Source organism: Micrasema longulum, unplaced genomic scaffold, assembly GCF_059751315.1.
Source record: "Micrasema longulum isolate JH-2025_06_02 unplaced genomic scaffold, ASM5975131v1 h1tg000460l, whole genome shotgun sequence".
NCBI lineage: Eukaryota > Metazoa > Arthropoda > Insecta > Trichoptera > Brachycentridae > Micrasema > Micrasema longulum.
Genome location: NW_028277658.1, coordinates 19,956 through 80,903, shown reverse-complemented (window position 1 = coordinate 80,903; position 60,948 = coordinate 19,956). Strand labels below are relative to the sequence as shown.

At 32.0% G+C, this 60,948-nt stretch overlaps 1 protein-coding gene across 1 annotated transcript; it reads right to left on the bottom strand.

Moving 5' to 3' along the window:
- Positions 1-602: 602 nt before the first annotated feature.
- Positions 603-43,523, bottom strand: spidey (hydroxysteroid 17-beta dehydrogenase 12 spidey). Its single transcript, XM_088226680.1, has 5 exons — positions 42,181-43,523; positions 39,465-39,540; positions 36,053-36,221; positions 3,111-3,279; positions 603-1,371 (listed from the first exon to the last, which is right to left on the bottom strand). Exons 3-5 carry the CDS (start codon positions 36,127-36,129, stop codon positions 1,024-1,026), a joined length of 594 nt encoding a protein of 197 aa, XP_088082806.1. The 5' UTR covers positions 36,130-36,221; positions 39,465-39,540; positions 42,181-43,523; the 3' UTR covers positions 603-1,023.
- Between the last annotated feature and the right edge of the window lie 17,425 nt (positions 43,524-60,948).

The following is a 60,948-nucleotide window of genomic DNA, read 5'->3' as shown; positions in this document are numbered from 1 at the left end:
AATTGTATTTAAACTTAAAATAGTTACACAAAAACTTAACAATTTTATTATTAACCAACATTTAAATTAATTTCAAACAAAATAAAATTTCGGCAAACACACATTAATTAAAATTGATTAAATAGTAACATATTAATTTTAAATGCATATTTACAAAAAAAAATTATTTACCTATTGTTTTGATTGACATTTTGTCAAATAGTTTGTACAAAATGGGTAAAGGAGATATTTTCGACACGCGTAAAATAGTTGGAAGGGATCACAGTGTGACTGACTAATTCAAATGATTGCCTGAATCAGTCAGACACAAGTCTTGCAGAAGCCGAGTAGAATTTCAATATTCCTTTCTATCAAAAACACCCATTCTTGTTTACTCGAATTCTCGTTAATTTTTGTCTAGAGCGTGATCCAATACACTTGAAACAATTAAATGTTTTGTTGATTATCGTGATTTCAGCTATGATGAACTTTCCTAGATAAAAATCAGATTTATTTCAAGATAAACTGTTAAGCAGTTTTTTTAGTGTAGAGCAAAACTTTAATTCTTTAAGACACGGGAAAAAAAATCTACGTGCTTTTTCTTAAACGCTCTTTTTCTGATGTTTTTGAACTGTTAAATGACCAGCTGCCGTCTTCATCTTTGAGATGAAACCGATTAACAGATCGTAGAGGATGGTTAAGAGATCTAAAGTTCTATATTTTAAAAAATAACGAAGAAATATGAAGATAGAGGGAAGAACATTTAATCCTAAGCAGATAGTGAACGACACAGCAAATTATAAGCCAATTATTCAGAAGTTCTGTTAATACCTGCAATAAAATATTCCTTTCTTAAACCATCACCTTGCCTCTGTTGAGCTACTTATCCATTTCGATTCATTAGTTTGTCAAAAAAGATATGAAAATATTTAACAGACTGTTGAATATCATGATTTTGGTAAAAAAAATGATTCAAAGCAAGAACAAAAATGAAACATTAAGGAGAAAAAAAGTCGAGTAGGAAAATCAAATAACCCTTCTTAATTAAGACACAGGAACGACAATTTCTGCTCCCTTCTTCCTCAGCGCTCTCCTCCTGATGTTCTCCATCGTCTTGGTGACCAGCCACTCTGCCGCGGCGGGGCAGATGCTCTCCAGTCCCGAGATGAAACCGACCAGCAGGTCGTGAGGGAAGTAGCCGGTGGTGGCTCTGCCCTTGCCCACCGTGGCCAGGGCGGAGGAGACGTACACGTCGGGAGTCGGGGCCATCCAGGTCGCGCGGTGGATTTTGGACATCTTGGTGGCCACTGGACCCGGCAGGACGCTTTGGATGATGAGGCCGTGCTTCTCGTATACGGTAGCCAGGTCTTTACTTAGCTTGTCGACGTAGATCTAAAAGAAAAAAATAAAGGATAATTATTGAGTTAGTTTATTTATTAACGGCTTATACCTTTGACAAAGTATGAAAAATATAATCATTGAAAAAAATACGTGACATTAGGAATATGTAGGCAAAATATTTTTTTTAAATATTAAAACCCATAACTTAAGCAAACAAAACAAAATAACATGAGAAAAAGATAAAAAGTTTTAAAGTGCCAAAGGTAATAAATCATGTGTATTCTTATAGGAATACATTCAAGGTAATCTGTGCCAGAGACAGTACTAATCGTAGTTGATAATTATAGTTTAGAAAATAAATGCTTATAACCTATCGATTTCACTTTCAATGACGATAAATAAAAAAGGATTATTCACATAGTGGTTCGACATTCCTAAAAGAGTCAAACATGTATGTGTAATGTCACCATGGTTGTTCAACAGATATGTAGAATTCTGGGAGTAGTGTGTGGAGGAGTCCCTACACTAGTCAAAGCGTAGACAGAAGAAACAGCTTTGGACGTAGATATTATTATTTATTTCACAGTAATTTACAAGTAAAAGATTAAGCAAATATGACGACGGACATAGAACGTCCGTGAGAGAGTACTGGAGAGATGTGTGACGTCGTCCAGCTGGACTGACTGACTGAACTGAACTTGTTGGGCTAACTGACGGGCGTTGCCATGCCTTGAGGTCTATTTATAGGCGACGTTTCTTTGTAGTTTATTTCTTCATGATAGGGACGATGTGAATGTACTGCAGAACGACGATCCCAATTTCATGTCCAATACTGATTGAGTTGCATGAAATGTGATATTGGATTCTACAGAAAATGATTAAGTCGCTTTATTCGGTCATCACACTATTTCAGGTGAAACGTTTTAGCACGTGTGTGTCATCGATTATGAACATATATAACCCTACATATACATCAATAACTGTATAAAATAACTCAAAGATTTAAAAATGGGAGCGAAGATGGGTAGTTAACCTGTCAATTGTCTTAAGTATGCCTTTCTTCCTAGCAACAAAGAAGACTTGCAATTCTTGATAAAAGAAAGTCTACGATGTATGCAAGAAAAGCGATTTGCTAATGAATGTTGATAAATCGAAAGTGATAGTTTTTTAAACGAATAAAAGTATGACGAAATGTGTGATCAGTATGAACCAGGTATGTTTACTAGGGATGGAAATATATTGAAAGGAGGGTGAGTGCCGGGAACAGGGTGAATGGTACACTTCAATCTACCTTGGCCGACAAATGTTTGCCGCAGAAGGTAAAACTAGCAGTCCACAGTGCAGTTCCGGTGCTGACTTTCGTATGTAAGCGAAGTGTGGAATTAGAAGAACAATTATGAAATTTGGCCGAAAGCTGTTGAAATACGATATCTTAGGTGGACGTGTGGTAAAACGATGCATAAAGGTGTACAAATATCGAGATCCGTGCATTATGCAAGGCTGAAATGAGCATTTTTGACAAAATCGAGAAATGAGTGCAGCGTTGGTTGGGATTTGTAGGTCAAATGAGCGGCAAAAGAACGATTAAAGGATCACTCCTACGATGCGAATCTTGGTGGATACAGAAAACGAGGGAGAGCAAAAAAAGCAGGCACTACCAAATCCAACAAATGCTTAAATATGAATATGTCAATAGTCTGAATAATCACATCCCGTCTCTGCGCTTGGTCGTTGTATTTTCATAATGCGGCTAATTAGCAATTTATTTGTTTATTTTTATCTGGTATTACCTTGCTAGCGGAGTAGACAGCAACCAGAGGCGAGGGCATGACCGCCGCGGCAGATGACAGGTTGATGACGACGCCCTTCTTGCGCTCCACCATGCCAGGCATGACGATGGTGCACATCCTCGTCACCGCCACCACGTTAGCCTTTATTATCTGCTCGTACAGCTTCTCCCTGGGGACAAAACGCGTCGTCAGATATTTGAGAGTCAACGTCATCAACACCATATTTATTATCACTTACATCATTATTACTTTCATCATCAACAATATCACTATCATCATCATCACTATTAACATAATAATCACCACTATCTTCACCATCAGTATCATCGTCATCACCATAATAATAATAATCACCATCGTCACCATTATCATCATCACCATCATCAATAACATAATCTTCACCATAATCATCATCATCATCATCAACATCATTACCTTTTCCAACCATAAATAAATTAAACATATCAACAGTATTTTGATATTGTCCAAATTTTTGTAGACAAGACATGAATTTAATCTCCTTGGAAGTAATTATTATTTATATATTTCAACAGAGATGAACAACATTTTATAGATGAAAAAATGTAAGTCTAGGCATTTATGTCCGGTCTTTGGCTGGTTTAAGTGGCTATTTTACACGCTGTGTAACATTCACCTTTCTGCTTATGTTTGAACATCTATATTCCACTCCATTCCTTAGATAAAGGTTTTATCTCTTCTTCTTCACAAAGATCAAAAAAATGGTTATGTTAGATAACTCGGGACATGAAAATCAACAATATATAAAAAAAAAAAAAAAATTAACTGTTACATTTACTGTTCGATACTTCACTAAATTTAAAAAAAAAAAGACATTCAACATTTTTTTTTTAATATTAAGAAAATGACCCAATGGGGGAGTTTTTATTTATTTAATAAACAAGAAGGCTTTTACAATAAACAGTTAAAAGTACATAAAGCTTTATAGAAAATAACATAAAATAAAATCATTATTATTACACTAAACATGTAATTAATTCTTAAAGGAAAGAAAGAAAGAAGAAAGAAAAATGAAATAAAGTGAAGATGAGAGGAGAAACATATTAACCTAGCCGGACCGAAGGGAATGACTCGAATCCCCCATAGACCGATTTTCATTCGATAACTCGAGTATTATTAAAGCTATTTGCCCTTTATTTTTTGTATTCGTGAAAATAACAGAAAGAAGCATTTTCACGTTTTGTTTTTAAATTTTTAAAAAATCATTTTTTTTAAATATAAAAGCAAAAAAATACGTAATTAAAACAAGGGTCAATTTCAATTTATGTACATTAGCATTAAGCAAACTAACAAAAATAAATAAAATACACGAATGAGTAAAATATGAGTACGCGAAAAGATGAATAAACTATTGCACGATCATAAACACTTCCAACGTTTTTTTTCCTGACGCCATATACAATTAGGCGCTGGGGTCGTTTGGTCCCCCCGTTCGGATCTTGTGTAATTTGCATTAGATGGATAGGATAGCTGATTTGACTGCAGCAGGAGAGGTGTGGAGTACGTCCAATAGCTCAGCATAAATATTGGCTGTTCTGTGGATGCTCACCAAGAGGAGGAGAATGCTGGGTGAAGTTTGTCCTATTGTATTCACGCTGGAACCTGGAACATGTGTCGGAGTCTGGTGGTCCTTGTAGGTACACGAAAGTTTATCGGGGACAGTAATTTTGGGCAATCTATTATGGTTGATATCACTTTGTGCATTAGAGTGAGGTCAGCAATTGTCCTTCTGGTGGAGAGCAATGGTAACCTCAACTCAAACATCAAAGTTTGATATAAAATTTCATTTACAGTATTATTACTATAAAAAATTTACGTCACAACAACTGTTTATTTATACTGTTACATTGTTTGTATTCTTTTTTTATACAGAATAATGTTCCCTCACTGGGGTGGGAACATTTTAGTTAAATAAATTTAGGGACGGGTGTCCCGTGCCGAGGGAAACATTTTACAAAATGTGAAACATGCCTAAGATTAGCTATTGAATAAAGTTAACATAATAATAACAATAAAAAAACGTAATTAATTCAATTAACCTAAGATTAACATAATAAATAATAAAAAACTAAAATAATCATAAAAAACATAACCAATTTATACAGACCAATTGAACATATTTCATACACAGTACACACATTTTACCTATTTGGCTTGATCCACTCATCGATCCATGCGCAACCCACCTTCACTATCCATTTCTTTTTAGCAATTTTATATTGCGAGAACTTACTAATTGTTCTTATGGATAATGGAAGTTCATTGAACACTTTAACCGAGTAGTAGTCCAATCCTCTTTGACCGAAGGTTGTATTTATTTTTATCTAGTAACTCTTGTATTTGTAACGGAAGGTAGAGAGTAATGTTTACGTGCGTATAGTTACAAAGTTTTTACATAAAGTTGCTTTATAGATTTTACATTACGATTTTAAAATAAACCGAGGGAGCTAGTTCTGATTGGGACTCTTAAGATATTTTTTATTAAAGCTTTTTGTGCAATTAAAATTTGCTTGATCAGTGTGTCGTGTGTTTAAAATCCTACGAAATATATTCCCAATATACGGCAAGTAATAGACGTATATAATAACTGTTATTTATGTCGGTAAATAAAATAATTTATCATTATTATTAACAATGCTCGCAGCGTACTGGAAAATCGCATTTACGAACTTTTATGTATTATTCTGTGTCTAAAGTCCGTAAATATGGGAGAAAATATTTTTCCCGTTGACTTTAATACCCTTTTATGGGTCCAGCGAGTCCATTCCTGAAATTTTAAAATTCCATATCTGCAGGGACAATGCAACTGGGATTCGTAATTCCTTACTCCATATTCATTCTGACATGTCGGCATTCCTTCAGCTTTAAAACCATCTACGAATAAATTTAATTCCTTAAAAAAACAATTGCAAATCTAAACGTGGATATTATATTCTATACATTTATCTATGCACATATCATTTACATTGAAAATAGACACTGTTGTAAATCGACAAATTACAACAAAGATGGATATCATTTTTTAAAGGGAAATTTGGAAATTTGGAAGCTTTTACGGAATTTATTACCTGTCAAGTGACCATTTTATTTTTTTACATAATGTTATTTGTACACTGGCGGGCTTATTGCCAAATGGCAATTTCTTCCAACCAACCAATAAAATAAAAGTTTTATTTTTATAATTCAAGTTACAAAACATATTTAATAGAAAAAAAAAGATTAAAAAGTTAAAACTATAAAAAAATTGAAATGAACGTATTTGTTTTTAAATTACCTTAAATCAAAACTATTTCTCAATGAGTAAAAGGAAAAAAGAGGAGGCAGGAAAAGGGAAAGGAGGAGAGATTAAGAAAGGAAATGTTTCTTCACTTTATACACTGTACAACATTCATCATTTTGCCTGTGTCTGAACATCAATATTTTTTCAGCTCTTTCATCTGTAAAAGAACATTCCTCTTCATACCCGAAACTGTTTTAAAGATCGTTGGTCTTCCTATTTGTTTTTCTCATACAAAAAGCAATATTTTTTGTCAAAAAACGAGTTACTCTTTTAAAATTTTCAATTTCAAACATTGCAATTTATATTCAATTTAACTATACTACTTTCACTCCCCCTTTCGCTGTGAGTTTGGCAAATTATATGGAATTCTTCTATGTGTTGATTTCAGTGGAGTTACAGAGCTGAAAGTTTAATTGCTGTGAAAGTTTAAATCTAGTTTATTTTTTTGTCCTAGCTTTAATTTTATTATTTGAATTGTACCTGTTTGTAGTATAAAGGTTTGTGTTTGCAATTTTTTGAATGGACTTAGTCCTTTAATAAATAAATAATTGAAAAATTCATCCGATTGAATTATTTCAGATACTAGACACCACCTGAATAGTTTTTTTTAAAATTTTTATGCTTCTTCTTGGAGAAGTTGATTTATTCACAATATTTTTAGTTTGTCCCAGTTGTAAAAAAAATGCTGGATTTCATTATTTCGGGAGTTATTGAGATTAACAAATTACAACAAAACATTTTTGTGCATATTTTTCTTTTTTTATATTTAGTTAAAAACTATTTTTTATATTCTAATTAAGTTATGGTTGGTAATATTTTTTGTCTGTGTTCATATTGACTTAAAAAACATTTTTTTGTGTGAAATAGACCCAGAACCCTCTGGCGGCTGTTTTCGACTGGACTCTTGAGTAAAAATCCTGATAACTGAAATCGAAGGGGGGAATATTGAATTCGCAATGAATTGGTTGGCGCATTTGTCTACCACGATTGAAATCTCGGATTCAATTTCTGGCATATTTGACGTGAAATTTTTGTTTAAAATGTTAGTTAAAACTCCAATAGTTAACTCATCATAACAAAATCCGATATCCAATATAATGCCTTCATATTATTTGCCAAACACGCAGCGAGAGGGACAATGAACGCAGTTGAGTTAAATGAAACAAAAATCGTGATTTATGAAATTGAAACATTAAATGACTGAATTTAATACAAAAATTATTTTTTTTAGTATTAGCGAAATAGATCGGAATCGAAGACTCTTGGTCTTAAAAATGGTTTTTGGATATGTGACGGAGTGCTTTTTCTGCAATACTTCACTGACCCTGGACTGGTGTAATAAAGTGCCTTATGTATCTAAAGTGCGGATATCGATTTGATGATGCTGATGATTTTAGTATAAATTTTTAGTAAAATAACAAAATTACCAATATTTATTTTTTTAATGAATATCTTTTTGTAGAACAGTCATATCTACATTTACTACTATGATTTTCTTAATTTTGTATATGAGTAAATTTAATGGTATGAAAAATTGGATCCATAAAGTGTTTATATACACGCGCTAAAGATAATTGTACTGCAAACTTTCTCGAAAATCTTTGAAAATTATAGTAAAAAATTAGACTTTGCATCCCGTAGTTCTGACATGAACTGCCGACAAACAGTCAGCAGTGGACGTCCAGGACGTCAAGAACCTGATGCCTTGTAAATTAGGCAAGCGTAGTTAAGGCTCTCAGGAGGCATCCGCAATACATGTCCAAGCCAACCGTATCGCCTTCGCTTGATGTCAGTTGTCACCGGAGTTTGTTGCGTCCGTTCTCTTATCACTTCATTCTTTACGAGATCAAACCACCGCACGCTCAAGATTCTCCTGAGACACCTATTCTTGGAACTTTTTTTTACTGTTTTGGGTCCTAGTGAGGTGTCGCGATTCGCATCTATAATTATAAAAATGACTTGTCTTTTTATTATAATATAATACGTGTTGGCCTTGTAGTATAATAGTCAGCGCGTTTGCTTACTATTCAAGAGATCTCGGATTCGATTCCCAACATGGTTGATATGAAAGATTTATTTAAAAGGGTGTTTTCACACTAGAATATTTGAACGTAGTTATGCAGAAAACCGCCAGTCCACAATTTTGTAAAAATAAGATATTAGTTTTATCGAGTGCAGTTAGGTCAATTCTATGCTCAGTTAAAAACTGCCAGGCCCCTTACATATAAAAAAACTGTAATAATCGCCTTCTGAAAATAGTTTCAATCACAAAAACGGCATTTCTTAATTTGCAGAAAACACCCATAGCACTAGAAAAATCTTACGGTACTTTGAAAATTATTAAAACTGGTCAAATAAATAATTTGATTCTTGTTTGTAATATATAAAAACCAATGAATTCATTATTTATCAAAACTAATCATAACTTTGTCAAAACTATTCCAACTGTTATGCAGATTTGATTATTCACCCTTTTCACAAACGGCTATTATCTTAGTTTAACTTCTATATGACTGGCTGTTTTCTGCATAACAACGTTCATTTCATAGTCCCTGGACTGGTACCTGGAGCTTAGGATTTATCATCATGTAACAAACATGGTCAAGATACGCTGGTGTATGCAGTGCCCTATGCACCAGTAGGTGCGGAAAAGGAATGATGATGATTTATTTTACGTGAGAAGGTTGTTGTTCCCTTCGAAACAATACACGCTCTTTTGTGTTCGTCAACTTGGGCACCCTGACAAATCTGTAATAATACTTTATGGACACCGGACATTTTTTCGCCTTTGAACCGAAAATTTTGCATAAACCCAGTTATTACAGCGCACGAATAATAAAAGAGGCAATTGAAATACACAGACACCCAAATAACATAAACAAAGACGACGGGCTTAAATTAAATTCAACACGATTCCCAGCACTACATACTACAAAAACTAATCGAAATGTGCCTGTTGCCGACTGCGACACGGCACAAATTACTAGTACTTAAACACATACTTTTTTTCTACAAAATACTTTGTTTACCCTGAAGATGGCTTCTGCAATGGAAGCCAAAACGTCGGAACAAATTCAACACACACCGTGACCGTGAAAAACCTTCGTACCTATTTAACACTTTGAGCACCGGCTGAATACACATAAAATTTACCCTGTGCCCGGCCCATTTTTGTGAAATTTTATGCTTTGAGGGTTTCTTAAAAGTATGAAAATACTAGGTTAAATTAATTGAGACTTCGTAAATTTATTTAAATATTTAAAATAAATAGTTTTTGTATGATAGTTTTGCCAACATTGGCCTTTATGGAGAGCCACATTGCGCAATGCAACGTTCGCACATATACAGGGCCTTACTCCTTTTTTGTGCTTTGTATCCCGGAGCCGTGTAAACACGTAATTATAATAACTATGCGTTAAATCCCGGTCCCGTGTTTTCACGTGGTTTACCAGCAGTGAAAAATTACTAGTAAAAGTCACTAGATGAAAAAAAAAATATATATATAATAATAAAATACACTTTTTTAGACAGCTGGTAAACCACGTGAAAACACGGGACCGGGACACAACGCATAGTTATATAATCACGTGTTTACACGGCTCTGGGATACAAAGTGTTCATAAAAAAGAAGGCATTTTTTTTTCTGTTAAAATACTGTAAAAGACAGGTAAAAGGAATAACACGCCGAGACGTCTCGCCCTTATCGGCTGCCTCTCTATCGCGCCATGTCCGTCGTCGTCCGCTGCTGACGGCGGCCGGAGCCACCCCGAGGGTCGTGCACTCTGACGACGACGTTAAGAGCGTCGGAATAAAGCGGCTGACGCTCGAGACTCGTAGGAAAATCAAGTAGGTACTTTCCTTTTACGACTAGTGATGAGGAAAATTAGATATTCCAATCGTTTTTAAGTTATTTTTTTTTTGCTTATGAGAGATTCATATTTCAAAACTAAATATAAATACGCTTTAAAACCGTATTGTTTTCAATTTTATATATTAATCTATCTATATATATAAAAATCAATGTTCGAATGGTTGTCCTCGATGGACTGAATAACTACCAGACCGATTTACGTGCGGTTTTCAAATAAATGTACATTTTTGCCACGAGAAAGTTTATAGCTCATAAAATCTTCAATTTATTAAGTAGAAAAAAGTTAGAAGCGTGAATGTTTTTTTTATCTATCACCAGGGTTGCATTCGCCGAGAATGCGTATTCCAAAAAAATGGATGGATGTTATTTTTTTGTGTATGAAAAAAAGTTTGTTTTTGAATGTTTACAGACACCGTTTGTTTTTTATGGATCCCAATCAGATTATTTCATTGAATTTTGGTTTTACTAATACTAAAATAATATCAACTTATACATTTTTGAAAATCACATTCTTGACTCAAGCGCATCCCTAAGCAGAGTTTGACATTTGCTAAGAGAATTCTTAATTTAAAAAAAAATAATATTATTTTATGTTTTGGAATTCAAACATTTACAAGTACTTAGGTACCTACTTAAATTAAATTTTTGAATTTAAATTATTTTTAGATTTGGAATTCAATCATAAGCAAGTACCTAGGTACCTACTTACTAATTAAAACTGACAACTTCTTTTTTACTTTTATCCGAGCGGTTTTAACTAAAGATTTTTGGTAAAGTTTTGTAAGTATACTTAATTATGTTTAACCTTAAGAGGAAACGCGGTCCGATTTTTCTTCATACAAACGGATTCACGTATTTTCTCTCTGAATTATGGCATTAGAGAAATGTTTTTTTTTTAATAACAACAACAGCAAACTATCACGCCGTTTCCCCGTTAGGGTATGGAGAGAGGAGATAATGCCACATCACTCTATCTTTGCATTCAGATCTCGCTTCCTCTACATCCATTCTCATACACGCGCGTCGATTATTCCGACTTTTGCCATACCCATCATCACGTATTTGTGGGATTTGGTCATGCCATGTCTTTCTTGGTCTTTCTCTACTTCACATTATAGATATTTACTATTGGCGTGTATTGTTTTGATTTTTAAAAAATGGTTTATTTTGGGAACTAGAACAATTCAAACCCGTAAAACTATTTTTGAAAAACGAAAAACACATCGATACAGAAAATTTAATTCTGATACTCTGTTTAAAAAAATAACAAAATCGATTCAGTTTTGAGGTGCGGAAGACGGTAGAGCGAAACGTCGATTGTGTATATTATAACAAAAGATCGATCATGCAGTTGTCTTTTTCGCACAGTATTGGGGAAGCATCTGCAAGGCAGTGACAGGAAAACAATGTTTAAACACTTATTTATCAAAACTCTCTGTCCTCACATTTTTTTATCTAAACTTAAAACACAAAAATAATAATGTGTACATACATTTCTAATTTAGACTAAATACAGTAATTGATATCAAACTTTCGATTGCGTTCATTTAATCTATTTAGCAAGAACTTAAATCTAGCAATAACAAAGCGTTTCCGGGTTCAGCTCGTTTTATATGTTAATGACTAAAAACATTAAAGTTTTTAATTGAAAATTCTTGATAGAAGTTCATTTTAATTTATTAAATAAATAAAAAGACGAGTGACACACACACAAAGATACCAGTCTCGAAGATGTCGCGAAAGCGATGAAACCGGTCACTGGATATTCAAAATTTGTGGATTAAAGTGTCACTCGTCTTTTATTTGTATAATAAAAATATTAATGACTTATCACTGTACAACAATATTTTGAGTTTGTCCAAATTTTTATAGACGAGGGCTGGATTCAGCTCCCTGGGAAGCTGTGAATATTAACATATTACAACAGAGATGAAGAACATTTCAGAGAAGATAATATAGTAGTTTAGGCATCTACAGGGCTTATGACCTGTCGTTGGCTGATTTTAGTGGCCACTTTACACACCGTATAAGATTCACTATTCTGCCCATATTTGAACATCTTTATTCATTCAATTCTTTCATTTGTTGATGTTTGTAAAATTAAGAACTGAAACCATTATTTAAATCTTAAAGAAGGGCACACATATCATACATATTATTATGTGTGTTCTAATAATAACATTGCAAATATATTTAATTTATAAATTGTTTATCACATATGTCTTGACCATTATTTTATTTTGATATGTTTTTTTCTTCATAAATATTGTTTTCCATTTCGTAATACTTTTTAATTGCTTTAAATAAAATTGAATTTTGTGACTTTGCCTTTTTCTTAAATGGAAGTCTAATTTTGTTCTTTTCTCTAGTATTGTGATCGTGTTCATGCTGGTTCCGATCAATTTTTTTCCAAAATTCTTTTTTTTTTATTAGAGTTTATAATTTTATGAACAAATATCATTGTATTGTAAAATATTCTTTGTTTATATGTTAATAATTTCATTTCATTTACCATCGACTTTACCCTCGTATATCTGTTTTTTTTTCATAATGATTCTAAAGGCTTTATTTTGTAATACAGTTAGTTTATCTATGTTTTCTTTGTTTGATAAAAATAAAATGCTACTACAGTAGTTAACGTGTGGTTCAATAATTGCTTTGTAAATAGTTTTGCAGGAGTCCTTATCAATAAATCTTCTGATCCTTCCCATTATTCATCCGGGTGAGATTCATCTCATTGAATTATGAGATGAATCTCACAGAACGATACAAAAAATGTTTCCTGCTAAAATTTTGGAATCCATAATTATTTACTTGTTATTGGGTTTGTTATGTAATTTCACTGAAACTTCAAAATGTAGGTTCTCCAGTGTAGATAAAACATCTCCAAACACATTTTATTTTACTTTTTGTACATAATGTTAATTGTACATTGGCGGGCGTATAACCAAATGGCAATTTCTTTCAACAAACAAATGAAATACAAAAAATTAAATAAGGACTGAAAGAACATTTAGTTTCACATAGATTGAATAACGATATATTGAGCTATGCATCACATTTAAGTGAATTAAAACATAATTTTGACGAATCAAAAATAATACAAATTTTACGTGTAGGACATAAAGGTCAAAAGTTATATAAACTTGAAATTTTAGAAATAAATAAGATAAAAAATAATAGCGACAGAATTTTAATAAATCTTAATTGTAATAAAACATTTTTTTATAGAATAGAATCGTCTATTAAAGTACACCGCCAACACATGTTTCAATAATGTGTCTCACTCTGTTCCATTGACATATTACGTATTGTATATTTTTGAACTTATTTTTAAATGTACCTACACTTAAGATAATATTTACTTTTATATAAATTATCCTTTACTGTCTGAATTCACTAGTCTGAAGATGCCCATCAGAAGGTGAAAGCGCTAATTGGTCAAATAAATAAGTGAAGGTGTACCAAGTATTTTAAAATTAATAATTTAAATGTACATATAAATTATAACATCATGAAATAGAAGTATTTATTTATTTTAATTATTTAAGTAACAAAACATACTCAATTAAAAATAAAAATAAAAAAGCTAAAAAAATACGAAAATAGGAACAACTGTATTTGTACATAAATTACCGTAAATCAATACTTTTACTCGACTGGAAAAGGAGTATAGAGGAAAGAGAAAAAGAGAGATTAAGGAAGAGAAAGGAGATGTTTCTTTAAACGCGATTTAAGAAGATATGCGATGCGATCGGTGTACTAATTAAGTGTCCTATGCACCATTTGGTGCGGAAAGGGAACGATGAATGATGATGATCGCAGCGACGTCAGGAGAATTTTTCAGCAATGATCCCATCAACAAGAATAACAGGTTATTGACAATCCGATTGTTCCTTCAATCGGTTACTGACGGCTTTAGTTACGGCGCGTTTTTCACTCTTTTAGTTTTGCGCATTCAGATGTCTGCGACCTTTAGTGGAAAAATTGACGAGTTGTTACTTCTTTGACGACAAAAAAAACGAGTTTAGTAAGGAGGATTTTACAATCTCTGTTTGAATAAATATATGAAAACTTCCACGTTCAGCATTCTTAATTGAATTTAAAGATTTGAGACGCAGAAAACTTGGTATTTTTATTTTCTTTAATATGCTTTCATTAAAAATACAAACATTTTTTTTAACATGTACTTATATACTCGTATATGTTTATTTTTTAAATTCTTATCAAGATCTAATCTAATATCTTAAGTATCAATAAAAATGACAATGAGAATGACATTTCCTAAAAATTAAATAAAAAATACAAAGGCACTGCATTGGTAGACCTATCGCAGCGTACCTTGATAATTGTTTGTTACATGAAGGTAAAATGATCAGTCTTACGCTTCAAGTACCAGTCCAGGGACTATGAAATATTCTAGAGTGACAACACCCTTTTAAATAAATATTTCATTTCAACCTCGTCGGAAATCGAACCCGAGACCACTTGCATGGCAGGCTAACGCGCTGACCATTACATATCCGTTTTATGTAAAATAAAAATCGTTTTATATTTTAAGTTCAAAGTTCATTAATTCCATTACTTTTGTTAAATGACCCTTTACTTATCTACTATGTTGTGTCAATAATTGTTTCCGCCTGCACAATAAAATTTTAGAGAAATTAACAAATTCCTTTTTTTACCTTCCATTTGTGTTATGATTATTTTTTTTCCCATCAAGCAACATTACGCGGTGACATCACGAATGCGCGCGGCGAAAGTAGGGCATAGTGAGGGAATTATTGAACACAGTCCGATGTTTTCAAATATGATTCTACGATCCTTCTGGACTATTCTTAATTCTATGGAGGCATGTATACCAAACATACGTTTTAAATTGACAATCGGACTCTCCATGCCCGTGAAATTTTTAAAAAATCCCACCTTGTATGTATGCAAACATCATTTTTATGTTATGTTCATTTTATTGTTATTTGTTATCCCATCGTCTTTTTTGCTTTTGCTTTTGCTTTTGGTGTTTCTATGTTATCACATTGCCTATTACTACTGTCCTATTTGCATTCAGTCTGTCATTCATAAATTGTTTGAGTCACTTATTCTCGATTAAATTCAACCACAAATCTTGTTTGAATGTGTGGTGTGTAAAGAACAATTTATTTCTTAATGTCGACAAATGCAAAGTTTTAACTTTTTGCCGAAATAAGAACCCAATTGCTTTCAACTACTCTATAAATTCTATAAATTTAATGCGAGTGATCGAAATGATTGACCTTAGTATTATATTTGATGAAAAATTAAACTTCATTAAACACATACCGAGCATAACTAATAAAAGCATGAAAACTTCGGATTTCTGTTGCGAACGATTAGAGACTTTGACTCAGTCTATGTTATAAAGATTTTATATGTTGCTTTAGTACGTAGCTAACTTGAATACAACTGGGTTATATGGTCACCATATTATAAAGTGCATATAAATAATATCGAAAGAATTCAACATATATTTTTACTATTAACATATTACAATAGAGATGAAAAACATTTAAGAAAAGGTAATATAGAAGTGTAAGCATCTACAAAAATTTGGACAAACTCAAAATATTGTTGATAAATTACCCGGTCCATGAAGAAGTATAGAAATTGAAAAAATAACATTTTCAGGCGTTGCCTAGTCTAGTATGTAGGTGAAATAATTCAATTAGATGAATCTCACCTGCATAAATAAAGGTTTCAACTCTTTAACTTCACAAACATCAACAGATGAAAGAATTGAAGGAATATAGATGTTCAAATAAAGGCAGAATGGTGAATGTTACACAGTGTGTAAAGTGGCCACTTAAACCAGTCATTGACAGGTCATAAGCCTTGTAGATGCCTAGACTTCTATATTACCTTTTCTTAAATCTTCTTTATCTCTGTTGTAATATGTTAATATAAACAGCTCCCCGGGGAGTTGAATCCAGTCCTTGTCTACAAAAATATGGACAAACTCAAAATATTGTTGATAATTTTTTACGTTTCGTTAATTTTAAATTAGGTATTCCAGTTGAACATATCAATTATACATACTTAAATAAATAATTAAATTTACGCACATTAGGAACTAGAAGAAAATTAAATGATTTGATATTTTTATTTAAAATATTAAATACAATATTTGACTGCTCCGAACTGTTGAAACTAATTAACTTGAGAGTGCCCGGTTGGATTACTCGATTAGTTGACTCTTCTATATAAATGGATCTACAACCAAGTACAGTGCACACTCGCCTATTCATGTGTTTGCAAACAAATACGCAAATGATATAGATATATTTAATACAGCACTTGTGAATTTTAAAAGGCAGTGTATCAATTTATTATCTCCAAATTTAAATACTTCAATAATATCATGTTGTTATATATTGTATACCTTTTATTAACTTATATCTGTATTCTTAAATACTATTTTTCTACATTCTTCTAATTTTAAGATTCTTTTAATATAACCGTAAAAAATGTAAAAAAAATGAACTTCTGTTCTCTCTACTCGAATATATGTATGTATGTACTATATGAAAGATTAGTTTTTATATATATTTCTTTTTCTTATTACTTTATTTTCAATTTTTTGCTACTTATGTGTAAAATATATGTCTGCTCTCTATATATAAATATATGTAAAACATGTAAAAGCCTACAAGCCGTTTAGCTAAATTACAATTTGTAAATATGTAACGTGTTTTCTGCCTATAAAATATGCTACATACAACTAAATCAATTTACCGACACACTTAGTTCAAAATGAGAATTTTTCAAAAAGTCATCATTATTTTTATATACTGTTTTCATAAAAACTATTTTTTTATATCAGATTAAAAATTATTGCCATTTAAACGAAACCTGCTGCCATAGGGTGAAAATCGAACAAAACGTCGGTTGAAAAGTGTCGGAACTTTAGCACCAATTCGCCGAAATTCGTCATTCAACTTTCAACTATCAGTTACAATAATTAATTGCCGAGTTTGAAACTCGCGTCGACGATTCTGCGACCCTCACATTTCTACAAAGGGCTAATTTGTCCTAATTTGTAACCCGGTAAGAAGGTGGTGAAGGCAATAGCTGAAAATATTTCGGAATATCAAATTATTTGATTGCTCGACGGAATTTTATTAAACTCTCAAAAATAACGAGGGCAAAGAATTAAATTTTGAACGAAAGAATATTTACTTTACCTGATTAAAATTTATCTTGAAATCTAATTTAATAATTTAACCGTTTCTTTGAAATGGTTTGTTTCATTGTTCGAAGAATTGCTTTGGCTTTGAGCTGTCATTTCTTGGTTTTCTTCAATGGCACCACAGCCCATATTGAGCCTTTGCCTCCATCAACTTTTGCCTTCTTCTGTCATCCGCTGCCAGCCTCCAGTAAGTTTCGCTTAGAAGTTGGGATGCATCTTTTGTATATAATTTACCCATCGCAACCTTGATCTATTGACCTTTCTTTCGCCTCCTGAGAGCCCATCAGGATTATTATTGGTACCCGTTATTTATTTATTTATTTAAATCTTAAAGTAGGGCACACATATCATACATATTGTTATGTGTGTTCTAATAATAACATTGCAAATATATTTAATTTATAAATTGTTTATCACATATGTCTTGACCATTATTTTAAATTTTGATATGTTTTTTTCTTCATAAATATTTTTTTCCATTTCGTAACACTTTTTAATTGCTTTAAATAAAATTGAATTTTGTGACTTTGCCTTTTTCCTAAATGGAAGTCTAATATTGTTCTTTTCTCTAGTATTGTGATCGTGTTCATGCTGGTTCCGATCAATTTTTTTCCAAAATTCTGTTTCTTTATTAGAGTTTATAATTTTATGAACAAATATCATTGTATTGTAAAATATTCTTTGTTTATATGTTAATAATTTCATTTCATTGACCATCGACTTTACCCTCGTGTATCTGTTTTTTTTCAAAATGATTCTAAAAGCTTTATTTTGTAATACAGTTAGTTTATCTATATTTTTTTTGTTTGATAAAAATAAAATGCAGTAGCATACTGTAGTAACAGTAGTTAATGTGTGGTTCAATAATTGCTTTGTAAATAGTTTTGCAAGAGTCCTTATCAATAAATCTTCTGATGCTTCCCAAAATTGATATTTTTTTTGAATCTTATTTATTACCATCTTAGCGTTTTGGTGAAATGTAAGTTTTGAATCCAACATTACACCTAAATATTTCATTTCAGTGACTTCATTAAGTTTTTCATTTTCTATTACAATTGATGGTGTAATTTATATTCTTTTGTTTTCTTTATATAGTTTTGTTAACATTTAATTTTAATTTATTAATTTTTAGCCACAGTGATACATTATTAAGATCATTATTTAGTCTGTCCATAATTGTTTTATAACTATGATGATGATTTTGCAGAAATAAATTTTTAACTTAAATGAACGGATAAATTTTTGCAAAGAATCTTATGTATGAAAGATTCACGTTATGATATAATTCTTTGCACATGTCCAGCCCATCATAGCTTATTATCTTGGAAGCCTTATTTATGTTGTCAATCTTGTCGTTATATGTATGATGTCAATAAATATTTTGTATTTAATATTATTTTAGCATTTGAAAAAATACATGTTTATAACATAGAATATATATAACTCTGCCTCGCTGTGTAATCGAAGAATTTTTTTTACTTTTATTTTCACCTCAATAGGTACTGCATAGAACACTTTCAGTTTCAGTGCTGCAGAGCAGCGTTTATTTTATAATTAAAAAATACATAAAAGAATTTGTTACCCACTAAGTCTAAAGACTTTTCGGTGGGAAATATTTTTTTTTTATAACAGGTTTAAATTTTACAGATTTATTTATAAACAGGCACTATAAAGTATCAAGAAGATATTTCTTCAGATCTTTTTTTTTCATTTGAAGATTTTATATGTTGATGATGGTTTGTGGGAGATCATTGAACAATATTGGAACAACGCAATTTAATGTTCGCTCCCCGAAGTAATTTGTAATTCGGGGAACAGACAGGGAGCCCTTAGTTTTTAATCTAGTGTTGTGAGTGTGGGAAACTCTTTTTTTAATATTAACTTTAATTTTTGTATTTTCATCGGGATTCAAACACGAAACCTTTTGTGTGTAAAACAAGCGTCTAAGCCACTTAGCCAAAATGCACTGACAGTGATAGAGGCATTGAAAGCGTTCAATTAAAATAAACGTGAATCTTTCATAAATAAGATTTTTTGCAAAAATTTATCCGTTCATTTAAGTTAAAAATTTATTTCTGCAAAATCATCATCATCATTCACTTTCCGCACCTAATGGTACATAGGAGACTGCATTAGTACACCAATCGCAGCGTATCTTGATTTATTTTTGTAACATGACGGTAAGATGATCAGTCTTACGCCAGGGTCTATGAAATATTCTAGTGTGAAATCACACTTTTTTAATAAAATATTTCATATCAACCATGTCGGGAATCGAACCCAAGACCTCTTGCATGGAAGGCAAACGCTCTGTTCACCACAGGGCTGACTTTGCAAAATGCGGATATTAAAAAAGATGCCACAAGTCATCTAGAACCTCAGAGTAATAATTCGCTAGAGAAACCATTTAGCTCTATGGCATATAACAAAACCGTTCAAAAATTTTGGTATCATTTTTAGTTCAACAACAAACGTTTAACGGACTGTTCTTGTTTGCGCTTGCGATTCTCATTGATTTGCCGAAGTAATTACAAAACTTTTTAAAAACCTTATAATTCTTTTTTGGAGCCACAAGAAAAACACACTGGAATATGTTCCTGGACTAGCACCTGAAGCGTAAGACTGATCACCTCACCTTGATGTAACAAAACTATCAAGATACGCTGCGATTGGTGTATCAATGCAGAGCCCCATGCACCATTAGGTGAGGAAAGGGAATGATGATGATATGATAGTCTGCTAACAAGTCGTAGGTAAGATTCGAATACAAGTCGAATATTCGCACGCCGCGGTAACATGGCGGACCCCTTTTGTCAAAGCGATGCTTATTCGTTTGTAAAGTTTCCCACAAAGCTATGCGATCATTTACAACACGAGAAGTAGGTACTGCCGGCTGTAAGGTTTAGCGTCAAAACGAACTACCGCCATCTTCTTTTACGCAATGATGTTATTTCACATTTAAATTTATTTCAACAGAGAGGGAAAACAAATACAGGGCTTATGACCTGTCATTGGCTGGTTTAAGTGGCCACTTAACACACTGTGTAAAATTATTCTGGCCATGTTTGAACATCCACATTTCCTCAACTCTTCCATCTGTTGACTTTTGTGAAGTGAAAGAGCTGAAATCTTTATCACGTAGGTAAGATAGTAGGCAACGCTTGAAAACAATTTTCCAATTTTTATATTTCTTCTTTTACCAGGAAGTTAATTCAACTATTTATTTCAAACGAGAAGAAAAACATTTTTGAGAAGGGAATATGGAAGTCTAGGCATTTATTGGACTTATGACCTATTACAAACGCTATCTTCATCAGTACATATCGAGACGGTATAAAGTAACATCGATATTTATGTACGAAAATGTGTTTTTTCATGATAATTTAAAGTACTTTCGTCAGTAAATTGTCATCAACATGTTCAAAAAATATATATTTTAAATATATATAAAGGCAAAGTCACAAAATTCAATTTTATTTAAAGCAATTAAAAAGTATTACGAAATGGAAAAAAATATTTATGAAGAAAAAAACATATCAAAATTTAAAATAATGGTCAAGACATATGTGATAAACAATTTATAAATTAAATATATTTGCAATGTTATTATTAGAACACACATAACAATATGGGCGTAAGTATAGCCTGTGAGCTCGCCAATACATGACAGATGACATTAACATAACCATAGAAAAACATAGCAGTTGAGCTCTCAGAAGTAAAGCAACGTGAATGCAGCAATGCTTGAACTACATGTCAATAATATTCTAATAATAAATAATATTATTTGGCCATACGGAACTTTAAAGCACACCTTGGTTTAATTACTAATAGTATTTTATCGGTTAGGTAGGTGTATTTAAAAAAAATGTTGCGTACCTGAAAAAAGCACAAATAATTATGTTTTTGTAAATGATGTCAGTAGCGACACTCAGAGAGTGGCTTTGTGACGTTTTGACATTTTTTATAAGAAATTCATGGCGTAGCCGAAATACTGCTATAAAAACGAGGATGTTTTTGTTGATTGACGTTAGCAGGCGCTACCCAGGGGCGACTTTGTGACGTGAGAAATTATTTAAAAAAAGAGATTCATGGCGTAGCCGAAATATTGTAATTAAAACGAGGATGTTTTTGTTGATTGACGTTAGCAGGCGCTACCCAGGGGCGACTTTGTGACGTGAGAAATTATTTAAAAAAAGAGATTTATGGCGTAGTCGAAATATTGTAATTAAAACGAGGATGTTTTTGTTGATTGACGTTAGCAGGCGCTACCCAGGGGCGACTTTGTGACGTGAGAAATTATTTAAAAAAAGAGATTTATGGCGTAGCCAAAATATTGTAATTAAAACGAGGATGTTTTTGTTGATTGAAGTTAGCAGGCGCTACCCAGGGGCGACTTCATGACGTGATGAAATTATTAATTTAAATATTTTTTTTCATTTTACATAGCGTAGCCGAGATCAGAAATTGCGTGGTGTTTCGAAATTTAACCGTGTAGGTAGCCGCCTAGTTACAATATTATTTTTGTATTTGTATAACTCCTGTTTTATAATGTTTATGTATTTATCGCTATAAGAATTAAACTAAAGATAGTTTTTACTTTTAATCGCTATCCGTTTTTAAAATTATGTTTGTAACACTCAGTAATATTTATTTTTCAAGTATTCAAATTTTTGCATTTTAATTAATATTGTTAATATAAAGCGTATTTTTATTTATTCGAATTTACTAGACTGTTTTTATAACAAAAAATAAAAATGCATATTTCTCTATGTATTTTTCTGTTATAAACAATCTATTAAAATAATACACATCAAATTTCCATTGCCTGTTGATTTTATTTGCAATCTTCTTTTTTTTCGATGGTTAAAACTCTAGGAAATTCAAAGACAATAAAAATTTTACTGTCATATATTGGCGAGCTCACACGCTATACATAGCCCACAATATGTATAATATGTGTGCCCTACTTTAAGATTTAAATAATAATAATAAAAAAACGTAATTTTACTTACAGATAAAATCGAAGATAAATGTTAACTCCTCATCAAAATCTTCGCTACTAAGTCAAATATCTCATTTTGTTCCACGTTCGACGTTCGAACATGACAGTTGGAAGTTATTCAAACATTCCGGGCGCAGTTGTCAAACGGATGCCATCTAGCGGCAAATATTGGAACTCCGCCAGTGAGAACAGATCGACTTACACAGTCGGACTATCGGCTATAAAACATTATTATTGTATATACCAATTTACATATAATGAGTGAGAAACCACCTGAAATATAAATTTAATATCTTTGTCTACGTTTTTACGTTACTACTTTTTACAATATTTTACTATAAAGGGTACGTCTCTTATAATATAATACTATGTAAGCTGTAAGTTAGATATACAATTACCTACAAAATAGTAAGGGTACATTGAATGATTTGCCGGTGATAAATATCATATAAATATCACGGCTCTACCTAATGTAGGGAGTACCGCTTTACCCACCGTTAAACTACTGGGAGTTTTACTCAATTCTGACCTATCTCTTGACGCTCAAATTAGTAGAACGATAAGTTCATGCTTCTACCAGCTGAGAAAAATTAAATGCATACGCAAAAATTTGCCGGTTGATGCCGCCCGTCAATTAATAAATGCGTTTGTAGTGTCTAGAGTCGATTATTGTAATGGTATCTATGCAGGTCTACCAATGAACAAAATGACTCGCCTACAATCTGTTTTGAATGCCGCAGCGAGACTTATTTTCGGAATCTCTAAGTTCAGTCATATCACTTCACTACTTCGGGAACTACACTGGCTACGTTTTCCACGGAGGGTCGAATACAAACTCTGTTGGCTTATGTATAAGTCACTGCACAACTCGGCTCCGGAATATCTAAGGAAACTATTCATTCCAGATGAACTAGCTGACAGGCGTCTCACGCTTAGATGAGCTACGTCTAAAGCGAGAGGAAAAGTTATTATACCTCTACGCAAACAGCGCACTAAATTTAGTGAACGCGCATTTGTGGTCGCAGGTCCTATGGCATGGAATGCTCTCCCAGCAGAGGTGCGAGGCTGTGAAAGTGAAGTGATGTTTCGGAAAAACCTTAAAACCCACGAAAATGGCGCTATATAAGTTATCCATAATAATAATAAAAAAACAGACCTTTTTTCCGAACGAAAAAATGAATTAGTTATGGCTAGTGGGAGTCTTCAAAAAATAACGAAACAATTGGGCAAAAGAAACACCGCAGATTTTTTATGGAAAATGTTGGGTTCCACAAACAAATTAAATACATAAATTACCTCGGTTAAGCGGGTAAAGGGACATTTTTTGTGTTTTTTTTAACGCGGTTAGACTAACAAATAAAACATTGGTTATACCTTTGGATGCCTAAATAACAATCAAAATATAAATTAAGTAATTAAAACAGGCGAAAAACATACATGTTAGGTGAATAATAGGATATTCACCGTAATACGGAAATCTCACGTATTGCGAATACCGATGGATTGAATTTAGAAAAATAAATTGTATTTTCAAAATCAATATGGATATTGTGGAAAAACTTTTAGATTCATAATTTAAAAAAATAAAATTGTTGAAAAATACCTCTCCATGCCTCAAACCCAACACGTTTGGCTTCAGCAATTGTGACGACGTTGTATTTAAATTTAAACGGTCACAAACAAACGTTAAAATTTAACCTAATCGTGGCGTATTGGGGGCGTGGCCAATGCAATAAACCGCTTTTGCGGGAAGTTGAAAATGTTTTTTTATGCTGCCAATAAGTATTTTTTGATCCTTTTTCTTAAGAAAAACAACCAAATCGGTTCAGTTAAAGGGTGCGGAAAACGGCACAACGAAGCATCGATTTTTTAGATTTTAACTAGGCATAATCATTCCTATGGGGAGACATTTGCAAGGACGTGACAGAAAAACAATGAACAAATACCTATTCATCAAAATTCTCAGCTATTACATTTTCCTAAGTGATGTGTAAAAAAACCAAATACCTTCAAGTTCAATAAATATTTTTTTAAAACATTTCTATCTTAGATTAGGTACCCGGCGAATACATCAAATGCCTGGCCTTTATATAAAGGTTATCCAATTAAGGCAGGTTTTTTAAAAATGTAATTAAATTTGCGTGGGTTCGGCACACGAAAATTGGAAAACAATCGTTCGGGTCTAATTAAAGATAAAATCAATGTACGGATGATTTATACAGAAAAGTTTTTCGTGGAATTACATTCAAAAGATTGATTCTTTTGTGGCTGAAACAAAATATTTTTTACAATTTTTATTTTCATTCATGTAAAAATACAGCGATGATTTAAATGTTGAAAAATACAGTAAGGAAATACTCTTTTATACAATTGATTTGAAAAATATATTTCTCTTTTCTTACTTAATGAGAAGCGGAGACGATTTCGACATTTGTGCACCGATCACACATCGTTTTACCACACATTCGCGTGAGGGATCGCACTTAGACAGCATCTAAACTACTTTCATCATATTTTTTTTCAATTCCATACTTCACTCCCATACATTAGAGTTGTCACTAGAACTTCATTGTGAACTGCTAGTTAAACATCCAGCGATAAACATTTGTTTGCCAAAATAGATATCAGAGCGCCGTTCACCCTGTTCCCGGCACTCACCCTCCTTTCAATATCTTTATAGGTATTTTCATCCCTAGTAAACATACTTCATCATCATCATCATCATTCCCCATCATACCAATACAATAAACTACCAGACAAAACTAAACAAAAGACTCAGACAACCTTTACAAAAGATCTACTACTACGACCATCACGCAATTTCCCCGTAGGAGTAGGCAGAGAGAATGGACCACCACACACGTCTATCCTGGCATACATTCCTAGCTTCTTCCACATTCATACATCTTGTCATACATGCCCTTCGGTTCTGTCTGCTTTTGACATGACCAGACTTAAGATTTTGGTTTATTCAGATCATGCCACGTCTTCCTTGGTCGTCCTCGTCTCACGTTGCCGTTCATTTTCACCATATATACTTGTTTTACCATCGTTTTGTCGTCCATTCGTTCTACGAGATCAAATTATCTCAGGGACCCTTTCTTAATCTTATCAATTATACTTGACTCAGATTTACACTCTCGCCTGATTTCATCATTCGCAACCCTGTCATACATTAATTTCCCACACGTTCGTCTAAGAGATCGCATTTCGACCGCGTTCACTCGGCTTTCATCATTCCTCTGCCAGTTCCATGTTTCACTTCCAAACATAAGTGTTGGGACTAAAACTCCGTTGTGCACTGCCAGTTTAGATTCGATTGACATATTTTTATTAGAAATTACTGTGCTTAGTACCCCGTTTATTTTGTTGCCCGCAGTCACTCTTCTTTCAACATCTTTTTCTACTCTTTCATCTCTTGATAACATGCTTCCTAGATACACAAATTCTTCTACTTGCTCGAGACATTCGTTGTTTACATTTATTATGCAGTCAGTAACCTCACTATCCCTTTGAAATACCATCACTTTTGACTTACTTTCGTTCAACGCCATCGCATTACAAAAGATGTTAAAAATATTATTATTAACAGTAGAATGTGAATTTTAAAAGTAAAAATATTTTGTTTAATGTATGTAACCCGTAAGGGTTTATCAATGAAAAATTTTTAATAAAAAAAGGGTGTTAAATAAAATCAATATGTTCGGCGGCAGTCTCGCGCTAATGACGCCGAGTGCCAAAGTTACTCCTAGCGGCGGTACATAGCTACCTGATGCCGGATGCCGGATACCGAATACCGAACCTATTAATTTATCGTGCGCAAACCGTTTTGACGCCATCCATTTCACGTCACAGTTTCGACGTAAAACTTACACCGATATGTAAATTACCGCCCGCAACAACTTTATCGCATTTCCAGCTAAAGTTCCGGCTTCGTTAAGTCGACACAAAGAACTCAATAAGTCCTAAATCAGGGCCGACGCTGGGGGGGGGGGGCGCGCATCAATCACGAGAAAGGGTCGGGTATCGAACCCGTGACTGATAACTTGCGGTCCGTGCTCTAATCCATTACCTACTGCGTGAAGGGGGCCGAAGCCGCCTGCGGGTATGAACCAAATCGTTTCGAAATTCAAAATACCAGAATTAAGTCAATCACGGGGATGAAAATACTCGAATTAATTATCGAGCCCTCGATTAGAAAAATACGGGAAGAGATTTATCGATGAATTCAACTTAAGTTGTATTTTAAATATTTTTATAAAATAATAAAAACAAATATTTAACGTCAGTTTACATAGTTTTTAAAAGATAATTAAATTATTTCTTTTTGGGTACGTGAATTTAACGTTAGGTTATAAGTAAGCAAGTATTCTTATAGACATTGCGCTTATTCTTTTTAGGTTACTTAAATCTTTTATTTTTCTCACACAGTTATATTACTTACTAAAAACTAAAAACAAACTTTTATCCATATTTATCTATTTATTAACGGACATTGTCCATGTATACAATATATAAGGTTTTAATATTACAATAAAATAATAGTTTAAAACATAAATAAAAAGAAAAGAAAAGAAGCATTGACAAACATAAGGGGCATCGAGACAAGATCTGGTCCAGACAAGATCATATGAAAACAATATATCAATTTCCATATTTTTTATCCTGTCTGTGTCTAATATTTCTGTAAATATTATACATTTTTACCCATTACTCAAAAATATTTACAATTGCGTCGTTTTTAATAATTTTAGATATTTTTTGATAAGTTTTTAGTACTTTGTACAGTGGACAATTTTAGGACGTCGCTTTTTTTAAATTGTTCAACCTTAAATATTTGTCAACAAAATTTTGAGTTTGTACAAATTTCTGTAGACAAGAACTGGATTCAACTCCCTGGGGAGCTGTTTATATTAACATATTACAACAGCGATGAAGATGAAGATGAAGAAGTGTAAAGTGGCCACTTAAACCAGCCATTGACAGGTCATAAGCCCTGTAGATGCCTAGACTTCTATATAACCTTCTCTTAAATGTTCTTCATCCCTGTTGTAATATGTTGCCTAAAACGCCTGAAAAAATAACATTTTCAGGCGTTGCCTAGTATGGAGGTGAAATAATTTAATTAGATGAATCTCACCCGCATAAATAAAGGTTTCAGCTCTTTAACTTCACAAACATCAACAGATGAAAGAATTAAAGGAATAAAGAGGTTCAAATAGGCAGAATGTTGAATATTACACAGTGCGTAAAGTGGCCACTTAAACCAGCCATTGACAGGTCATAAGCCCTGTAAATGCCTTGACTTCAATATTACCTTATCTTAAATGTTCTTTATCTCTGTTGTAATATGTTAATTATATATTTGTCGAAAACTCTCTTTAAATTTTACATATGTTTAGGAAAAACAATATTTTCTTAAATAAATAAAAAAGAAGTTTGAATACGTGATTTTATTTAATAATAATAAACGAGTATTTTACATAAAATAGTAACTTATCCGTATAATTATTACAAAAAAACGATAGCATAACACCATCCATATTTGTAACATGTTTCATTCTCTATTTTAATTCTTAATTTTTAATTACTCTTACAAATTTTCTTCATTTTTGATATTATTTCCATTTGTAAATACTCACTACAAACTACAAACTTTAAAATATCTTTTTTTTACTTGAATTTTTATTTTTAAACAACTTTCATTTATGTTTTTCTTTTTCTTTATCTTTTTTATACTTTCATAATTAACCTTACATATAATTGCTTTATAATATGGAAACTTCACCGGTCCATTAAAGTTAAGTCTAATTGTGTAAAATATTAAATTTTGTAACTGTACGGTATGTTTCTTAAATAAAAGAAAAAAAAAGGCGTGCCCTAGTACCAAAAAGTTCCAAACAAGGAAAACAGGGTGGTTAAGCTATTGGGAGCATCGGGTAGGTGTCTTTACCAGAGAGAACCAAGAAGATGGGTAAGCAAAATAGTAGAAGACTGCCTGGATTACTCTGACTTCTAGAGCTAGGAATCTGCCTTATAAAGGCCAAAATAAAGGGGGTAACAAATTAAGGGGTCTCGGGGGGCATGGAGTCAGCGTGGGTGGCTGAAGAAATGTCAGAAGAACATCGCTTTGGAACGCGATAAAATATGCAAACCCACTGCACATGTTAAAGTAGTCGTTAATACGTAAGTATGTTGTTAGAGTAGGATATAAATATGCAAATAAATGTATAGGGATTAAAACGGGTGCTATAAAAATTATTTTTTTTTTTTTTTTTTTAGAAAAAGAAATATTTGCGTTCTTATGATTTACCCAAATATTTAATTTTGAGGGCCATTTTCAACGAGTTGTAAATAACTCACTATTAGAAAATGGAATCGAGTTGGGGTAGAGTGGGATTCGAACCACGGACCTTTGGTCCGTGAGTCCGAGACACTAGCCACAGGACCACAACCCGATTTGTTTATCTCTACTAGAATCTTTAAATATGTAATCAATTATTTCTTTTCGAAGTGCAATAATGATACACGTGTGTAAATAAATAAGGTTTCTGACTAGAGTATTCAAGTTCCATACACATGTAGATACTCTCAAAGCACACGCTCAATAAATTGACTGAAATCTCCGCGCAATTCACATAACGTTAAAGTTTATGACTGACGGCATTCTGTTTCTCGCGTGGAACGTTTGGCTGGTGTTAAGCGAATCTGTATGGTTCCACAAAGGGAATGTGCGGAGCCCGTGGGACGCGCGGTTTAGCATTAATAGACCGTGCAGTACGGCCAATCGAGTTACGCTACAACCGACTAGTGCAGTGACGGGCAACCTATGCCACGCGTGCCAGAAGCAGCGTCGCCAACGCTAACCGGTTTTGGAAGCAATCTACCGATACACCGAATTCAATTGAAATTAAATCAATTTTTAAGCATCTCACATAATAAAATAACGATAAAAATCTATTGACAACAGCGACTATCTCCCTTGCTCCAGGTTTTTATATGGACTATAAATCTATAGGTTGGTAACTCTGGCCACCATATCCATCCTCGTGCTTACGACCTTTGAAGGGAATAATGTATCTAGAGGTTGCCAATTAATAGTGATCAACCTCAGTTACGGTTTCGGTTTTGACCAGTTTCGGCCAATAAAACGTGTTTGGGGTATAGTTTAACTTCCGACCAAGAATCGGCCAAAATCCCGGCTCAGCTGAAACCTACGGTTGGGTTGTGTCGGATTACGTTCGGCTGTACTCGGGTGCATTTTATGGCTCGCGTCGTAGTGACTCGGCCTAGCGATCTGCGACATTTAATTTGTTCCATTTTTCACATTACTATTCAAATATAAAAAATAACACAATTGGAGATATCGGATTGTTGTCCATTGGAATAATATTGCCATTGACTAATATAAGAAATTAAAACTTGAGTAGTTTTGTGGTTTGTTGACTATAGTAAGTGATTTTAAGATCTTTCATATTTATATTTTTGTAATTCCTTTACTGTTTATAAGTTAAAGTTCTTATGGCTTACATTGAAGAACTCTTACATATAAGTTGTATAATATAATAGCAAATTATCAAATTTATACAATTTATTTTAATGTGTATTTTATTGAACACTTATTTTAATTAACTCTTCTGGTTTAACAATAAAAACCTTTAATTATGAGCGTTTCAAAGTGACTTTTAACTTATTTAAATTAATTTTAATTTTGACTGAAGATCTTATGTCGGTCGATCATAACAAATCAAGTCAAGATATTTTGAAAAACAAGAAATAAAGCAAGTGAATACAGAAAATGAAAAAATGAAATGTCGAGTGGTAAATCACAAAGACCAGAAATGAAGACCTATTTCTTGAATCTTTTTGAAAGTGATAGTTTTTAGCTCAGTTTCTGTGAATAGTCTATATATTGTGTTTTAGGTTTAAATGTTTTTCTTTTCTTTTTTAAAAATTAAGTTCACAGAATGTTTAAATGTTTTTATTTTCTTTTTTAATATTAATTTCACAGAATGTTTAAATGTTTTTCTTTTCTTTTTTAATATTAAGTTCACAGATTGTTTGAATGTTTTTATTTTCTTCTTTAATATTAAGTTCACAGATTGTTTAAATGTTTTCTTTCCTTTTTTAATATTAAGTTCATAGATTGTTAAAATTTTTATTGTTTAATTGTATACTATGTATTGTTACAAGAAATGTACTATTTTTTTTATGTACCGTCCCAAATGAGTTTTCTCGTACAACTCCTGGGAATATAATATCATGATATTCATGTCTTATATGTTTTATTAATAAATAAAAAAATAAAAAAAAAAAAAAAAAACCGGTACATAGTGAACTCGTTACAACAATAAAAGTTTCAACCAATTCAGAATCCTAGAACAAACCATTTAACTAGTTAAATATTCGGATGTAGTAGTCTACAGCAGTAGCGAACGGTGATTTTATTTAGAGGTAAGCCATAAAAAAATCATATATTTTTACCTACATAGGAGGTACATAATATAATGTAAGTAATATATACTATAAATTGATATTTTTCTGTGGTTCTGTGTGATACAACCACTATCATCCATGAAATCAACTCGAACTATATAACTTCGTGATATATTATATTATATATATATATATATAAATATATATATATATTTATATTTATATATTATCCAAAACTTTAATATATAATTCATTAAAGAATTAAAATTACCACTATGAATTCAGTCGATATTAGGTATTCAATTAAAATGTCAACTGGCCGAATTTTTCTAGTAATTAATAGTGCTAAAAACGTCCGCGCGGAGCGTTTTATGTCCTGCAATATGACGCATGAAAGTAATTATAGTCTTATGTCAAAAGTACTTTCTTTAAGAAAAATATTCCCTAAGAAAAAATGTTTGAAATACTGTTTTCCAAATAAATAATCTTTAAATAATTTGTGTAATTTGCAAGTTTAATCTAGGAGAAAAAACCCGCTCTGGGGTTAATACATTAAAAATATAGTATACTTATTTTTATGAAAAAATAAGCTGGAATAATCGGCTAGTTTCTTGGCTCACCGCAGGCGCTGGGCGCACTTTATTCAAATTTATATTTATATTAGGATAAAAATACAAACGGTGGAAATGATTTTAAAAAAAGTTAATTATTTATTTGTTTTTCTGTAAATAAAGTTACAATAAAACATTATTATAGTTTGTCAAATATAATGGTAAGCTGCGCATAATCGCTTCTATACACGGTTCGCCCCTGGTCTACAGCACATTGAAGTTTAATGGTTTCGAATAAATGCAATGTAACGATTTGCAGTTGCAACTTGCAGACTTTTAAGACGGCATCTGGGCTCAAGAGTTCGTCGACTTGAAGTCCAAATTTACGAATTTAGGTGCCCCTAAAAACAAAATGTTTTGAATTCTATGAACCTATTACTGAGCACTTTTGCTCTTTGAAAAATCGAGCGATGGCATTACTCAGAATATTATTTTAATGTATGTACGTTTGTGAAAAGACCTAAACACATTCTATGTGAACGTGATGCTTTACATCATATAACAAACTTCATCCTCGGGGGACCACTGGTCAAACCTGATGTCAAAGAGCTCGCCTCCCACCTAATACCCCGATGCTAAGGGATTTAGGTTTGGAAGGGAGATCTAGCAAATCTAGTCTTCCACACAGTAGCCGTGATCTTTATAGATCTGGGCTTGAAGGGCGAGAACTGTTTACAGATTGCAGTGACGTTAGGAGTTTGTATAGCACTGGCTATCATCTCTAAAATATTAAATGTTAATATTTCAAGATATGGCACCGTACTCGTGTCAAGCTAAGCTAAAAAGGTTGCCCATCTCTGGACTAGTTAAACTTTAATACATAAATGGCATCCCGTCATCCAGAGAGAGAGAATGCAACAAACATTAAATTATATTTTCATAACCCCACACAAAATTCAATACTAACTCAACTCGGAAGCGTATTCGTTTAAGCAACCCTTAGACTATGCGGGGTACAAGAAGTTCATCAAAATTTCCTTATTCATAACGGGTTGCGCATAAGGCTCTAATCGTATAGAAGTGGTATTTATTCTCACAAAACAGTTTAATTTGTAAAACGATTACTGTTTTTATAAAAAACTACTTCTACTTCTTATAAAAAAAAACGGAAACGCCTATCTCTACAATCATAGTGTTTGATAAATGATTGCAATAAGCATTTATTTATTTATAAATTTTAAAAAAATTATGTGTTATACATTTATTAAGAGAAGCCCAAACTTCATGGGACTAATGTCCTGTGTTGATTTGAGACGAAAAATATACTTTAAAAAATTAAAAGAAAGTTGTGGTCTCGTTGGCTAGTGTCTTGGACTCACGGCTCAAAGGTCCGTGGTTCGAATCCCACTCTACCCCAACTTGATTCCCATTTTCTAATAGTGAGTTATTTACAACTTGTAAAAAATGGCCCTAAAAAAAAAATATTTGGGTAAATTATTTATCGCAAATATTTAAATACTATTTTTTTTTAATAAATAAGTTACAGACACAAAATCATCATTTAAAAATATAGTAAAGCACATAAATATGTATTTTAAAGAACGAAGTCAAATATTAGATTTACATGAAACAACCAGCTCAAATTATTGAAGAATTATCAAAGAGTTCCCAAATCAAATCTGTCTCCCCAAAGGAAATCTAATCCTTAACTTATATCTAGAAAATAAATTTTGTCCTTCAATGTCCTTCCAAATTATGAAAATATGAATGTTTTTACGAGGTAACTCCATTACGTTAAATTATATTATTCTGAAAATGTTTAATAAAATATCTAAACACTTCTCTAAAGTAATCATTGATCTCTTATTCAAGAAATAATATCTAGGATGACTGATAATATATTTAAAAAATGGCCTGTATTAATAGTGTTTTATATTTTTTAGCCATTTCTGCACGTGAATTGTTTAATTTGGTACCTTCAATTAAAATATTAACCTTTTGATATTATATTTACTCTAAAAAACCTACTCAAAGGCCGGTCTCGCAGTTTAATAAGTTTTTGTTATTATTTTCAAATCTTTTTTTTTATTTTTAAGATAAAATATTGTGGATCGGGAGAATAAACTAAAAATGCATCATATGATAGTATGCATGTAGATATATACAGTTATAAGACATTGCAATTTCATTTCAATAATCGTCATAGGATTCCGAAGCTTCTGAGCGCGTAGAAAAACGCATCCGATTTCGCTCTGGTAAAGTTATTTACAGGGACATTTAAATTTATATTTTGAGTAAAATTGGATCATATTGATATTATAAATAAACTTTGCATCATTTTAGCAGAAGCAATATTTCTGATGATTGAAATGTTTAATATCTAAGGCGAATCGTCCATATGAGCGATTATGTGCAGCTTGCAATTTAATTTGTCGGTCCACAATAAAGTTCAATACTAACTTTACTTACAGAAAAACAAATGAATACTTAGGATTTTTTATAAATCATTCACATAATTAAAAATAATTATTAAGCGTGCCTAGCGCCAGCAGTGAGCCAAGAAACTAGCCGATAATTCCAGCTAACTTTTTCATACAAATAAGAATGTTCTGTTTTTAACTTCTTTAATTCAGTTGCGGTTATTTCCTTCTAAAGTAAGCTTCCAGATTAAACAAATTATCTGAAGATTCTCGATATCAAAAACAGCATTTCACTATCCTAAATAAAATAAATTGAACAATGCCTAAACATTCCAAATTCAAAAAAGTACATAAAACTTACTGAACTAAAACTGTTATTATTTTAAACGTGCAAGAATAATTCCTTAGACAGTCGTTTGTAAAACGTCGAAATTCCCTCTCATCTTTGGAATATCAAATAGATAATATTCTGTAAGTTCCCGTTTCCGGGTCGCTGGGGTGACATGCATTTGTCAGTGTTTGCTGACACGCTCAACCGCTACATCCTTGCGGGAAAGTATCCCGAGAGCATGTATCGCGTGTGTGCAACGTTTGATCAGTTTCGCATATACAGCGAAAACAAACCAACGGTATTTTATCAACCCGATGGTGATAAAAATAATATTATTTTACTTGATCCGGAGAAAGTTAATTTTTTAATGTGGAAAATCCTATTTTACATGAAATGCATACGGAATATAAAAGTCATAGAATCACAAATTTAAAAAAAAGTTTTTTAAAATAGTAATATTAAAGGTCTGCTGTCTTAGCTGTGGGAAAATAAAAACCGACGTCGGGTTCCTTGCTCCTCTGCCAAGGACCTCAGAACAGAACAGAACAACAAAACCTTACCAAACAGTTCTGTCGATGTGTTCCCAGAACAACGTCAAACATTCAAGAAGCAAGTGATGTTATCACTCATGACTTGTGATCACAAACGACAACAGATGGAAGAATCGAAGGAGTATAGATGTTTTAATAAAGGCAGAATGGTGAATGTTACACAGTTTGTTATTGCAGAATGTTTGTATACGTTTTATCCTTAATCTTTGCAAATTTGACCACATAACCGAATATCGCACGCAACTACACTGGCTCAGTATCAGGCATAGAAGAAACGTTCACATTCCATCATTTCTTTACAGTATTTTAAATAATTCCACTTCGCCTGTTTATTTGAGAGAGCTTTTCCAAATTTTATCATAACAATGACTATCTCTTCTTTCTAGTAACGAGAGAACCGCTTTAATATTTATATTATTATGTTTTTTCATTATGTATTTTTTTATAATTTAATTTAGTACGTACTATTATTTGGCATATGATTTATTTCTCTTATTTCTTATATTTTTTACTTTAGTATTGAGTGAGATTCTAGAAAACATATATTAATTATCATTTAAATTATGTTTATATATATATATTATTTTTCTGTTGATTTCAATGATACTCATATTTTGTTTTTTTTTAATACTACTATATTTTACTATTATTTTGTTGATTTTAATGATACCATTATTTTGTTTATTTGATTATGTGTCATTCTTAATTTGTGTAATTTATATTTTAAAAATCATTTTTGATTATCTTTTTTACATTGTTTTCTTTGGAATTTTACTATTTTTTTATTTTTTTTCTAGATTGTTATTCTATTGTATCACATGTCATTGTAATTTAATCTAATTAATTTTACTATGTATTTTTATTGTTATTTATTGTAGCTTGACACGGGCATAGCCTAAAAAGCCTTAATAAGTTCATTCATATTTAAACTAGTGTAATTTTGAATGAATAAATAAAATAAAAAATTCCCTATCATCGCTCTAATTTCTCGCTTCCTTTTTCACAGTAGTGGCTGCTCGGTTGTGGAATAATCTACCTACTAATATTAGAGTCGCCCCTTCTTTGTTTACAATTAAATCAAGATTGAAATATCACTCTCTAAATATTTGAGTTATTTCTTTCTTTTTCTTCTTTCCTTCCCATCTCCTTTCCCATCTCCCTCTTTATATTTTCAGTCAATTCTATATCGTAAACAGGTATTGCGAGATAAAACAGGGTTGTATCACAAGTACTTACTTGTCGGTAACGTTGAGGAAGTACTCTGGATAGGGATACGAAACACCCACATTGTTGACAAGAACTCCGATCTCCATTCCGGTCAGTTGTTTCTCAATATGCTCATACACGCCTGCAGTTTCCGTAAAATCGGCCACGATTATTTTAGTCTTCACGTTGAACTCCGCTTCTGCAAATAAAAAATAAGTTTTATCAATAAATCAGAAAATGAACATTTTTTGCATCACCAGGATTGGGGGAAGGAACTGATAACAGGGTACTCGCAAAGGTTTCCTTTAACCCTATAAAGCTCAGCCTCAGCAAGTGAAGGTTATTACTAAAGCCCTTACTGGGCACTGCAGATTGAACAAACACCGCGCTAGAATGAAACTTTCCCAAACTTCTAGATGTAGGTTCTGCAGTGCAGATGAGGAAACACCTACACTCACTCTATGCAAATGTGATGCTTTACATAAAAATAGAGCCTTATTTTCGGGGGACCACTAGTTGAACCTGAAGATGTTAAAGAGGTCGCTTCCTACCTGATAGCCAGATATTTTACGGATCTGGGCTTAAAAGGGGGGATTAACCAAAATGTAAACTCTCGTTCTTTACACAGTAGCCAGGCTCTTTATAGACCTGGACTTGGAGAGCGAGAACTATTCACGGGGACGCATCACAACAGATATTCACAGGCCGCAGTGGCGTCAAGATCCTGCATAGCACTGACCCTCACCAGAATAAGAATAAAATCTACTAAGGTTAAAAAAAAACACATTATAATAATTTTTTTCGCACCACAACAGGCCAGAAGGCCCAATTACAGTAGTGAGTTACATCACAGAACACCCAGGCTTGAGAAAAATCACATTTAGTTTTCGTGTTCTCACCGAGAATCGAACCCGGAACTGTGCGAGTCAAGCGTCTTCACCATTACACCACGGTGGCCGCCAATACAGAATTTTTTTTTTTACATATTATTTATAAACGCAATATAGAAAAATTACTACGAAAAAAATATTTACCACACATCATAAAATTCCAAAAAACTTTTGGCAGCTTTAGGGTCGCGATTACAAACGCTTTGTTCATCAATACATATCCACCCGGTATAAAGTAACATCAATATTCATGTACAAAAATGTGAATGTTTGCATGAAAATTTAATGTATCTTAGTTAGTGACTTGTAATTGAACATGTTTAGAAAAAAATATTAAACTTTTATAGAGAGAACTTAATTTTAATTGGCAGATAAAATTGAAAATAAATTTTAGCTTCCCATTAGAATATGAGCCCTGAGTAAAATAGGAAGTTGACAAATTTGTCATCAATTGACTATTAAGTAAAATCAAATTTTCAGTAAAAAAATATGTATTTTTGTATTAAAATTTGAGTAATCGAAAAACTGTAATTAAACATGTTCAAAAATATATTTTAAATAAATAATCTATTTTTCTCACAGAAAATTTTATTTTACTTTATAAACAATAGAAGATAACTCTGTTAACTGCCCATTGTAATGTAAATCTATTTAAAATACGAAAGAAAAATAAGTAGATTTTGAAGTCGAATAAAATTCTGACATGGCTGTCAGTTTTGAATCCAAACGGCGAGATCTTTGAGGAGGGCATAAGGAAGCTTGTGTCACGGATCACAACATGCATTGAACGGGACTACGATTATGTGAAAACATAGTCAACAATTAAAAATGTCTTGTATTTTTTTTTCACGTATACTTTTCTAAAAAAATATTGAAATCTATTACACTTACAGTTATGTGCGAATTGATGAAATAAGAGTCATTTATGTCATTTTTTTCATAAAGTAACCCTCATATGTCAATTTGACAGTTGTTTACTGTCAAAAATTATGACTTACGGTTCATTAATTCTCTAAAAGCTCATGTTTGTGTTTGTTGGTGTACTATCTTTTTTTTTTTAAGGACTAATTTTATAAATTGTTTGCATATCAAACACTGTTTTTGAGTTAGTTTAAATCATGGATATCACGCCAAGGAAAAGGGAAAAGATCATAGATAAAACCTTAAGTAAGCATACATCAATGACTCAGAAGAAGATTGCAAATGAATGTCTTATGAGTCAGGGAGCAGTGAGGAAGATTATTAAGCAAAAAAGAGAAACAGGGTCAGTTGAAGCAAAGATAATTGGGAAATGTGGAAGAAACCGGAAAACGAGTCCGAGTTGAAATATTTCAAATCAGAAATAGTAAATTAAACCCCATAAAAACAAGTTACGAACTTAAACGAGATTTGGCAGCCACTGGGGTGATGATACATGACTCAAAAGTACGAAGAAGACTCATTAAATCTGTAAGAAAATAAATTTGACCACAGAAAAAACAACTCCTGACAGCACGTATGATGAAGCAAAGGCTCATTTGGGCTAGAAAATATACCAAATGAACGAAAGGTGGTGTTTTTAGATGAAACTTACTTTTTCGTGCAAGGATATCGCACAAAATTTGTTAGAAAGGGTGAGGATGAAAAACTTACTGTGGTTCATATTGACCAAACGGTGAAATATTCTGTGGAGAAGATGTTTTGGGGGTGTTTTTTTTTCTTTTTTTTTGATACCAATAGAAAAAAATATTAATAGCTCAAAGTATAAAGCTCTATTGGAGCAGCACTTGAGTTCCGAACTGAGTAAATGTTGTCCTTATGGTAGGGCAGTATTTCAAATGGGCTCTTTGTCACATATCGAATTTTATGCTTAAGTATTTCAATGATAAAAGGATAACTCTTTTAGACTAGCCTGGAAATTTACCTGACCTTAGCTATATAGAAAATTTGTGGGCGATTTGTAAATTTGGGATACAAAAATTTGACTGCACTACCAAGATAAAGATGGTAGAACTTGTTATTCAGATGTGGTTTCGAGATGACAGAATAAAAGAAAATTGCAGAATTTTAATTTATTTCATGCCAAAAGGTGTTAAGGCTATTATAAAAACAAAAATAGGACATACAACCTATTAAATAGAAAATTATTCAATGATTGTACGTCACCGGCAACTCAAAATATTAATAAAAAACCTATTTTATGATTACAAAGAATTTTATTCCATTAATTCGCACAATACTGTACTTTCTGAACATGCATTGAATTTCAAGGTATAATATAAAGATCTCATCACTCAAATAACAGCTTTGTTCTAGCAGAAATGAATTCAAATTTAATAAACTTCCGAGATGAATCGAGCAGCAAGGGGAAAAATCCCATTAGAGACGTAAAATTTAGATTTTTTTCTTTGCAGTGCGAGTCTACAAAGGGAGAATTACCTTTTCAAGCTTCAAAGCCACTCAAACCCAAGGACTTGCGGGAATATATTGAGAATCTCACATACAACACGTTATCATTCCCGGCTTTGTGTGCATATGTAAAGTGTTCTTAGGATATTGAATGGAATAAATACCAATTTCCGCAGCCACCTCCTCCAGTCGCGACTCCGTTCGGCTGACGAGAATTACGTCACATCCTTTCTTTGCGAGCTGAAAAAAACAGAAGAATATCATGTATATATTATTTAAATTAATTGCAACAGAGGCGGAAAATATTATTGAGAAATGAATATGGAAGTTAAGGCATTTACATGACTTTGACTAATTTGCCTATTTTTTTGTTTATTAAGAAAAACAACAGCAATACAAAAAATATACATTTCCAAACATTTCAATAAGTGTAAGTTAATATTTGTAAATAACCACTTGCCGACTTTTCTATACATACCGATTTGCAGACGCGCCCGTTTCTTTGACAGGACACGATATACTCTTATACTTTTATGCAAAATTCAATGTATATCGTCAAACAAACAAGCTATCACGACCATCACGCTGTTTCCCCATGGGATTAGGCAGAGGGGATAGAACGCCACATCACTCTATATTTTCATACAGATTTTGCTTCTTCCACTTCTTTTAACATGTCCATCTAAAATTATTTGTTGGATTTGGTCATGCCATGTCTTTTTCGGTCTCTCTCTATTTCTGCATCTGGCAACATTTAAAATTGTAAGTATTCTTAGCCGTTCTTTCGCTGTCTATTCGCTCTACAGGTCCAAACCAGCGCAGAGCTCTTTTCTTGATTTCGTCGAAAATGCTAATATCAGCCTTACATAATGTATGGATCTCTACTTTTGTTCATCTATCGTACGCATTTTTACCACACATTCGCCCGAGAGATCGCATTTCAACAGCATTCAGCCTACTTTCATCACCAGGGTCGTGGACCAGGACTCCATTGTGAACTGCTCCTTTTGCCTCTTGCGACAAACATTTATTTGCCAAGGTTGATTTAAGTGCTCCGCTCACTCTGTTCCCGGCCTTCACTCTCCTTTCAATATGTTTTTCAGTCATTCCATCCCTAGGAAACATACTTCCCCGATACACAAATTCCTCTATTTGTTCAGTAAAGCTCTATTCATCATCATTTCACATTTAGTCATACTTTCATTTCTTTCAAAATGCATCACATTCAATTTGTAGTTAATATATAAAACCAGCAACCGACAAATATTTACTAACATTTATGGTAAAAATTTCATTTTGAAATAAAATGTTGGATGACGAAAAACATATATGTACATAATAATAAGGCGGCCTCCGTGGTGTAGTGGTCAAGACGCTTGACTCACACACGAAAGGTTCCGGGTTCGATTCCCGGTGAGAACACAAAAAAAATAAAAATCTGATTTTTCTCAAGCCTGGGTGTTCTGTGATGTAATACACCACTGTAATTGGGCCTCCTGGCCTGTTGTGGTGCAAAAAAAAAAAAAAATAATAAATAATAAAAAAAATATAATATTCATGTTTGGTAAAAAAAATCACTTTGCATAAAGGATTATCATTGCAGTGGGAAATTTGTGGAATCCACCCGATATCTGGAATTTACGATATTTTTAAGGGAATGGTTTCATTTACCAACTCTTGCGTATATCCTACAAATGAAATTTGATAAATAAATATGCTCCGAACCGGGTTATTTACCCTTTCAGTTCAAGCACTGTATTGTATTCTGAACTAGACTACATCCTCAAAGCCGACTGTCCATCGTCGGTCAACCGTAGCCAGCAGATTAGGCTGTGCAAATTTACCAACATAACCATCGGTTAGCGCTTAACTTGGCATCGACCATAGAACCCATGCCCGGTTGTGAATGTCTAGTTAAATTCAACCAGAGGATAATTTTACAGTGGAGGTCAAATAAATGTGGCAGGATTAAGTTTAAACTGAAGTTTAAAGGGGTGAGAGTCCTGTCAAAGGATGCGGTTGTTCACAAATATTGCTTTTGAAGATCGTGGATAAAATATAAAACAGTATCTCAATCACAAATAACTACCGACGTGCTAACAAGCGACGTGATAACAATTTCTCACCATGGTTATTTATCGTATTTGCGATCGCAATTGAACATCCGTGAACACTACATATGAAATGTCAAAATATTTACATTTCGCTACGTATATCTCGCAGCAGTCTCCTGTAATGGTCTCTCCCTTAGACAAAATCCAGATTTGTACACTCCTCCTGAAAATGGTCTTCGTTTTGGAGAACTTAATATGTTCATCCAGAATATTGAACACTTTTGGGGCCACAAAAGAGAAGTTCCTCTGAGCAAACATCGTATGTGTTTTTGGAACTGAATATTTAAAGGGGTGTTTTTACACGAGAATATTTCACGGTCCCTGTACTGGTACCTGAAGCGTAAGACTGATCATCTTACCTTTACGTAACATAAAATAAGTTTCGCTGCAATAAGTGTATCAATGCAGTGTCCTATGCACCATTAGGTGCGGAAAGGGAATTATGACGATGAAATATTTATATAAATCGAAAATCCATGTTTCGTTTTTTTTTTCTGTTCAAATGCATTTACAATGACATTTACTAATTTGAAAAATAAATCATTCTTACCGCAACAGGCCTGGAGGCTCAACTAGTGTTGAATTACCCATGCTTGAAAAAATCATATTTAATTTTTATTTTCTCACCGGGAATCGAACCTAAAACCTTGTGAGAGTTAAACGTCTAAACCACTACACCACGGAGGCCCCTTATACTAAAAAAAATACATGTGTAATTTTTAAGTTGCGCATTCAAATATTTTACATGACTTATTTTTTTACTTACCGCTTTTGCGTAAGCCTTGCCAACCCCGTCAGTAGAACCAGTTACCACTGAAACAAGAAAAATAATGTTATTTATTATTTTATTTAAATACGCTCAAATAGCATTTTTACGAAGGGATGAAAATTGTGATGAGTTCATCAATGAAAATATGAATAAGAATCCTTCTCTTCTTCTACAGCCTTATTCTCTCCTCCAAACGTCTCCATCCCTTCCTATCACTCGCTTTTATCATCCATGTTTTACTGGCTATATGTTCTTATTTTTAGCAATTCATTTTTTGTCCAAGGTGCTAGACTTTAGAATGACTTCATACAAAAAAATGCTCCTTCTCTGGCCACCTTCAAGAAACGCCTGAAACATTACTTTACATCCTTAAAACCCTAACATCCCTTCATTTAATAGTTTTATAGAAAAAAGTTTTCATTTCTTTTATTTGATTCCTCTTCTCATCTCCTACCAAACTCATAACCTGATTCCACATTCCTCATCCATTCATATGTATAAAATAATGTGCTTTTATTAAGTTTATATGTGCAAGCCTTATCTTCCCACTGAAAATCAGTTGATTTTTTTTTTATTAATAAGGTTTTTTGGCTTATTTTTGACTGACTCTTCTTTTGACCAGTTTGGTTTTTGGGTGGCCGGAAAAAGGTTTCAAAAATTCTTACCCATTAATACTAAATGCTTACTTGTACACGCATTACTACTACCCGCTCTAGATTACGCCGATGTTTCCATGACTGATTTAATCTGTGAGCAACTCGATATACTTAAACAACTTCAGAATACATGCATAAGGTTTGTTTTCGGTCTTGGGAAATTTGACCATATTTCTGATTATCGTAGGCAACTAAAATGGCTCAAAATTAGACAACGAAGAGACTATCACTCCCTCTCACTTCTCTTTACTATACTTCATAGTTTTAACGCTACTGTATTCTTCCGTGAAAATTTTCAACGTTCAGGGTTGACCTCTTCGTTCTAATTCTCAAAGCACCCATTAAATACCCATCCACAATTCCTTTTTCTTCTCTAACTCACATAGTGTCCATGCGGCTCAACTGTGAAATCGTCTCCCATCCACTATCAAAGATGTTACTACAGTATCTTTGTTTAAATCACGTCTAAAGAAACATCTCCTTTCTCTTCCTTTATATCTCCCTTGACCTCTTTCCTCTAAATTCCTATTTTACATTGTGTAAAAGTATTGATTTATGGTTATTTATACAAAAATACAACTATTTATATTTTTGTATATCTTTAGCTTTTTTATTTCTATTTTCTTTGTTGGCTGGAAGAAGTTGCCATTTAGCAAAAAGCTCGCTAATGTAAAATTAACATTCTGTACAAAAAGTTAAGTTAATAAATAAATTTCAAAAAAGATATTGCTTTTAGCAATAATTCCGCTAATTCTGCGTACTTAAAAATTCGAACATGCTTAAAATAATATTTCTGATGATTTCCTCACACAATTATCAATTATCAGTATCGTGGCTTACATAACATCGTCTCTAATGACTAGTGATCAAATTCATCTGCCCTTTCCTTTCCTTCGGGGAAATAGCGTGATATTAACGAATCAATAAAGTAGCTAATAATAAAGATAACGACCAAAAGATTACGTCCCATTTGCTTTTATGGTAGAAAGTGACGTGAAAATGAAAGTAGAACGAACAAACAAACCACATTTACCAATTAAAGCGATCAATAATTTTCATTTTATTATTGATAAAAAAAAATTATAATAAAACCATTGATTGGAAAATTACAAAATATTATTTTTACATAATACCTAATATTTTTTTACTATGCAATAAACGGTAAAAAAAAAAATAATTTCACATTCAAATCCGGAAATATGTGACATAATAATATTTCAAAATTCAAATGTCAAAACGATATAAAATCGTGAAGCAAATCAAATCAAATTAAAATCGGCAAAAGAAAATCTTTTTTGTTTATTCATCTACGACATAGATATAGCTACGTACATATGTATATCACGCATTTATACCACACCACACACAAACACATTTGTATTTATTCATTAATCTTTATTTTATTTAACACATAAAACGTTAAAATAATGTGTCCTCACTGAGGTAACCCATACCAAAGACACTTGACAAAATCCTTTTTTTGAAACCCTTTTAGACTTTAATAAATTAAGATTAAATATAAGATTTTTTAACTTTTGTGGTTCCTGTGATGTCACAATAGTCGACATAGGACACAAGACTTGATACATCTCTCTCTTTTTCAAAATGATAAACTCTTTTATTTTGTTAACCTTAAATGGACATCTTCACACCGGATTTGAAAAGTAAAATTTGTATAACTATGCTGGATGTTAATACAAAAAATATTTATCCTTGCTTTGCGATTTTTGTCCACTAATTCAGTGACACATATGTATAAGAGAGAGCACGAAGATAGAACTCATAACAAGGAATACAGAGACGCTGTTTTGCGGGGGGTGTTGTGTAAAACAAATTCAGGATTCAGACTTCAGTCGGTTGATGACAGTGATGGGGGACGCACGCGCGTAAGATAAGCGGCGTTTTTATGATTTTTAATTTATTTTGCTCTAACTAGGCTTAATTTTATGTTTATTTGCATACATTATGGAAAAGGAATTATTTAACAGTATTTCTCCATGTTTTTATTTTTTCAAATGTCCGAACTTTAGAATATTCCGTCTATTACTAGTGGTAACACGATGTTACATCACCGCGCGTAAAGGAATTATTTACCACAGTCTTTAGTTAATACAATTTCGAATAACTTCGCCATACAACTAAATAAATGCTGTAATTTTTACCGCGCATAAGAAAACATATTTTATATCCAATTTCCCACAGCACTGAACTTCCTCGTTACGACATACATAGTACTTGAGAAATTATTTGAAATATTTTGAGACAAAAAAACTTTAGTAATTAATTATCGTTCATTTATCGTTCATATTATGTTTACTATAAACGCAAGAAATTTACATAACAAAATACACTGGAACCTCTTTTGACACAGGCGATTCTTATTCTTTTTCCTAGTGGTGGGGGTCAGTGCTATGCAAGCTCCTGACGTCACTGCGACCTGTGAAGATCTATTGTGACGGGTCCTCGTAAATAGTTTTTACCCTCCAAGCCCAGGTCTGACACCGGTGATACATTCCCAGTAGTTCCGTGTAAAAAGGGTATTCTAAAAAAATACGATGCTGGTAGATCTCTTTATATAAAAAAAAGTATATTTTCTTACTTTTAATCATTAAATCAAATTTAATTTTCCACTCCCACTTTCCCTTCAATCATCCTTCAACACTCACTATCAGTTTCTCCGTTTCCTTTCCACTATCTCCTTGTTTTGTCCATATTTCCCTTTATTTTAATATACAAAGAGAAATAGAAAGTGTGTTAGAAATACCACATTGTAAAACGAGACTCGCACAGAGACATGCATATTTTATAGGCCCAAAAATGTTTAATTCTTTTTTTACTGATAATATTTCATCGATTCTAAACTTTCAAAATTTTCCTTCTTTTAAAAAACATGCACTATCCTGGATTCAAACTAAAGATATGAACTCTTTTTTTCTATGATTTATTTTGTTGCCCTTTAATAATAAGGAATATTTTTGTGTTTTTTTTTTAATATTTTTTATTTCCTTTTTTAATTACTATAAAAAAAAACCATATTATATTTTACAGAATAAGTATTTTTTTCTTTTTATGTTATACAAAAATATTTAACTGTCCATTATTTATTATAGGAGCTAAAATTCATTAACATTTTTTTGTATACCCACGAACAGGCCATGCCTTTGTGGGATTTTTTTGTTTACTATTTTTCTATTAATATGTATTTCATTGATATGTAATTAGGCTTTATTTTTTTATACTCTGTTTTATTATTATGTTTATTGTAAAAAACAAAAAATTAAAATTGAAAATAATAATAAAAAATAAAAATAAAAAATAAAAAAAAATACTAGGGTTCCTAAATTTTACTCAAATATTTAAATTTTCAGACCATTTCCTTAAATTCGTAAATAACTTGGAATAATAGGAATCAAGTTGTGGTGGAGTGGGATTTGAACCTGGGACCTTTGGTGAGTCCACAATACTACCACGGGACCACAACCGGGTTAGTGTTCTTTATATAGTTTAAACCATCGTAGCTTTATAGTGGTATTATTTAGTGAATACATATTATTGCATGGCAAACCCTATTATGTTTACATTTTTTAGTTTTTATTAATATTAATTTAACCTGTTTATCTGTTTGTTTTCGAAATAAATAAAAATAAATAAAAAATAAATGGTGTTAGCTATGTCTTAAAAGACATATAGTCTAGGGCGTAGACTTCTGACTTGAAATTACTTATTATTACTATTATGAATTGTTAAATAAATTTTTGGACCACATTAGTTCCAAACTGTGTAAAACGAGGTTTCAACGTAAAACGTTTTTCGAGTTTTTAGTTTATAACTGAATTTTAAACAAGATTAAAAGTTTTCATTTTCCACGTGTTTCGTACTTGCAAAATGGTATCGTTATGTTTTTAAATATTATAATTTATTATTGTCTGTAAAATTTAAGGTTATTTATTTTGTTTTATGTTTAAAGACGCGCAGCACAAATGTCACTCCGCAAATTTATGGGTAAAACGGAAAGCTGTTAAAACTCCCCATTGTCCGATTAAACTGCAACGTAGGACATTCTATACAATGAAAAATAGGTGAATAATTAAATTATGCAACGTGATAAGCTGTTATATCCTATACCAGGTAGTAATTTGACAAAATTATGTATGTAATATTCAAACATGAATTGCGAAAAGATATTCCGTGTCCAGTCGAATAAAGACTTAAGTAATGTGTGTTAAATATAATAAAAACCCTGGGTACGTATTATGATGGGAAGCTAAAATTTATCTTCAATTTTATCTACAGAGTAAAACTAAGTTATCTGTATGAAAAATATAATATTTTTATAATTTATTTTTCCAAACATGTTCAATTACCGGTTATCGACAAAGGTATTTTGAATTTTCAAACAAATATACGCACTTTCGTACATAAATATCGATATTAGTTTATACCGTCTCAGTGTATAGCGATGAAGATAGCCGTTCATAATCGCGGCCCTGGTCATTCTATAATTTAGTTGTTTACAGTCGCAGTGTAATCGTACGCACGACGGCATATTCTTGCGTAGCAATGGAGTTCCCTATGCACCATTCGTTGTGGGCAGGAAGATGATGATGATGATTAACAAATAATCTTGTCTGCTACTACTCGCGCGGTACACACTGTTTCGATTCATACAAGCCGGACGCAATAATTTCCAATTATTTATTTATTTAACAAATTTACGGACAGCGTCTAATTTAAACAAATAAAAACGAAAAACAACAATAACACAGTTACAAATAATAGAAGCAATACAACAAAGAAAATCAAAGACATGTCAATACATTAGACAGGCATTATGAAATCCAGGTTAATTCTACAAATATACAATCAATTTATTGGGTATATTTCTTCAGTATATTTGTAAAAAAACTCAATTTACAAAATAATTTAGATCTTGATTATCATTCTCGGTAGAGGTGCGTGGAAACCATAACTGAACGTTGTTATGCAGAAAGCAGCCAGTCCACAATTTTGAACAAATTAGATATCAGTGTTATCGGGCGCAGCAAGGTCAATTGTAAGTTCTATTAAAAACAGCCAGGCCGCTTTCATACAAAAAACTGTAATAATAACCTTTTGAAAATAGTGCCGATCACAAAAACGGCATTTCTTAATTTGCTAAAAACACCCACAGCACTAGAAAAATCTTACGGTACTTGAAAAGTTATTAAAACTGGTAAATACGTAATTAGATTATTGTTAATAATATTTTTTAAAAACTAATGAAATCATTGTTTATCATTTGTCAAAGTCAAAAACATTCCATCTGTTGTGTAGATTTGATTATTCACTATTCATACAAATGTGCTATTATCTCAGTTTCACTTTTCTATGGCTGGCTGCTTTCTGTATAACTACATTCAATTACTTTTTTGACGACCAAGGAACAGGATTTCATTATTTCTGAGTCTACATGAAGAGGAACATTAAGAGATATTTGTTGGAGAATAGTCGAGATATCAAATAAACTATTAAGTATTTTAAACGTGCGAATTAAATCTGCATTAAATCGACGCTGTGAAAGACTGGATATATTCAGGAAAAGTTCCATGTCGGTATAGTTATAGTGATCTCTTGTGATTCCTAGTTTGTAGGCATTTTTTCTTATAAATTTAAGCTGAACTCATTCGATGCGATTTATATGAGTTAACATATGAAGGAGATCATATTACGGAGGCGTATTCAAGAATAGGATAAACCAATGAGCAGTTAAGTGTTTCAAGAGTAAATATGTTTTCAAAATCAGATGTAGCTTTATAAAGAAATCCAAAGAATTTAAGAGATTCATCAATGATATAGTCAATGTGTTCATGAAAATTTAGTTTGTTATCGAGAATCACCCCAAGATCTCTAGTTGAAGTTACAACGGAAAGAATTTGGTCATTAAGTTTTAAATCAAAAGTTTTTTTTTTTTTAATCTTCGGTAATACAATAATTTATTTGGTTGTGTATCCAAAACAAAACACATTTATTGGATTTACATTCCATTTTTTTAACATGCAAAAGAGTCCGGATCACGACTTGTAAATAAAATTTTGTTTAAAATATATTTGGGAATTTAAAAATAAATGTGTAATGCTTCTCTCGGCACGGGACACACATAATTTATATTTACATGAAAATTCAACGATAAACAAATAAAATAAAATAAACGTAAAACATTCATGTTAAAATATTTCATTACACACACACAGCAATAAAATTGCTATTTTAATAATATTTAGAGAAATGAACACAGAATTTCCAGATTTTCTAAGCTTTACGTGAATTTGTTTGCATTTTTCTGGCAAAAATGACAAAGTATTTTAATACTCCACCTGGGTCTATACTCTTTTTAATATACATATTTAAATATGTATTTTTTCTTGCCAATGATCTTTGTACCGTATTTTTAAACAGCGTGTTGTAATAATGTTCACATTTCTTTTGTTTTATTAAAACGTCACTCGACAGAGGGAATATTTTTGGATTTTCAGCAGCACTTTACGAAAGCGAAAAAAACGTGCCCTAATGATTTTACACTTTTTCAGGTAACGTACAAAGCGTATAAAGGAATTTCGCCAAGAAAATAACTACATAAAAACAAAAGGCGCGCGGCAAAACATTTTTTGGAATTAATTTGCTTTTAAAAAAATACATGTGTTTTGTTAAAATTTAAAGCATCAACTTTGTGGTCAAACTTTTTACTCAATGGTATTAAATATTTGGATATAACCACTTACCTACTTTTTATCTTCATTATTAAGCAATAATTTAGTTTATTTAATAAATTCAGGTGTTAACCAATAAAAATGCTATTTTTATCCTTTTGTTGGAAGAACATTTAGAATTTCTCCGAATTCGCAAATCACTCAATCAATTTTAATCATGACTTTTATAAAAAACCGGAGTGTAAATCTTACATACAAACAATAAAGGGTTAAAAGTAAATAATATGGAAATATTTCACATTAGGAAAGCCTAAAAAAATCATGTTCGTTTGATCAATAATCAAACAACCTTTCAATATAGCCCGTTATACGATGTTCCATTGTAATGGTCACCCTATATTTTTTATATTTTTGGGCAAAAACTATGGTTAAGGTGTATAGTCATCACAACTTATGACACCAAAACAATTATACGCTAAAACAATACTCACTTATAGATTCAAACACTACTCTTACTCAAACGAAAGACATAACCCCCACAATACATCACATACAAATAATATAATCACTAGATCCTCAACACATAAACAACTTAAACAAATACAAACTAATACCACTTTCAGACAAAGGGATTTTGAGTATTATTCAATTAAAATCTATAACCTACTTCCACTATCTATTAAAGCAATTAGTAATGAGAAAATGTTTAAAAAGGCTATAAAAAAATGGATAGTGGAGCTAGGTAGAAGTAAAATGGATTGTCTCATTCGCCCATACCAATGCTGAATCAACTGCTCCACAACTGTATGGCTTATGTTAGGTTTTTGTTGTTTTCATTGTGTGTTTTGTAATATAAATAATATAGATGTATATAAATACTTTGTTTTTAAAACTGTCTGAATATTTGTTAATTATGTTTGTTTTTTAAGTGAGTCTTCTTTGTTTATTCTCAAATGTAATAAAAAAAAAACTAAATTGTTAAGTGTCCTCGGCACGGGAAACCCCAGTGAGGTCACATTATTTTTATTATTAATTTATAGTTTGTAAGCGAAAAATATGAATAAATAAATAAATAAATAAATAGTGGGTTGTCCATGTTGGTTTAATTGGTGTCCTTACGAAGAGACGGGTACGTCTCGAAATCGGTAGACATAGAAAAGTCGGTGAGTGGTTATATACAAATATAAAAATATATGTTTCATCAAAAAAGTAAAGCAAAATAAATTTAAGAGTCCTCGATAGGAAAACCTGAACTGTACAGTTTTAACGTCACGAAAATATGTTTTTCATTTCTTTAACACTGCCAAAAACACGTACGACTTTCGCTCAGAGAAATTTTCTTTTTTGTTGTTCCAAGAGTGTGCAATGTCCGAGGTGAACATATAAAGTTCTCCAAAACGAAAGCCACTTTCGGGAGAAGCGTACAAGTTTGGATTTTGTCTGATAGAAGAGACCGTTGCAGGAGCCTGCTACGAGACATGGCATAGATTTACTATTAAGCGTGATGTCCAGCTGTTTATTGATTTTTTTTTTGTGTCATAGTTTTTATTTTAAGTATTATTAATAATATGCATACTTCCACTTTCCAGTATGTTGTATCACATCTCAACACAGATCCGTTGGTCACATAGAGATAGGGATACTTTTTTTTTTTTTCACATGCATCTTTATTTAAATCTTAAAGTAGGGCACACATATCATACATATTGTTATGTGTGTTCTAATAATAACATTGCAAATATATTTAATTTATAAATTGTTTATCACATATGTCTTGACCATTATTTTAAATTTTGGTACTTTTTAATTGCTTTAAATAAAATTGAATTTTGTGACTTTGCCTTTTTTCCCCAAATGGAAGTCTAATTTTGTTCTTTTCTCTAGTATTGTGATCGTGTTCATGCTGGTTTCAATCAATTTTTTTCCAAAATTCTGTTTTTTTATTAGAGTTTATAATTTTATAAACAAATATCATTGTATTGTAAAATATTATTTGTTTATATGTTAATAATATTTATATCTTTATATGAATACATAAATAATTTTTCATCAGACAGTTTTTTTTTTATCTGAAATTAAAATTTTATGGGGAGATGCTATTCATTAAACAGTTTGGCAGAAATATTAAGATCCTTGCATCTGTGACCAAATGTCGTGTTATAGGGTGGGATATTGACACCAACGTATTTGGTTTGTGTAAAATCTTTGAAATAAATTCAGTATAATGCTGGCGGTTTCAGAATACGTTTTTTTTGGCAAGGCTTAAACCCTACTCTGTTCGGTGTAGATGATCTTCTACATGCCGATAATCATATATATCGAGTTATGAGCGGGTTTATAGGCATACGTTATTTTAACATATTACAACAGAGATGAAGAACATTTAAGAAAAAGTAATATAGAAGTCTAGGCATCTACAGGGCTTATGACCTGTCAATGGCTGGTTTAAGTGGCCACTTTACACACTATGTAACATTCACCATTCTGCCTGAACATCTATGTTCCTTCAATTCTTTCATCTGTTGATGTTTGTGAAGTATATAAATATAATATAAACAGCTCCCCAGGGAGTTGAATCCAGTCCTTGTCTACAAAAATTTGGACAAACTCAAAATATTGTTGATAAATTATCTGGTCCTTGAAGAAGTATAGAAATTGAAAAAATAACATTTTCAGGCGTTGCCTAGAATGTAGGTGAAATAATTCAATTAGATGAATCTCACCCGCATAAATAAAGGTTTTAGCTCTTTAACTTCACAAACATCAACACATGAAAGAATTGAAGGAATTTAGATGTTCAAATATAGGCAGAATGGTAAATGTTACACAGTGTGTAAAGTGGCCACTTAAACCAGCCATTGACAGGTCATAAGCCCTGTAGATGCCTAGACTTCTACATTACCTTTTCTTAAATGTTCTTCATCTCTGTTGTAATATGTTAATATAAACAGCTCCCCAGGGAGTTGAATCCAGTCCATGTCTTCAAAAATTTGGACAAACTCAAAATATTGGGTATAAGTTATTCCTGGTTGTATCACTAGAAACTGTGTCTCTGTGATCAACTAATGTATTTTTGGTAAGGATCTGTTATTTATATATTTAATTCGGTTATTTATTAAAGAAAAATTATTATTGATAGCATTTATTGTCAAATTAACGATTCAACTTATATTTCCTTAATTGTCTGTCATTAAGTTTTTGGACCAGTATGAACAATTTTAGGAATTGTATGTATGTATGTATTTTAAACAATAATGGTCTCAGATCTTATTTTAAAGAAGGTTTCTAAAGTATGTATTATTAACTATGTTTTATTTTATTTTCTTCATAGTCTAACTTCTAACCAATTTCTCTCTTTTACCCTTTCCAATAAAAATACACGTTTTAAATCACATTTTTTTAACTTTCGCATCCACACACACGCACCCTCACCAATTCATTCCACACATTAATATACACACACATAAATACAAACGTCACACACATAATTTTTTTTTTCTTCGTATGTATTATGTATTATTATATAAACAGTGGATTTTTAAATTGGCTCCTGTATTGTTAATATATTTCTACTTATTTTTTATGTAATGGCTGAAAAAATTCCGAATAAAAAAAAGTGGTTTTTCACTGCAATATCTCATTATTCATGGAATGGCATCTGAAGCGTACCACTGATCACCTCACATTTCATGTTACAAAAATTATTATGATGCTCTACAATTGGAGTTCCAATGTAGAGCCTTATGCGCCATTTGGTGCAGCTGGGGAAAACGATTATTTATAAAACAATATTATATAAAAATATTTTTGATGAAATTATAAAAATCGAAATTTTCAAATCGAAACTTGTTTTTTTTTTGGCGCACGTCCCTGAAACAGCTATGTATGAATGTTTGTGAGTGTGTTGTGTATACGTTGCGGTTGCTTTGGTGTGGGTAGGTAGTAAGTACAGTACGTTCACAAAGTGAGTAGATAGATGTACTCAAAGTAAACGAAATGTGGCACTCGGTACATGGGACAAAAGTAACAGCGAAACGACAGATGTGCCAGCACTTTCACAATTCGGTTGTTGGTTGTCATCTCTAGCTCAAGTTGCCAGTAACGGGTGCCACAGAACAGATAAATATTTCACTAAATCAAAAATATTTTACATAATATAAATTGTGTATTGGTGCAATTATTGCCAAATGACAACTTCTTCCAACCAACTGATAAAATAAACGTGTTATTTAGATAATATATGTTTGCATATTGCTCTAAAAAAATTCTTATTTACAAAGTATTATCGTAGCATAATTTTTCTTTTTAATTTTTACCTAGTTTAATACTAGCCACGTCATTTTTATGTTAAATTATTCCCAACTTTACTTTGTTATATTTTTATTAAGAACATCAGATTTTTTCATGTCAATTGTTACCTTTTGTTTGTCATTTTAGATATGTTATGTTTCTTTTTCACTTTTTTTGTTTGTTTTATATTTGATTTTCACTGAACTGTTTAGTTTTAATTATTATAGAATATGATAGTATTTTTGATTTTATGTATTACAAAATGAATTCTTCAATGCTGTGATTGTTGATGTAAAACTTTTTTTTGTAAAAGGTTCTTTGAATCGTTAATGTATAAATAAATAAATATTGTGAACATGCCCAAATTCTGTAAACTTGGATTACACTACCCAGACGGGTAATTTTTTAGCCAGGCGTGTCTAAGTTCTGAAAAAAACTGGCTTGACCAGAATGCACCGGATTATGAATACAAGGTATGGGTTACTCGCAGTTTTTTTGGCTGGAGTTTTGAATCGGCTCGCAGATCTGCTCAAATTACTTCACCCGATTTCCGTGAGTCTCAAACTCAGGCGCAAAACGGCTATGGCAGTGAGCCGAACGATACAGATTGCACCGTTGGGCTCAAATAAATATATTTTTCACCGAAACACCGCTAACGTACTGTGTCAGCGGCGCTTATATTTAATTTTCTATAAAACGTCGCGTACACGTACAATTCGTACAAAATTCACAATAAACCGCTGTGAGCAGAGAAATTCGAGCTGCAACTAAACAGCTCAAATTGTTCAAACTGAATTTTTCGACCGGTTCAAAATATAATTTTCTGCGCGTAATTTACTTATTATTGTTGCAGCCCTTGAAAATAAAATTGAAACAAAGTTAATCTAGTAAACGATGAAAGGGCAAAAAACTATAAGTTCCTTTTTTATAAGTATTCCATCCAATATAAGAAATTGTGGGGGAATGTAGAAATCTGGGCATTAATAGACATAATGATATGTCAATGGCTGGTTTAAGTGATTACGTCCTCACACACTCCAACATTCACCATTTTATATGTGTTTAAGATCTGCTGTGTTTTTTAAAAATTGTTTCGTATATTATACATATGATAAAAGTTATCTCTGGATTGTTATATTAAAATTAAATATATATTTGTTGTAAACGGTGGCATTGGCTCACCTAGAGTGCATATTTTTAAACACTTGGACATCTGCGAAATATTTTTTATCTTGATTAATTCATTTACTTTCTTGGTTTTATTTGGAAATTATATTTAAATATCTACACACATTCATTACCTTACCCAGTGAATATCATGTGCAATTCGGCCAACTCCTTCTTCTTTCTTGAGATATCAAATCCGTATAACTAAATCGAGTTGTGGTCCTGCGCTTACTATCGTGAACTCACGGACCAAAGGAACGAGATTCACACTCCGCTTTACGATAACTTGGTTCCATTTTATAATAGTCAATTATTTACTCGTTAAAAATAGCCCCAAAAATTTTGATGTTTTGGTCAATCGTACCAACACAAATGTTTATTTTTTACAAAAAAAAAGAAAACATGTGTATATTTTTTTGTTAACGCATAGTTTCTTAACACACCCAATACCATCCGTAGTCTGTACCCGTGTTATGGTGTTGAACACGTTCACTCACACACGCGGCCGGACATAACGGGTTCAGTGTGGCCCAGTGGCGGAGGGAGCGCGGGTTCGACACCCGGAGCTGCCGCCTGATGGCCGGAACAGACAGACTACGGAGTGTATTGGACGAGGCCTACGTTTATGGCGTGCGGAAGACATGCTAAAGTGTTGTGATGCTGCCCGATTTAGTTTCGATAAAAATTAAAGCGTCGATATACACAAATATATATTTTAGGTATATATATAGGATCTTAGCAATTTCATGATAATTGTATATTGTATCTGACGATGGTATTTATTTTGATATTGTAAATGAGTAAGTTCAGTACTGTGCGCGGTAAAAATTAGAGCATTCGATTGTAGCACGCAGTTGCTCGAAAATGCATGAATTTTTTTTACAGGCAATTTTTATAAGAATGAACTACTTTGAACTTCGTCACACGTTCTTCCGAAATAACCAATGATAGAGTGTTGTGAGAAATTTCCGGCTTTATAAAAGTCAATTTAACAATCAGCAGAACTCACCGAAGAGAAATTGTGACGTCACACGCGGAGTAATTAGAAAATTTTAAAACTTCAAAAAACTTTGCCCAGATAATACTTTGTATAAAAATATGCTCAAAAAATTTGGCTTATTGACAAACTAAAAAAAAAACCTCTACGAGTATGTGCAATATCGACTATCAATATACTAAAAAAAACGTACTTAAAGATTCTAGTAATTATAGAATAAAATAAAAAAATATAACTTTGTTTTTAGTAACTTATTTTAGATTTTTTTCAACCGACCGGTTTCAAAGCTATATAAGCTTTTTTACTAAGGTATACTTAATTAATTAATATTTTTTCTATTGCAGGACAATAAAAAAAATAGGTTGTACAAACAAAGTTGTTTAATTTACCTAAATATTACAATTTTGGTGGCTATTTTCAACGAGTTATAACACAACATTAAAAATGGAAATCAAGTTTGGGTAGAGTGGGGTTCGGGCTATGTATAGCGTGTGAGCTCGCCAATATATGACAGTAAAAATTTTATTGTCTTTGAATTTCCTAGAGTTTTAACCATCGAAAAAAAAGAAGATTGCAAATAAAATCAACAGACAATGGAAATTTGATGAGTATTATTTTTATAGATTGTTTATAACAGAAAAATACATAGAGAAATTTGCATTTTTATTTTTTGTAATAAAAACAGTCTAGTAAATTCGAATAAATAAAAGTACGCTTTATATTAACAATATTAATTAAAATGCAAAAATAACATTGAATACTTGAAAAATAAATATTACTGAGTGTTACAAACATAATTTAAAAAACGGATAGCGATTAAAAGTAAAAACTATCTTTAGTTTAATTCTTATAGCGATAAATACATAAACATTATAAAACAGGAGTTATACAAATACAAAAATAATATTGTAACTAGGCGGCTACCTACACGGTTAAATTTCGATACACCACGCAATTTCTTATCTCGGCTACGCTATGTAAAATGAAAAAAAATATTTAAATTAATAATTTCATCACGTCATGAAGTCGCCCCTGGGTAGCGCCTGCTAACGTCAATCAACAAAAACATCCTCGTTTTAATTACAATATTTTGGCTACGCCATAAATCTCTTTTTTTAAATAATTTCTCACGTCACAAAGTCGCCCCTGGGTAGCGCCTGCTAACGTCAATCAACAAAAACATCCTCGTTTTAATTACAATATTTTGGCTACGCCATAAATCTCTTTTTTAAAATAATTTCTCACGTCACAAAGTCGCCCCTGGGTAGCGCCTGCTAACGTCAATCAACAAAATCATCCTCGTTTTAATTACAATATTTCGGCTACGCCATGAATCTCTTTTTTAAATAATTTCTTACGTCACAAAGTCGCCCCTGGATAGCGCCTGCTAACGTCAATCAACAAAAACATCCTCGTTTTTATAACAGTATTTCGACTACGCCATGAATTTCTTATAAAAAATGTCAAAACGTCACAAAGCCACTGCCTGAGAGTCGCTACTGACATCATTTACAAAAACATAATTATTTGTGCTTTTTTCAGGTACACAACATTTTTTTAAATTCACCTACCTAACCGAAAAAATACTATTAGTAATTAAACCAAGGTGTGCTTTAAAGTTCCGTATGGCCAAATAATATTATTTATTATTAGAATATTATTGACATGTAGTTCAAGCATTGCTGCATTCACGTTGCTTTACTTCTGAGAGCTCAACTGCTATGTTTTTCTATGGTTATGTTAATGTCATCTGTCATGTATTGGCGAGCTCACAGGCTATACTTACGCCTGGGGTTCGAACCTCGGACCTTCGATCCGTAAGTCCGCAACAGTAGCCACGGTACCGCAACCAGATTCATTTTCAATTTCTGTAGGCACGTAAGTAAACATTTTTTTTAAAAATATTTTTATGAACCCGCTGGCTAAAATGAAGTACAATTTTTTTCGCTTTAGTTGTATTTTGAAATTTATTCAGGTTATTTATATTTGTATTAATATAATTTTGCTGACGATGGCGTCGGTACATAAATTAATATTTACATAATTGTGATATATGAATTTTACAACTACAATAAATGTATATTGCACATAAATAACATTAGTCATTTATTAATGCAAATTTTACTGTTTTGTATATTTTTTATTGATTTTATTGCTCTGTTTTTTTGTGTCGTGAATGAAATTAATAATTCATTAAGCAATCAGTATTCTTTATGAATAATATTATGATCTTTGGAAAAAATATGTTTTTGTGGCTTTAGAATATACCACTATAGTCCTTAAAATATAGCACGATTAGAATGACAGTTGTCAGAAAAACTGACGACATTACTTTGTAGTAACGTCTAAGGAGTGATTTATATTGACACAAAATCATTCGTGTTTGGCATGTTAATTTATTTTTTAATACAATGTTTAACATATATAAATCAACATAAATATATAAAATCAGCATTAAGACTAAACAAAACTAAATTAAACCTAATTATTAACGACTCTCTTATAAGGTTACATCATTTTGCAAAAACGTTAGAGATGGAAACAAATTGATCAATTTAATTCGATCGAATAAAAAAATAATTCGTTTGATAATATTCACGAAAAAAGTATAAATGTCTTATTTTTTTGTGAATAATTGTATTCAACACACTATAATAGGCTTGTTTTGGCGTTTTTTATATCAATTTTCGGAAACAGAGTTTCATGTTTGCATGAAAAACCTGATAAAATCGATATGATCGGTACATGATCGGTAATTTCCCATCACTATTGACATGCCATCTGTTTGACAGCTGTCATTTTAAACAAGCTAAATTATAAGGACTATAATAGATGAAGTCATAACGATCGTAAAACAATGACACATGCAATTTTCTTAAACTTAAATGAAAGCGGTTTCAATTTTTATTTAACGGTTTATGTCATAACTCCATAAGTACAAAGGTGTATCATTTGATACTTGGGTTAGTTATAAACTTTTGTTTAAACATAAAAAATGACGTCTTTATATTACAACGTTTTCAAGATCAAATATTAAAGATGTCGCATTTTACGCACATCCGTCGATGTTCTACAATCACGGCGAAGTATTTAAATATCCATTTAAGCCAATTTTTTCAAATGTTTGTACAAGGTGGCGCAAAAATTGTCACCCGATGTTCTTCGACTATAATTTTTTTTACGAATGAAAAATTTTGATTCTGCTTTTGGATTGGGTTTATTTATACGGGCCCGATTTATGTCATTTTCCTTCACTATTTCCAAAACTTCCGGCGCTGGGTTCTCGCATTCTTCATGGATATTCTCTTTGAGGGCTTCAAAGAGTTTAAAACTTGTTAACATAGACTCTTGACTTCAAGAAACCCCGCGAGGAAAGTCAGGAACGGTTAAATCGGGTGATCTTGCCGGCGAGTGCAAATCACTAAAACGGGAGATTAGGCGACCCGGAAATACAGCCTTTAGAAAATTGGTTGTGGCTTGTGCAGTTTGCGCTGAATACAGGGCAGAAGAGAAAAATAATAAGTTATTTATTTTATTTTAATTCACATAATTTTAATTTCGTAAATTATTTAGTTTGTCAGAATATATACTTCGTGTCCTAGATATTTTTTTTGTATTTCCTTAAATGTTTGACTATCACATTATTGACCATAGGACAGTTTGAGGAACTTATTTCCTCAAACTGTATATTAAGTGGAAAAGATAGACTCAGTAAGCAAATGTCTATCAAAAATTCGTCATGAGTAACAATCTGCAGTTAAATAAAACGTGATCTGCGGTCTCCTCTTCCTCTTCACATTCTCATAAAGCAGAGGTCACTACTTGAATTCTTTTGAGGTGTGATGCCAACACCGTATGGCCAATTCTCAATCTACATATAAGGGACACACTTAATTTAGATACTTTGAGGTTACGGAACCAGGATATTCTTGGGACTACTGGCTGGGTGGATTTGTAGTATGAGCCGGTCAGCGACTCGGAGAAAACCACGTGTTTTCCAATCTCAAAATTCTCTGTAAAGACCGCCGATTGATGCCCAATAATTACGTGGAACGTCGTTTGGTTGATTATTCTGGGATCCTTAACACTTACTTAAAATAAGAGTTTTTTTTTTAAATTAGACATATTTTTTTTAAATTAGACATATTTCATTATAATCTAAAACATTATTCACTTTGTGGTATAACATTTTATTTATTTTTATTTAACTTTTTATACAAAATGTTATTTGTACATTGGCGGGCTTATTGCCAAATGGCAATTTCTTCCAACCAACCAATTTTACACTTATATGTTTATAAAGGTCACTACCTCATCGTCAGAAATTGACTTCCTGTTTAATTTATATATAATTTACACAGTTTAATTCCTGACGATGAGGTAGTAACCTCGAAACCGGTCGAAGTATAACTCTAAATTAAAGTGGTTTATTCAAATTTAGAAACATATGAGTGTAGATATATTTCATTTATAATATCACAAAACATATTTCTTCGCCTTAAGTTTCAAATTTTGATTTTGTTTTTCCTCATATCACTATATTTTATACTGCCTTCCATTAAATTTCATTGTATTTTTTCTAAATGAGAGTAATTTTTACTCTTTCAATAATTTACACAATTTTTTATCGAAAAGTGTGTACATAAATCAAATTATTTTATTCCACAATCTTAATGCCGATTCAAAAAATAATATAAAATTCAATATTATTACAATTATTAATAATTTTGATGAGATTGAAATTTTAATGAGTTGCCATACAAAAGATTTTACACATTACATAATATTTATTTCGTTTATCTTATGCGAATTAAAATTGTAATTACAAACCGCAACGTTATTAAGTCAGTTTGCTTCCTACTTTTACAAAGTTGCATTATTTGGTAAGGATGAATTGCATAAATAAATTGCATAGATAAAATGAACGTGCAAGTCATCATAATTTTGATTTCACAATATAAAACTGATT

What these genes read in the sequence shown, in the direction of transcription:
- spidey (XM_088226680.1), bottom strand. Translation starts at nt 36,129, where the DNA reads ATGGAGATCGGAGTTCTTGTCAACAATGTGGGTGTTTCGTATCCCTAT. An exon ending in TTCCTCAACGTTACCGACAA is followed by an intron (nt 3,280 to 36,052) that starts GTAAGTACTTGT and finishes TTTTGTCCCCAG; the next exon opens with GGAGAAGCTGTACGAGCAGA. An exon ending in CTGTCTACTCCGCTAGCAAG is followed by an intron (nt 1,372 to 3,110) that starts GTAATACCAGAT and finishes TTTTTCTTTTAG; the next exon opens with ATCTACGTCGACAAGCTAAG.